Below are 72,089 nucleotides of genomic sequence, written 5' to 3' on the forward strand. Positions count from 1 at the left end.
TCTTGTTTATGAGTTTCACAGGTGTTTAACTTCTGTTTATCTTTACCTGTTTGCTTCTGTTTTGTTTTTTTTTCTTTCCTTCCACCTCGGGCAAAAGCATGACCGAAAGTTAAAGTTGTTTATGTATCCTTCCCTTCTTTGTGTACGACATGACAATGCAGACAGAAATTTAGTCTACATCAAGTACTTGACTTTGGGTTAGATCTCTAGGCACTAGCTAATGAAATCCGTGACTGTGCTTTCACCTGTAAATGCATATTTCAGCAGCTCCTGGGGATACAGTCATTGTCACGGCACTCTTGTATCTGTGTACTGTATGCATTCATTATAGGAGAATGTCTTTCCTTTAGGAGCACATTAACCCATGTAGTGAGTCTCTTAGCATTACTTATGCACAGGAGTGTGTGTATGTATCTCTAATTGTTAAAACAGAGGAGGTAGGCTACTCTTCTTGCTTAATGTACATTTTTGACTGCTGAAGAATATATAAACACTGTCCCTGATAAATCATAGACATAAACACAAATCTGAACAGTGGTGAGGTGGTGTTGGTGTCTCTGACCTATAAACCTCTCTGTGGTTGCCAGTCTATTTTACATGTATTGTCACAGCATACATGTACTTCATTAAATCTTAAACTGGGGCCTAATGAACTCATGCCGTGCTCACACTGTGCTTGCTTCTATTTCAGTAACAAGACAGGCCATGCTGGAAAATGTGATCAACGTAATCAACTTACGTCACAGTGTCTCTTTGCAGTGAGTCAAACTAAGTGCATATGGTTGTAACTGGTGAAAATAAAATATGCAAAACACTCTTTATTTCTTTTGACATCCAAATTCTACAATTTGCAATAAAAGTAGGCATTTTGTTCACCGATGTAGATATTCTATATATTCAGTAAATGCTACTGAAAAAATAGCATTTCTCATACTGTAAGTTTAAATAATGTTCATAAGGTTTTGTGCTTATGTCCTCAGTGTTATTTGGTTATGTGGATCATTATTAAACAAGATTTTCTTAATATTTCCATGTTCTCATTACACAGAAATGTATAAACAATCCAAAATACTAAATGCAGAGACCTGGACTGGGTTGCACCAGCTGTTGGCTCATCCATCACTTAGCTTGTGCGCCCTAAGTTCTTAGCAACTACCAGCTAGTTTCAAACAAGTGATTTACTAAAGCAGGTTGCACTAAAACCAAACATCTGTAGCGCTGTCCAATAAGAAGCAAGCAACTACATAAATAGAAAGTCACTGTGAGAATCACAAGCTGTAGCATAACATCTAGAAATAACAGTTGTATGGGCCAACTGACATAATGGCCAAACTGTGGATCAAAAAAGCATTTTTCCCGAATACAATCATGGGAAAAGGATCAACTGTAAACAGTGGATACATTTTTTTTGAGTGTCAGAACCCCTTTAAGATGACTCATTTCACTAACAAAATTTTATCCACTCTGTCCAATAACATTTGGAAAGTCTAGAATTGAAGGTTTTAACCCCATTCATGTTAGCTGGAGTGTTAAACTGGCAGTTAGCCATCTCTGTTGGAGGAAATCTCCAGTGTTCATGCACAGTCTGCATTCATCAAGGTGATTTCTGTACAGCAGGAAGTGGCTTTTTTGGCTTCATGTGCCACTGAGCAACTTTCATAGGGATGAACGGGGCCCCGCGTCCGACGCCGTATCCAGTTCTCTTTATACATCCACGGAGTCCACAAACCATTATTATTTTAAAGTTTATGGTTTCACCCTTTGACAGACATCAAAAGATTTGGTGCCATTGATGTCCTGTGACTCGACACTGTGTCAATTCTAAATATTTTCTGTTGTGGTCTGATCTTTGAAAGATGTGCCAGTATTTTGTTCTAAACACTGTATATGTGGGCTTTTTGCAGTAGTGCTGCTTTTTCATGTGTGTTGAGGACGTGTTAAATAAACACTGACATGGGGTGAAGTGATACTGTAGATACTGCAGTTTAAGAGTTCGGGAGAATTGCTATGGACAGATATATTACAAACAGTCCTTTTATGGAAATTATCCTTGACTTAAATATAATACAGACACTGAAAAGTGAATTAAGTAATTTGAAGAGATTGTTATTTAAAACAATCAAAGCTTTATGTTTTTCTTTACTTTCATTCAGATACATTTTTATTTTTCTCCTCTTTTTTCTTCTTTTTTCTCAGTTCTACAACGTTACCTTTGAACATCATCCTAAATAGACGTCTTTTACTGCAGACACATTTCCTGTCTCCATTCCTTACCATATAATTGTATGGAGTATGGAGTTGGACTCACTAAATGTCATAGTATGCTGTCTTTGCTATTTTTTGCAGTTAGTACAACTTGCACCCACAGATGTCAATCAAAGTGCGACTTTATAATTCCATTGCCAATTAAAGTTAATTGTGAGCACTACAAAGGCAACTAAAAGGGAAAGCAATAAAAATAAAGACAAGAAATAAATTATTGTATGCTGTTTCTTTTGAGGGTACTTAATTTTGTCACTGTTCAGAATCAGTATGTATGGAACTGGGACAAAGTGTGGCAGGAAATGATTAGATTAACAATGGCTCTGTTCCATTTAGTAGCATCAGTAAACCAGTGAGCCTGTGTACCTTGAGCCTGGCTCTGGAACATGTTAATGTAATGTCGTAATCATTAATATGTGTTTGACAAGTCAAAATATCTGCTGGAAAAAGATCTTAACCAAATATGTAAGAAGTATTTAGTATTTTACCACAAAATAACAACCTAAAGATTATCTGATTCCACTCAGATTATAAGTGAGCATAGTAATACAGTAAGATTATCACACAGAAAGTAAAATGTTGCAATAGGTAAAATGAGGAAAGATTAAATTATAAAATGAGCTAGGAGCTAAAAAAAAAAAAAAAGAAAGAAAGATGAGGAAATGAAAAGGAAAGCAAACATGTTTATTTTGTGTTCATTGTATCACCCAATTGAACATACATTTGACAAGACAATGTATTGGAGGATTTGTAAGTGTCTTGCAAATGCTACATGTTCATGAAAAAGATTCACAGACAAAACCCTCCACCACCTTTTTAACTCGACTGATGTTGCAAAATCAGCACAGCATCCCGCATGACGCCAATCTTTGCTGTAAATTTTAATTGGCTGCAATGATTTCAGCTCAGTACTCACCGAAAGTAATAAATTCAGAAGGTCTGTGATTTGTAATTCAAAATCATGGCTATGCAGCACACTGTGGCAATCAACATTTTTACCTCAGCCATTCAATCATAACTCCTTATCATCAGATTGCCATGGCAACTTGGAGCAGTAAGTGTGTGTGTGTGTGTGTGTGTGTGTTTTGAGGGCCATAAAAAAGGCCAGGAATATATGAGGTGACTGGCCTTCATCATTGCAGTGACACATGTTCAATGACACGGAGTACCTGAAGAAACTAGCAAAGCTCTCACCTGTCAGATTAGAGCAGGTTGGCTGTTGATGTCCAGGGAATGAACAATGAAGTAGAGATGATGGGAATGAAAAGAAGAGGAGAAGACACACGTACAAGTCTGAGAAACAAAAACAGACGGACACGTGATGAGCGGCTAAAGAGAGTAAAAAATAGAGATAGAGAACAGTCTGACAGGTAGTTTCAGCTTTGTGAGAAGTTGAGGTGAGTGTGCTAAATAAAATATTGACATGTGCATCCTGTTCTCAGTCCACAACATGGAGCACTGCTTCTTTCAGCCCTCTACCCTCGTTTAATATCATATTTCTGGACTTAACCAGTGACGGACAGTGATATCACTTGTGTTGATACAGCGGAGCAAGATTTGACTATGAAGGTATTAAAAAGTATGTCAAATAGGAGTTCAATCTATAAATACAAATGAAGCGGTAAAACTAAGTCCATTTAAGTCAAGTACTGTACTTTTGAGGTACTTGTAAGATGTTTCATTTCATGCCACTTTATATTTCTACTCCAATACAATTACTATACCCTTTATTTCACTACATGTATTTGTTACTTTATAAATTAAGATTTTACGTAGAAAACATGATAATCTTATAAAATGGTGGTTGGTGGTGATCGTGCATTGCTATAGACTAAACTAGCCAATAGCAGATAGTTAAAATTACCTGGACCCTGACCAACTGCAACAACAAAATGCTAGCTATACATTATTGCAATAGCAATAATATTTAAAAGTATAATGTAGAATTGTCTCCCAGGGGCCATTTGTCTGCACTGAGTACTTTAACTTTTGACACTTAAATATATTTTGCTAATAACACAATATGTACTTTTACTTAAGTAATCTTTTCAATGCAAGACTTGTATTTGTAATAGAGTATTTTCAATTGTGTCATGCATGTGTAACGGGGAAAAAGGAGGAGGACCCAAATGCAGACGCCAAGGCTGAGCAGTAAACTGAAAGGGGCTTTAATAATACCAAAAACAGGCTTAAAGTTCAGCAACAAAAAGGCAGTCCAAATCAGGCATATGAGTCAAGAAGGCAAAGCTAGCAGGTCAGAAAACAGGCAACAAGAACACCAGCAGCAAATAACTGGCGGAAAAAATCCTAAAATGGTAAAGGATAAGGTGGCCAGATTGTAACGGCATGACAACATTGACAAACTGGCAGAGAATGGATGGCAGAGGACTGGTGTTTAAGCTTCTGGGGCTGATGTGGACTGATGTGGTAATGGGCAGCAGGTGAGGATAATTGGGGAATGGCAACAGGTGAGCAGGTGGGTGTGGGAACCAAACAAGAAAGTCTGTGGGAATCTGGTGGACGGGTAGAAAATGGCGAAACCAAGGGAAGAGAAAGCAATGGGCATAAGGCAGGGACCGAGGCAAAATGAGCAAAGGAAACAAAATAAAGACAAAGGCAGGAATCTTGATTGAGTGGTATTAATATGACTAACTGTGGAATACTTTCTAACACAGTACAAAAGTTGTTTTATCAGTTATAAGATACAGTACAGTCAGTGTCCATAAATCACAACAAAAAGGACTTTCAGTCCATCTGTTATGCTAAGTTGCTGTCAGCATGACGTATTAATGTGTCAACTACATATAATTCTGCCCTACAAAGCCAAAACAAAGTTCAGTTATAACCAGAATCAGATTTTTGGAGATTTGTTTTGCCATATAAAAATAACCACACCATATAAAGAGCACAGTGAGGTTGGTGGATGTTTGGGTGAGTGCCTTGAGTTATTATCTGATTCTAGATGAGAAATTTTATGTTTATTTATTCACTCAATCACAGATGGCTATTTGTTTTACATGCACCAACACACCAGAGATCAGTATTGCATTAGATGAGGCATCAGAGGCTACTGTAATTAGTATCAGCTGACTTTTTAACAGCCACCAATTACATGTAAGCTCTTCTCTGTAATCTCCCAAGCATGCATCCTCATACTTCTGATTATTCATGCTGCTGTTGCTGTTAATACTGTTTCTTCCTGCGTGCTACACACTGTCATTACTGGTTGTGCAGGTTGATGCTCTTTCACTTGTAAAAGAGCATCAACCATCAACATGAGAAGAGCTTCATAAACATTCCAGGTTAATCTACTTGCTTGTTGCTTCACATAGATTAAGTGCAGTTTCTAATGAAGATTTTTTTTCTTAGGTCTTCTAACAGTCTTAAATACTTCTCACAGTCTGGATTTATTTGGGTCGCATCCAGAAATCAATCCAGACTGTGAAAAGTATATCCATCCACCTGTTTTTATGTGTATTTTCAATTTGCACATCAAAAGATCTGAGTGGAAATGTCGAATATTCAATAAGTCGAAATATCGCAAAAAAGTTTTTATGCTTGCCTGGTGTGGAAAAGTTTTTGAATTGAATTATTGAATGTTAATAGATGAATAGTTAAATCATGACGTATATTAGCATGTAAATTAAATGTCACTCAAACTTCCACTCCACTGAAGAGACGAAAAATTGCCGCAGATGAAAACATCAGTAGACTAGTGAGGAGATTATAGTGTATCTCAAAATAATACATGAAAAAAACATAACTTTGTTGACAAACATAACAGGACTAACATCATTTGAGATTTGCCTTCTGCTCTTTTAACTATGTCATCTCATTGTGCACTCTTCCTGTGTTATTGCTTAATAGCAACAGACTGAAGAATTAGCACCATCATAAGAGATTTATCTTGATGCACCCAACTCCTAATAATGACATAACAGTAGTCGATGGAAAGGGGCATTTATTGGCATTTTCTTTTGCTGATTTTCTGGAAATTCAGCTAAATTTTGGAAAAAATTTAGATGGAAACTTGACAATTGTCATTGTGAGTATGTAGCACTTAGCCCAAAGCTTAAGTACAGCCTCACAGAGCAGCTGGCATGGCAGTTATTGGTTTATTCAATAATTGTCTCTAAGCCCTGTGTTTGTAAGTTGATTCAAAATATGATGAGGGTGTGTTTCATATTCTGAGGAAGGACATTGCAAAATGGGGTCAAAAATAAAATAGGACAAAGTTAACTGAAATCTGAAAGTTTGTTTTATTCAAAGCTTGTGACTCTTGAGTGGTCAGGTTTTGATCTGGAGCCACAGCCAGTCCTGTCCTAACCATCTGCTCTGCTCTGAAGACTGCACTGCTGTCAGCACACTGTGCCCCTGACTGCCCTCCTGTCCTACTCTGGACACACACACACACACACACACACACACACACACACACACACACACACACAGAGTCCCCTCTCCTTCCCTCTGCACTCTTACCTCCTCCCTTCCTCTCCTCTTGTTGTCACTCCAGCTGGTGGTTTTCGGTAAGGGTTGTCAGATGCTGAGCTCCCTGGTGCGGAGGCGAGGAGTGAGGAGAAGAGAACGAATGGATGAATAAAAGATCACAGGCTAGCTATCACCCTATTCTGCTTCCTAATCAGACAAAAAAAATTCTGACGCAGATGCACATGAAATGAAAAATGCCACACTGTTCTGACATTGTGTGCGTGTTAAGAGACAGAAAGGAAGAGACAGCAAGAGATAGACTATATGCAGTTTCAAAAATACATAAAAACACTTCAAAAGACACTTCAAAGGTTCTTTTGGACGGGGAGGCATAAAAACTGTAATGAGTTTTTTTTCTTGAATTTTGGCATCTTTGGTGCTTAGTGGTCATTGTCCAAAGATCACTTGGCAAGCAGTGAACATGGCTTCTGTGACAGCTTTTTCTCTGGATTTTCTGTTTGAGTTTCAAAATGAATAATTGCTGCTCTGTCCTCATTCAGCTCAGTCCAAAGAAATTAAACTGTATTTGACAGATTAATTTTCATGCTAATCACTAGAAGCTTAAAACTGTGCAGCAGGGGAAGAAACAAAAGTTTCATGAGCTGCTTATAAATTAATCGTTTCCTTTTGTACGGTGCACTTGGACTATTTTATGAATTCTGGATCCACCTTACACACACATTCACTGTAGAACCAGATGAGCATGATACTACAGGTCAGTGGTTCCTAATCTTTATTCTCAGATGTACCCCCACAGCATCAGATGTGCTTAAAGGATCAGTTCATAAGTCTGTCTTAAAACAACAGGCAGCTGCCCATTTGAACACTGAAAGAATTTTTTATTGCTGTAATAATTCATACTGACAAATAGTTCATACTGACAAATAGAAGATGCCATCATAATCAATGTAAGTGATGGGGGATAAAATCCACAATCCTTGTTTTGTGCAAAAATACATTTAAAAGTTAGCTCTCCGTCATGGGTCATATAATAACAGTAACAATAATATTTATTTATAGAACACATTTCAAAACCCAAGTTACAAAATGCTTTCACATCACTCAGCACATTACAATCTACAAATTATTAAATCATTATATATTTAAAACAGATGAAACAATCCCAGTCATATACCATAAGATCATAGAAATAAATGACAATTCAAGCAAAGTAAGAAAACTCAAGTAAATTCAGGGTAAGCTCTCCAATAAACTGACTCAGGTTGGTCGCAGGTGTGCCCTGTGCAGTCGTAAATCTACTAAAGATCAGAATCACAACACTTTGTAATCCTATTTGTGTGTTTTCCCCCTCCTAAACACAAATATGCACTTTTTTCAAATTAGCTTAGCAAGTAGCCCCATGATAACTGCAGAAGTACTCCTTTGGGCTTAACTCTTGCAAAACCTGTAACCTATTGCACAAAACCAAATAATTTGTTTGTTATAATAGCATAGTTCATTTTGTTTAGTGGACACATCTGAGCTCACAATCAGAAGAAGACAGTTGTACATTTTGTTGCTGGCTTTAAGTACACACGCAAACATGAATCCAGTTTCGATATCATATGTTGCAAGAGTGCTGCCTTGTAAAACTAATCCTTTGCGATATATGTTTGAATTTCCCGCTTAAACTCTAAAACCTTCTGTTCATATGTTTCCATCCTCACAAAAAACATCTTCCCTGGTGATCACACAATTTGCACACAGGAGCTCAATTTGGAAGCCTGTGCTGTGTAAACACCACATCCTCCCCACCTGTACTCCCCTCAGAATAAAAGCGAAAGTAATTGTGTGCTTTTCCTCGCCCTGAGGTCCACAACGTTTCATCCCCGTGGTTCAACGTGGAGCTCGCTGTTGTAATTAGCGGGGTTAATATCCCGGGCAGCATCTCTAAATTAAATCTCTAACTCCATGACGATGTGGCTGAGTGATGCACCTGTTCACAGTAATTACAGATGCAGCCTGGGAGTGTGTTTGTAATGAGTTGGGATAGTCAAGGTTGAATCACTTTAAAGGCACATCCCACCACTTTGCCAGTAATGTTTTTTTCCTGTCTACATGGAAATTGAAGTCACCTACTGGGAAATCAAGCCAGGAACTGACCCACTGGTTTCTCTTAATTTCTTTGAAAAAGTAGATTAATGACCATAATCATCATAAAGGAGCAGAATGATGTTTTTGGCCATGCTATTGTCACCATCCAGACTAAAATACTATTTGATGGGTTGCCATGGAGTTTAGTACAGACAGTCATGGTGTCAACAGGATTCATCTTAATGACTCTGGTGATCCCCTGAACCCTCTTCTAGTGCCACCATGAGGTTGGCATATGGTTTTTAGTGAAGTGTCTCAACTGTTGGATGGACTGCTATGAAATATAATACACACTTTTATACGCCTCTCAGCATAAATTATAATTATTTTGGTGACCCCCTTATGCCATTTGGTCTATGACCAAATACGTGCAAAACTAATGATAATTTCCGTCAGCCTCAGAGGTACTCTTTGCTAATTGGCTAACATTAGCATGCTAACCTGCTAAACAGAGATGGTGAACAAAGGCACAATCCTAATGTCCCCCCTAAACTCTAAGCCTTGAACCCTCACAGACTTAATTGACGTCCCCTGGTAAGTGCTTGAGTGCGAGAGACTGCAAGGACTCGAAATGGTAAAAATAGGCATGGAACAGCACTTTGCGACACATCACGTTACCTTGACGACACCAAAACATGTTACATATGATTGTAGGTTTGGGATTTTTTATTTTAAGTTTTTTACTTTCTTCATGGCCAAGGTATTTAAGATTTAAGATTCAATACTTTATTGCCATATCAACATGATTGATTGGAATTTGTCTAAGTGGGCTCACTCAAAAACAGAAAAAGACATAAATAGTACAACCACTCACTCATAAAGCACATAATACATTAAACAAAGTATAAAAGGTAATAGGTAATATCCAACCCGTAAAATAATCATGTGCACAACAGTGACCGACTGCCTGATTTGAAAGTCTTCTAGGCAGTGTGAGTGGATAACAGCATCATTAAACAAACATTAAAAAGGATGGTTGATGAATAAACTAGGTATGTAATATAACCTATGCTTGCATTCCTCTGATTTCATGTGTTTTTTTATGTACCATCTTAAATCCTTGTTAGTGTTTCTTTGTAAATTTAGGCATACCAGGGCACCTTCTATTCTAGGCTGAACACCCACATGCCAGTTTGTTTACCGTTTTTTTTTACGCTTCTGGGCTTTCCCTGATAACCCGTATTTAATGCTGATTTAACGTCACAACGCTATGAACTGTGGGTAATTCCCATAGGCAAAGTCTGCAGCAAAGCAGACTTACAGAATGTGTGCATAAAGGGCTGTGAGAGAGCTCCTGTGTGCAAATTTAGCAGGAATGTGCCTCAAAGTCTGAGTCAATGAGTGTGGACAAATGGATCGGGCCATAGTAAACATCATACCTGCTTAACATGAGCATGTTAGCATGCCGACATTAGCATCTAGCTCAAAGCACTGAGGAGCATGGTTGTAGACTTGTTTACTATTAGGATCAAAAATTGGCTGAACTTGGATATACTGTATTATGATCCACAATCCACAGCTAAAGTTAAAATCATATTTTCAAATTGTTATTTTTTTGATGAAATAATAAACATAAAGAAGCACTGGAAGCACCTTGCTTGCAAAATTGAAAATATTTATTTGAGCTTACATGCTCAAAAAGCAAAAAGCCCAAGACAAAGAAGAGAGAGGATGGTAAAGTAGTATAGAGTTTATAGTACCGCTTTCTAATAAGGCACCCTTTGTAAACGGTTTATATGCTGTAACTAGTGGCTTAGTTAAAGATTAAAAATACTTTGTAGAACAGTTATAAGCCATTAATTACAACAAATTCAGGGTTGCCAGGTTGCAAAAATCCCTTTGGCTGGTGTTTATCCTTTCTATTTGATAAAGCTATTTTAAATATTAGTAATCCCTCAGTAAATACTGATTTTGCAGGACTTTTCAATAAGGTACAGTGGTTGTCTTATGCTCTAATCAAAGCAGTATTTCCCAAACCAGAAATTAATTTTAGATTTTGCCTGCAGCTGTTTCCGGTGTGGTACCAACAACAGGGGGGTTTAATTGTCTTTACAGCCCAGAGTTTTAACCCTGTGTGACTGAGTGCACATGTCTCCAAGATGTGGTTGGCCTGTGGTGATGAAGAGTCTCCCCAAGGTTTGGGGAATTTTACCAACAAGCAGTTTTGGGCAATGAATTGCATAAACAAACCATCAGAGACATACTGTAGATAAAAGGATTTAAATTGGATCATCTTCCCACTTTTGGGATTTGATAAACCTCAGTTTAGTTTTTAATTTCAGTTTTGACTTGAAGATCACACTTTGGTTTGACTAATTGTAAAGTATAATATATCATAGTTCAATAATATCAATTCTGTCATACAGTTTAGCTGTCTTATTGGCCTTAACACTGTAGACTACACATATTTCATTTGATAACAGCAAGTCCAAGAAATGTTACAAAAACACTGAATTACTGCATGAATTAGGCAATCATAAAGGCATTAATTTAAAAGTTATAGGCAGAGATCTATAGCAGCAAATGGAGGACTTGTGCTCCAACAGAAAACCAACAAGTAAAATAAAGTAAGAAGGGAAGGGAAGAGGGAAATTTAATGTTCCTATAACATAGTTGGCGAAATTTTAAATGCTCACTTGAGATTCAGAACAAAGGATTTAGCAGATTATCAGCTGCAGCAACAGGAATCTGCAGTGTTTTTATTCTAATTTGTGATCTCTTTCTTAGACATGTTCAATTTATTGATGTAGCTTTGCAGTCTGTCTTATTGATGTCATGAAGGGGGTGTCAGTTTAAATTTAAATGTCATTCTCTTTGTTTTGACAATCTCCCAGTATTTAAATGAATGCCATTACACCATAAAGCCTTTCTGTTGCCCTGAAGTCCTCTACGACGTATCCTGCGCTCTCAGATCTCCTCTGCCAATTTTCTCCAACCCTTTGAGGCTGCTCTCTGTGTAAGTATGTGCTTAGGCAAGACGGCCCTCTGCACTAATTGAAGTCAATGACACACGCTGCAGGGGCGCGTGAACAAATTGCGTCTCCATGGAAACACATGCTGGCAAGTGTGTCCATTGAGGAGCCTGCAGCGCTACATTGGAATTGCTGTATACACCCATCTGAAGCCTCTCAGCGAGAGAGGGGGGGGGGGGGGGGGGGGGGGCAGACTTACTGTCTCCTCAGCCAAGTCGTGTTATACTTCATTGTACTGTATGTGGTGGAGGACATCAAGGCATCCCTTCTGGAAATGGAATCAAACATCAAACGTGGGATAGATCCATCATCCACACCAAAGGAGGCACGTCTGCTAATGTAGATAGAAAGACAAAACTGACAGAGTGGATGTATACAAGAATGTTTTAAATTTAAAGTCTCCTTCCACTCAAAAATGTGTCTTCTTGTTCCTTCATTTGGATGTTTGATCTTTACTGTGCAAAATGACGTATGTGTAGAGTTTGACGCGTGATGGCTGTTTTGACAAGTGTCTGCTGAAAGGGGAAAGTTTAACACATGTAGTACAAGCATAACTTGTGAAATCACAACTGGTTTGGAACTGATTGTGGTTCAATATGCAACTTAAACAAACGTAATGTGCAAACATGAAACCTCCAGCACACATACACTAAGGACAGACATTTAGGAGACATCTTGTGTCCAGCAGTTAAAGTTTTGAAATGAAAAATATTTTTATATTCATAGATTCTGGATTTTATAATAAGTAGATGTCATTTTGAGACATTTTCATTTAACATTTTTTGGAAATAAAACATATCAGACACACATTACTGTTCAAAGCAGAGTATTTTTTAATGTAATTAAACATGACTGGAGGGATCTGCAAAGGCACAGTCTGACCAATATTCAAAAGGGTTGTAATTGATTGACAAGACTTTTTTAAAGTTTATTTTTATTTTTAGGTATTTTTGCATTTATTCAACATGGGCAGTAAAGGGATGACTGAAAATGAGAGCACATAAACTTGCTCTGCTTGTGAAAGCAGGTGAAATACAGAACTGTCTGCTAAACAACAGGAAGCAGTTTCTTTATTCTGACTAAACAACAGAGTGACCACTCGAGTCTGAACCTGCTGCCCATGTCCACCTTGACAGCCACTAAAGAAGGGCAAATATAGGTTGAACTTTCAAAAATACAGTTATCACTTTGTGCCACTTGAGGCCGCCACGTGTAAAGTCATCTCAGATATTTAATATTATGCCAATAAAGAAATCTCAAGAAATGCTCCAAAGACAGAGCTATGAGTGTTGAGGGTGATAGGTTAGATTTGTTTTGGGATTTTTTTTTACAGAATTTTTAAGCTTCAGACAACTTCAACTGCCAAAGCAGTTAAGATATTCAAATTAAGAAAATGAAAAATTCTCTCTGTCTTGCTCTGTCAGTCTCTCAGAGTAATGTCATGACAGATTATGAATACAAATGGTTTTCAGCTCTTCCACTGCCTGTTATGCAGTAACACCGCCTCTACCAAAGTCTAACACAAAAACACAGATAACATGGCCTCTACATTGCACTTCACCCCCCCCCAAAAACAAAATAAAACACAAGTGTAAATGTGTTCAACCCCTGTATGTGTCAGTTCGTGCCTGTGTGGCAGTTTTATATGAGAATTCATGATTTTTTTTTTCATCCCCCTCAAGCTTTAGACATCATCTTGTCTTATGTTACTTTAAAAATAACATCTCTGATCTTTTGAGATGTTGTGGGCAGAGGTTGCTCTAACTGAGTTGCCATGGAAACAGTGGCCATCAAGCATTTCGCTATCTACCTCTAGATAGAAGAAAGGATGTAATGAACAGCTATGCCCCCCCTTCCTCTCTCCCTCCCTCCCTCGGCTCTGATGATTGGAAAAAAAGAAATAAATATGGCTCAGCTAAATATATATATATAAGCCAGGACTCATACACATATTGCGCATAAAGAAACATGTATAGCACATGCATATATGCAGTATTGGCCTTTTCTGTCCTGTTTCTCTTCATGAATCTGTTTCACTTAATGATCACCTTGCTGGATCTATATCCGTGGCCTTGCACATTCATCATAACAACTCCGACAAGGCTGGCTGAGATGCTGCAGGGTCGTAACTAGAGAAACAAAACTCCAGACACGATGGATCATAAAGAGCCAGAGGGGATAAAAACATCACTATTTCATCTGATACCTGTGGCTAAGAAATACAGATTCAGATGTGGTAGAAGCAAGTCCCACTGTTCTGAAAAAAAAAAAAAAGCAAAAAAAAAGCTGCAGTAATGATGCCTCCATCGGCAACAACAGCGGGATGAATGCAGAGTGATGAGGTCACTCTCATGCTCAGTGTGTACACTGGGGTCCATTATTTTCTGACTCATATCCCTCATCAGTGGTGGCAAGTAATCAAGTACATTCACTACAATTTTTAGTTATTTGTACTTGAGTATTTCCATTTTATACTACTTTATACCTCTATTTCTGTATTTTTAGAAGAAAATATCATACTTTTACTTCTACATATCTTCTGTCACACATAACCAAAACTGAGCAACTGAGTTACTTGGAGGAAAGACTTCAAAAAAAGGAGGAAGTGAGTAAGCTCATGTTTGTGTCTATGCATGTGCTTATGTATTGTATAAAGCATAAGGCATAAAGAAATCAGGAATTGAGAGGGAACAAAGAAAAAAATAATAAAGGAAAGGGAGTCCAGTGGAGGAAACAAGACCTGCTGCTGTGTGGGGAAAGTCTCTGGCAGGCCTGCCGTTTGTGATAGAGGGTCCCAGTGCAGCAGGAATTGAAACAGTCAGATGAAACTATGTTTGACAGGAGCAAACTGTCTGAGAGGGGCCAACAGGACCTGCCATTACTGCTACAGGGGGCTGCTAAGCCTGAGGAGAGAAACTGGTGAGAGAGGAAACACACACACAAATACACACAGTGAGCAGACAGATGGAGGTACACTCGGAGATACACATCAGCGTGCCTGTGCGGCTAAACTCGCCTGTGCGCACACACACAGGCACAGACATGCATACGTACTGCAGGGACACAGAGGTGAGTTGATCTCAGTGCTGTGCCCTCTGCACACAGAGAGGCTGCCAGCTCACTCTGACCCATCTTTATTCAGTTATGATAATGCAGTGTCACGCAGGTACAGATTATGTTAAGGTGTCTGAGGGGGAAGCTTAAAGAGCGGATGAAAGCTCTCAAACTGGGAGTGTTACTGTACAGAGTGGGCTGCTGAGACTACATCTGCTCTGATTTGGAGATACTTCAAACTTACAGTACAGTAAGTTAAAGGAAAAAGCAATTGGAAAAGTTGTTGTGTTTTCTTTTGCTTATAATGAGGGTAGGCTTTACCAAATAGAGACAATCCAGTTGTTAGCAGTTAAATATTTTTCCACCTTTCAGTTCTTATACTGTATATGACAAATAAAACTGGACTGTCAGTCTTGTTGTAAAGCAAGAATCCTCACCTGTAAACCACTGGAAAAAGGTGGCATAGGATTAATAATAATAAAGAATAAGACAATCTGTAGCTATATGGTTTACTTTAGTAACAAAACTACTCTCTGTGCACAAAAAGGTAAAAAAAAAAATGTATCAGTAAACTTAAAATAATTTCCCTCACAACTAAACAAGGCTTGCTTCTCCCTTCAAAACATAAAAATACATTATATAATCCATAACTATCTTTACTGGATTAGTGAGCTTTACTGTACACTCATGCTGCTGCCACTAGATGTCATTTGCCACAGTGCCATTTGATTCATTTCTCAGGACAGCTATTGTACTCGCTACTGTGATTTATATGAAAAAATTGGATGTAACTGACATCTAGAAGGCACCACCATACTTGTGTTTTCATTTAAAAAGCACTGCTATCCAAGTTGTCAAGATATTTAACATCCTTAGTTGAGCCCAAAATGAACAATTATGATACCAGATAACAGGATAGGTTAGTTTTAAAAGTACAAAGTAAAACAGGTGCAGGACAAAAAACAGCAACAAAGAAAAAGGAGAGGATGTCCGCACACTGAAATTAACAAGCTCCCAAGTATTTATTGCACCTGCAAGGTTTTCGTCAGGCAAACATGATGACATGACGTTTTCCTGATGAAGACCTTGCAAGTTGAAATGTTGCATTCAACTGTTGCAGTTAAACTGTAAACTGGAGTAAACTGGTTTTCCAGTACTATACACCATACAACTGGAATGAACCGCAAAGCAAATTGAAGTTAAAGGGACTTTAAAGTTTTACTTTGTGAGCCTGAATTGTCTGGGTGTGATATTTAATGTTATTGGTTCTCGGGTATCTCTTGTAAGAAATCTTGATCTCAATGAGACTCAGTGAGAAACTAACTCATTTTTGTGCTCTTTCATTCATGCCACCCATTATTATCCAGGAATAAGAGCTTGAAAACATGTGGATTGATGATACTTTAAAAGAAGCTTAATTTCAGTGCACAAAACAGCTCAATACATTCCCAAACACAAATCTACAAAAGCACCTTTTCTTCATCTGAAATCAGAGTAAAATTTTCTTAAACAAGTCTGCTTTGCAAAGTTTTCTTATCGATGTGTTTTCCTTGATAACTTGTCCTTCACTGGGTGTAATTATTTAATTTTGTCCTCTTCAATTATACTGCCAGACATTTTTACCTGCTAGAGGGGTTAAACTGTGAAGAGCACATCACTTCACATGAGAGCACTTCAGACAAATGATTTATGTCACATTCGCAGACAAAAGCAACGTGGCTGACACTTTGCGCTCCTCGATTCTCTGTGGAAATACATTGTGAAATGTCTTACATCCTTTGTTTGAACAGCAGGAGACTTTGACAAGCTGCAAGACACAGATAATGAAAGTGTCTCCCTCTTCTTTATTGTAAAAAGGAAGTAGAGCACTGACAAGTTGTATCTCAAGCTTTCAGAGGTACTCAAGTTCCCGTATAGCTGTCAGATTCACAATATCCAGAACTGAGGAGGGGAGATGTTAAGGCATGTTCTTCATATTATTATCCGTGTTTTTGTGTACATGTGAAGGATTTTTTCCCATATGAAGAGCATCATGCGAGTGGGAAATATTAATATTGCTCAAGGTGGAGAGTGCTGCGTCTGTTAGAATATAAAAATGTTATGTGCGTGTGTGCGTGAAGGCATTTATATCTGCATACTTACACGTGTGTGAATGTCCCCATCTGTGAATGAAGAACGTGTGCGTGTGTGCTGAATGCTAATGCACACACACACACACACACACACACACCATCACCAACACACATAGACACAAGTTCATATATGTGCACGTGCAAGCACAGCTTCTGTGAAGGCGGCAAGGGGAGAGAAAAGCAGGAGAGGGGAGTTATGGAGGAAGAGGAGGGAAGGAGAGAGAAGTGGATGTGACATGATTTACAATGAGATCATTAACCTTGAGAAACAGAATGGCCTCTGCGACATAAACACTATCTCTCAGACCGACACCTTGCAAGAACAATACCTTGTGCGCACACACGCAATACACTTAATGCTCAGAAAAAGAAAAACACATGCAGGCAGACGTGTGTATAAGCACACACACAAACTCACAATGTTCACAGCTCACTTTATCTTTACAAGACATTAGCTGTGTCCCAAATTCATACTACATACTAAACATAAGCAGTCAGTATGCATAGAATAACCACTTTGTACTTTCTGATTGTGTTGTTGATGGACGCTTTTCTCCCAGAATGCAGTGCACAAAGGAAACGGAGGAGCTACTCACAGCTGCAAATAATTAAAACGATTTGTTGGTTGTGATGAAGCAGCTCAGAAAACACCAAAGAAAACAAAAAGTAACATTACATTCTTGCAAATGCACCGACATACGTATTGTATCATTTACTGTCAGAATCGAACATTTAAAATGGCAATAATCAATATTTTTTATATTAACACATGCAATGTGAGAAAAAGAAAAACAGAGTTAAAATAGAGGGAATATTAGAATTAAATTCACCAAGTGGACAGAAACACGACTCCAAATGAATGATAATGTTGCTCCCAGATGTGTAAAAAAGCAACTATTTAGTAACAAGTTTAACATAATTAGTGTATAATCACCTGAAAATAAGAATAATTGTTTTAGTTACCTTAGAATGAGCCCTTTATATCTACATAGGGAGCGGGTCCACTTCCACAGAGCCCGCCATGTTGCACCACCATGTTTCTACAGTAGCACAATACATCCATGCACAGAACGGACAAAACAAACACTGCCTCTAGAGAAGGACTTTCACGTTTTTCGTGAGTTTCATGGCCACTGTAGGTTCTCCTACTGTATGTGTAAATTTTTCATATACTGACTGCCAAAACAGTATACTAAGAGACATATTTAATAAAATTCGTATGTAGTATGTAATTGGGACACATTATCCAAAGCCAGGCTAGCGGTTCTGTGAGGTTACTTAGCCATAAAGATGTTTTGAGCTAAATGCTAATGTCAGCATGCTAACATGCACACTACAACAATGCTAACATGCTGATGTTTATCAGGTTTACCATCTTAGTTTAGCTTGTTAGCTAATATTTGATCATTTGCACTACACACAAAGTACAGCTGAGGCTAATGAGAATGTCTTTAGTTTTGCAGGTATTTTAAACCAAGGTATTGGACAATTTTGACCTGATGATGGCGCCAGATTAGAAGTCAGAGGATCACCAAAGTTATTACAATTTATCCTGAGGGGGACATGACTGTGTGTACCAAATTTCATAGCAAGTCCATCAGATAGTTGAGATAATTGAAAAGACACAGTAAGAAGTCACCATTACTGTATGTCTGCCATTATTATGTGTACTTCTGTATGGCATCACAATGATGTACTGCAGATACAATAAACTGACCAGCAATCACAAGCAGTTATCACACAATCCTTAATTTATTTGTCCATAAATCCATTCTAATATAAATCTTTAGTATGTAAATAATATTTCAATAAAACATTGTCAACAATCATTTACAGGTGAAGTCAAAGAGTTAAAATGTCCCTCTGGCAAATCCAGCTGTAAACATCTACAATCACGCGTTCACTAGAAAAGTGATACAAAGGAAAAGAAAAACCATTCATCATCTGGCACAGAGGCTCATGAGCTAGATACTGACAAAAAGCCCTTTCAAAAGTGCATCATACAACAGTGTTGTCGCAATGCCTTTAAATGGAAATTCACATTTGCATTACAATACAACAATAAAATAGTCAAATGTGTTTTCCAATATATTTGGCAATATATCACTCTTCTTATTCAGATATGTATAAAAAGTGTTAGTTGTAATTTTCCTAATGTCTTTCCATATGTCAGTAATGTTCAAAATATAAGTCACAAAATTATTTTAAAATGTTGGAAGACATTTTGTAAATTTTCTGTTGAACAGCAAAGCAGTGTTTAAGTATATTCAAGTCAGTATAAATAAATGAAGACACTCAGGGGATTACTGATTGGAAAAAAAGGTCAATTTCAACATTAAAGCCTTCAAATAAAGGACAAATTCATGTATAAAAGTGATTCTTGGACTTCTTTGAAGGTTGTATGCTAAAATGTATACTTTTTTTGTTTGACACACTGCAGGTTGTGCACATTTCAGGTGACAATATGATGCTACCACCCCAAAATAACATTACACAGCAACAATAAACAGCATGAAAAAAAAAAAACACATCTCTCTCCATCTAGAAAAACACTATAAATAAAACTCATTTTTTATTATGTTTTGTTTTTCTAAAACAAACATTGTTTCTTCATCTAAAGGCTTTATGTACGTCATGAGAAAAGATAATAAACTTGTTAAAATTAATGAAAAATCATCCCTGTTAAAACATGAGTGATATTTCAAGTTAAGCTCAAAATGATAACTAAATATTTAAAGCACTGAAACTTACATTTTGATATGTACTCCCTCTTTTTACCCTTCAAGGGTAAAGTTGGGGAAACATGTACACATTCGTAGTGTTTGCATGCATAGAACTCATAGAGGTACGGCCAACAGAAGCCACATCTTCCTCTTTCCTCAACTGCAATCATCAGAAATCCTGCACTTACAGCTTTCGCAGAAGTCCTGCTTCTTACAGTTATGCTTCATCATGACTGCATCACAACAAACTGATTTCTTATCTTTTCTGACAACTGAGAAGGCGACAATCTTAAAGATATATGAGTCATGAGTGTTCACAATTTTTTTTTTAAAGTGTGAACTTTAAAAAAGTTTAAAAAAAGATTATGGTTCATGTTTCGGACACAAACAGCATGAGAACAGAGTTTCTCCACCAATAAAGGCTTATTCTACAACATCATGACATCCACACACCAATGTTAAGACTTAGTTACTTGAAATGGTTTGTTAATGGTTACTGTCAGTAAGTAAAACAAATTCAGTTAAGATCAAAGTTAAATTAGGGTTAAACGTTTCTACTTGCAGCAGTTCAGGCAGCTAAAACAACAAAATTCACTTGGTTCAAACAAATCTGTGCTTGGTTTGGGATTTCATCTCAGGTTGTCAACGCAAACAACCACAAACTCCACAAAATGCATTAATATGATTTTGCTATGATCTTGATTTGACAGGTATTTAAACTTGCTAGATTCACTAAAAGCTACTGACATTCCTGTCTAGTTATTTTTAACGGTTTCTCTATTGATTTTCCAAGACATGTACTATATATTAATATATATCAATATCACAAAATAAAATTGCATTTACTGTGATAGAAGATTTTAACCAGATCACACACTCCAAGTGGGAAATGCATTGTAGCCGTTATGCAGAGTAGCACATATTCCCATTTTAGCAACAGTATTTTATTACATGAGACCTGTAGAAAAGGGAATAGGAACAAAACTTGATTATCAAACAATTCCACCGCAAGATAAAGCACAAATGCAGCTGAATTTCTGCAACGATGCAGTAAAAAAAAAAAGTTGCCTACAGGGTCTAGATCTGTAGGTGCCGGCAAACCTGTATGTGCGTGCACACAAGTTCCTCACATTCAAATATGTAACAAACCTCCAGTGTAGTTCGATACGCCTCATGCTACATTTAAACTGCAAGCTTTTACGAAAGGTAGTGCATGCTCACATTCAGTAGAGTAACACTGTTTTACCTCATTTTTTTTCCACCTTTGTTCAGCTTTGCCATGATCGGAACACCTCATGAGCAGAAGCTAGCTGTGAGAGACGTTTTTAAAATGCCATAACCTTTCATTGAGGTTGCTGAACGTCAGCAGACTCAGACACAATCGTGTGCATGAGCTTGAACACCTTGAATGATGTGTCAAAAGTCAGTTTTACACCTGCTTTGTCATGCTTCCTCTCAAGCTCACAGGAGGTCAGTTCCATCGTAGACCACAGGTTTGTCTAGACTCAGATGATACAGCACTTTCTTTGAGATGAACCTGATTAGCAAGAAAGACAGAGGAACATTAGCTCCTTCCTGTTTAGTTTTTTAGGTTTATGCAATAATAGTGGTTTATGCTACAGAGATAAAAACACAAAGGCCTAACGTGACACAACATGTTATTAAAGCACAGAATGACTGACCTGGAGAAGGAGTTGTCAAAGATGAGTGTGTATTCTCCAGGGTTTCTGACTTTCATTTCTCCCTGGATTGTCTCCTTGTGGGAGTTACAGCGGGTCAGTGGGATCAAGACCTGGGGAGAGGAAAGGACAGAAGTCTTGTCTGACATGTATTAACAGCAGAGAAATGTTTCTGTATACATTAGGTACAAATCTGAAAGGGTGACAGGTATTGTGTTTGCATGTTCTCTTTATTCATATGCCAGTGTCTCACCTTAGCCTGCTCCAGTGGAGTCTCTGTACTCTCCCTGTAGACCACGCTGAAGGAGATGCTCTTAGGTTCAGAGGTAAATGTCCAGGTGACGGTGGAGCCAGGACTGCTCATGGTGATGGGGATGGTGCTGTAACAGCTGGACTTGATGAAAAGCTCTCGGGAGCTGTCCCCAAACCCGGAGATGTCATCCACCGTGAAGTGGACAGAGAGCCTACAGCAAAGAGCATAAACCAAGATACAAGACAGTTCACATATTGTAGCACTGACTAATGATTATTTATTATTAATTGATTAGTTAGCAATTAATCTGCTGATTATTTTCTTGATTAACCTATTAATAATTTAGTTAGTAAAAAAAGTATTACGTTAATTATCATAAAGGTCAAAGAAAACCAGCAAATATTCACATTTGAGAATCTGGCATTCTTGCTAAAAAAAAAAGTTAAACAATAAATTAACTGTATAAATGAAAAATGTGGCACACTGAAGTTTGTTTAAGGATAAAGTTGCAACTTTCTATGTAATTTCGTATTCAAAGAAGAGCTAAAACAATAAGTTAATGAACTGATTAGTCAATCATCAGAAGATTTATTGGCAACTATTTTTATTTTAAGTAATTTTTCAAGCAGAAATAAAATAAATGAATTCAGCTTCTCTACTGTAAGCCTTTTTTGTCTTATATTCTAGTAGATGTGTCCTTGAGCTCTGACAAATTACAATGGAAATTTTACACTTTTTTTTTGACATTTCGTAAAATAAGTTGTAGCTTCATTTCCAAGCAAAGACCACAACATGAAGGAAGAAAGCCCAGTCTGATTGAAGCACTGTAATCTGATTAAAAATTCATGGTATATTTTTGTTTTGGGTCAGAGGTCAGCACTCTGCTCATTGGCTCTTCACCAAAACAGATGCCAGGAGCCTCAAAGCTTTCTCCATACTGAATATATTATATATTAACAAAATATATATTAAACAAACCTGTCCAAAGTTACTAAAGGAGACAAACAAAAGTCCCACAAACACATACTAAGAAACATTTAGGGAAGCTGTCCATAACACACATGGATAAGTTTTATATTTCACTTCCGATTTTAAGCTTTTAGTTTTGACCAGAAGAAAACATTAAACTTCCTCTAAAAATGTAAAGCCAAACCTTGTGACCGCATCGACATGTAAACACAAACAATGCACTCATGATTTGCCGTTATAACTTTCACTGCATGTGAAACTTACGTGAGTTCTCCAGACTTTATCAGGCAGATCTCTGCATCCTGTACTGCGGCACTGAGGTCCTCAGTTTCTTCTGATGCAATGTCTCCTGCACTGGTACTGCTTTTACTGGAGACAGCAACAGAAAACTTCTTACAAAAAAAAAAAACAAAACCCAAAGGGGAAAACAAACTTTTTCAGGGTTAACACTAATATAATTGTAAACTGTATGCATTTGTTTTGTGTTTTATATTCATACATAATGACATTTAAAGTATTTTCTGATGAGTGTCTGATCTAATTATATCCACTGTCTCTGGAACTTCAAGTCCGAGTGGGAGTAGATTTTTATACACACCATATGTAGAAAATTGAAAAAGCCTAAAAATATCTTTAAACGCTGCAATTTTCATTCATCTTTAAATATCATGCACTTGAATTTCTTTCCACTGCTGAAACATTTTCAGTTTTGGAAATGTGTTACTGTGAGAGCCTGCAGAACTGAAATGATCTAAACAGATCGTTTCAGAGGTGCCATTGTTGTAAAAGGAGGCATCTGTAAATATTAGATCTGTTTCTGTGGTTGGTATTAACCTGTCATGTCGTCGTTTATAATCTGTATCGCTGACTTTGTCTGCAATCAGTACTCCCAATTCCCCTGCAAGTGAATGCATGTGAGATACTTACAGTTGTGCTGCCCCCTGCTGTCCGTGTCCAGGAGAGCAGGCAGTGGAAAAAGAGAGGGAGTCACTGTCATAGACGCCACTCACTTCCTCCTCTGTGATGATGTCAAAAACACCATCCTCCAGCTTGTCACCTTGATCTGCCCCTAAAAAACACACATTACCTACTTGTTCAGTGTTGCATTTTCCATTCTTATCTTACTATACTGTAAAAACCATTACATACACACCACATCGTGTACTAGTATCTTATGATCTGACAGATTATAATCCTCTGTGTATGTGTGTGCTGTCACCTGAAACACTCATCACAGCTCTCCCAGCCTGCAGCAGATGGCTGAAAGGTGTGCCTGGTGTGCTGGTAGACACGTTCTCCTGTGGGTGGCGCTCAACTACTGCACTGTGCTGGTTATAACAGTCCCTGCAGCAGCGCTCTCTGTTGCCCTGCTGGGTGCTCACCGTGTTGCTGCAGCAGTAGTAACAGAAGGGACGCCCACACAGTCTGCGAATAGACATAATATAATTGAGGTAAAAATGGAATGAAATGTAGATAATTATAGTGTCGAGAGGAATAATTAGTATGTAAGGAAAACTTTTTTTTGTTTTTTTATTTTTTACAGAACATGATTTATGCTTTTCATCTTTAAAGAGAGACGACACATAAAAGAAACACATAAAACCCAGAATTAACTCAAAAATTGGTCAATCATAAAAGTGTTTTGTTTTTTGGAGAGGTATGGTCTGTTTGGGATTTTGCGCAAGGCTGCTCCAAAGTTAATCAGTCAAAAAAAAGTCATCTTTAGTTTTCAGCTTTGCAGTCCCTGCTCTGATGACCTGAGAGTCCCTGCAGTGGTGCTGAGGGACAAAAAGTGTCTTTACTGTGAGCACAGAAGGGCCTGATTGTGTAATCAAAAGTAAAATGTTGAAATTAAATAGAAAAACCACTGAGGATGTAGGATATACATCTTCTTTTGACACAATTTCCACGAATGAATGAATGAAAACCATAATTTTCAAAACACTGCATGCAATTCTCAAAGTGGCGGCTCATTTTCTTGCAACAGTAAATGTACTTCTTGTTGCTTTAATGCAGAACCTAAAAATTTAAGAACAAATGTCTTCAAACTCATTGAGTTAGCAAAAAAATAAACTGCTACTGCTACAACTGCTTTTCTGATAAACTAAACTGTCACCATGCCCATTGTGTACATCCTAACATGCAAAACCGTAAAATAGATGTATCTTTAAATTCAACTATTAACATGTTTATCCTCAAATTCAATTGCGGTTCATCATATGTTGTCAAATTTAGTTTACAGGTGCATCTCATCATGTACTATGATTACTCAAACATATCAACATTGAGTCTTATGTATTGTAGTTACCACAGTTCCCGAACACGGAGCTGCAAACTGACATTTACATTGATTTTAATGGATACAATTCAGCTGATTTCACTCCTGACTTACAGTTAAGTCTAAATGAGAAGTGCAACAGAAACAAAATGTCACTGGACTTCAGTGACACAGTTCCTTTAACTTGTCTTGCAATGATAAATGGAAATGTCATTATGGTTGCAGTGATGCACCAGTTATTGAATTTGTTTAAATTCGACACGTGAATAACTGCCTTTTGCAAGACAAATTACGTGTTGTGTTGCACAGTAGAACATGGTGGTAATTGTGGTAATTACACTCAGTGTTTTGAGAACTGCAGCACTTCCTGAAAATGTGCTTTAGCAATTTAGAAAAACTCTAATCATGACACTACTAATTAAAAAGTAGCAGCACTGACAGTAGTTTTATTGGCTGACATAGTGATATGTACGGTAGATTTTTAATTACTGTATACCAAAATCCATCTGACCTGCAGTTATACTTGCGGATCCACCAGCTAAACTGACTGTGACAGTCCAGACAGTAGTTGACGTCCCTCTCTGTCTCCTCATCCCGCAGTTTCTGCTCAAACTCCAGAGCATCCGTCTTCTGCCACAGTGCATCTTTCTCCCTGCAGAGAGAACCGTCAAAGATATTTGTATATGCAGTAAAATCACTAAAGACACAGTATACTAAAGATGACTGGGTGGTTTGGATGCCATGGCAATTTAAAAGTACAATAGACAACGCATTTTGGCATCATGTCTCCACATGGCTTTGTGCATATTTCAAATCAACCTCAAGAAAAAGAAACATGAAAAACATGGTGTGCAAAGTAAATATGAGGAAGAATGAAGGATGTTTATACCTGATGAGTTCAACAAGCCTTTCCTCCAAATTTATTTTGGTGCGGTAGAGGTCATCAAGTTCAGCAGCCGTCTTAAAATCAAAATTCTGCTTGTCCTGTGTGATTCTCCGTAGATTTTCAGTCAACTCCTGACAGGCCCTCTGAGCTGCTGCTAAGTCCTCCTCAGTTCTGCACACATACAAACGCAGGTTGATTCATAATATGGTCAAAAAAAAAGCAGGGATTCTCATGTGATGTTGGTTTTCTCCATGCAGTTATTATTTGTAGGCTTGAAATGTAAAAACAGCAAGAACACGTACGCCAAAACCCTTTAGGCATATAAAAAAAAACAAACATCCTAATCTAAAACACACAAGATTAAAAACGTTTTCTTAACAGCTTTAATTTGGTCCAGAATGTGTGATTATGAATACAGTATCTCACCTTGATAAATTCCCTTTCAGATGGATTATCTCGTCTTCTTTCTGCTGGATGAGATTTTCGCACTGGGCCATCTGGATGTTTTTCTCCTCAATCTGTTGGCAATATCTCTGATTCTCAGCCTGCAATCAGTACAGCAAAGCGACACATTATTTCTGCTTCTACGTGAGATATGCTCGTGACCATAACATTATGATTATTTTACATGCCAAAATACACAATGTAACTGCAATTTCTGTTTTCATTTATCAATCCGACAAACACAAACACACATAGTGTTTCTGTGCATACTGTGTGTGCACCGAAACCAAAAGTGTTGTCTGCGGCGTAGGCCATATCAAACAGTTATATTTTCATTTCCTTGCCTGAAACCACTTGTAATACCGCTACACCTAATTTTCAACCATGACTTAAAAGCAACCTCAGAGGGTTTCAGTGAATAGACTGGGGCTAGGCCATCTGGAAATGATAATACACCCAAATTTTTAAATAGCGGGCTATCCTCTCACCTCTAGCTGTTTGAGTTTGTTCTCCAGGTCGCCCACCTTCTCCTGTTCAGTTGCCAGCTGTAATCTCACCTCCTGTAAATCTTGATTCACGCTCTGGATGAGAAAATATGAGCACATGGTTAAAATTCAGATATGACAGTAGTTTGTTGATGAACATCTACAGTATCTTGGCAGCCAATACCTAACATAAAACAATCCAGCAGTACATTTACATGCATTTAAGTAAACAGGTTATGCAGGATCTTCCCTTTCTTCCTGCCACCCTGAAGTCTTTGTATATGTCGCAGAGAAACTGGCACTCTACCAGAGAAATCTAGATGGGGAAAATCAGCCTTCTCTAATCCTCTACCTCAGTTACAAAAAACAGGTTTCTCGTTTATGTGATGTTTAAGAAATCAGCTCACAGAAGAAAGCCGACTATAACCCGGTTACTTGAGTGCATGTAAACACTTTTAAGCATACTGCATGTTCTTTAGCTAATCTGTTTGTGGCTGACCTCGAGTTGGCTGCCGTGGCTCATGGCTTGGCTGCTGATTTGGAACCGGAGTGCATGAATCTCCTCCTGGCTCGTCTCCTGCACAGTTTCAGCCTCCTGCTGGGCCTTGCTCAGCTCTTCCTGCAGCTCCTGCTTGGTTGCCAATAAACCGTCCTCCTTATGGAGCTTACTGAGGAGTTGCTGGTTCTCCTGATTTAGCTGAACCATGCAACTATTCAGTCTCTCTGCCTCCTGAGCTGCCTCCTTCTCCAGATCTTGCAGCTTTGTTGACAGGCCCTCCCAGCGCAGGCGAGCCTCTTCGTTCTCAGCGGTTAGCATACACACATGCACACCGAGTTCAGCTGTTTCCGTGTTGGCTCTATGCAGTGCTTCTCTGGATTCATTGTTCTCCAGACACAAGGCTTCATAACGCAGTTTAAGCTTATTCAGTTCCTCTCTGGAGGTGGTCACCTCTGCAGCCAGACCTGCCCGAGCCTGGGCCTCACCGTCTCGTTCACGAATAAGAGCCTCCTCTCGCTCCCGGGAATGTAGAATCTCATCAACATGCCGGCGATTTAGCTCCTCTACCTGGGCCTTGAGTTGTTCTGCTAAGACACGGAGATCCTCTCTGGAGGCCTCCGTCACCTCCTGGAGAGCCTGAACTTTCATCCTCTCCTCAGTTCCTGCCAGCAGCTGAGCCCTGAGCTCCACCACCTCTTCCCTCAGCCGGTGCACCTCCCGTAGGTTGAGTTCCAGTTGAGCCTCAGCTATCACCAGTCTAAAAGGGGCCTCTTTGGTTTCCATTGAGGATGTCTGATGCTCATCGTGAAGCTTCTGCATTTTTTCATTGCTCTCCGCAGCTCCTTTTTCATCATGCACCTCCCCGGTCCTGCTCTCCAGCTCCTCGGCTCTCGCCTGCAGAAGACTGCATTTAACAGTCTGGTCTCGGAGTTTAGACTCAGTTTCCTGGAGTTTTGCGAGTAATTCTGCTTGGCTTCTTTGGGACGCTGTAAGGTTTTTCTCCAACTTTGAAGCTTTGGCAGTAAGCGAGTCAAGTTCCTCTTGAGTTTTGGCTAACTGTTTTTTCAACGAGGACTGAACCTCAAGAAGCTCCACATTTTCATGCTCAATTGTCTTCAACTGAGCGTCTGATACTTCCTTCTGGATGAGCGTCTTCTGGACGATCTCCTCCAAATGCAGGTTTTCATCTAAAAGCTTCTTCTCTCTGTCTTCCACACACAGCTTTGCAGTTTCTACCCTCCCCTTTAAGTGCGTTTCAGAAGCCTTCAAAGAAGCTAGCTGGTCTAACAAGGCTGCCCTGCTCGCAGCCAGCTCTGTAGTGCTCTCCTCACTCTTCTTAATTGTTTGGAGAAGCTTAGCATTAATTTCCATGAGATTGCTGCATTGGGTTTTGTAGTCCTCAAGATTCTCTGCTTGATCACAGGAACTGACTTCATTATCAGAAAGCTTTGAGATCAGACTTTCCTTCTCAACATTTAGCTTTTCCAACTGCTCCTCTAAATGCTTGATTCTCTCTGAACCAACGGAGAGCTCTTTCTCTCTGTTTTTGAGAGTTTTTCTTAAATCCAGGAGCTGGCTCTCTAGTGTTTCATTCTGGCTGCTACTCGTGCTACATCTCTGCTCTATCTCCTGCCTCTCCTCCTGCAGTCTTTTCCTCAGCTCCTCTGCTTGTCGTTCTCTGCACTCCAGTGAGGCTTGTAGATCCTGAAGCTGGGCTCTCAAGTTTCCCGTCTCCTTCTCTTTCAATGTCAGTGCTCCCTGAATTCGACCAACTGCACCTTGGAGCTCTTCCAACCGTTTGAGGGCCTCCTCCCGCTCATTATGGGCCCCGGCTTTTACTTCAGCTAGCTTCTCCTCACAGCTTCTCAGCTCTTGTTCCCTGAGTTTTAGTTCCTGAGACAAACGCTCAGAGTGCCTGGCCCTGTCCTCAGCCTCTCTCTTTGCCTCCAACCTCTCTTCCTCTGCAGTCTTGAGTTTATCCAGGAGTTCCTGGATTTTCCAAGCTGAGTCACAGTAGCTAGCTGTTTGCTGGCCCTTTTCTTTAAGAGCCTCGTCCAACTTAGACAAAAGCTCCATATTTTTATTCTCAGCAGCTGTGAGTCTGTCTTTAAGTTCACTGTTTATTGCTTCCCCACAAGTTTGTTGGTGATTTGCTCTGTCCTGGCTAGCTATGTCTGTGTTAGTTTTGGGCTCTGAAGATAGTGAGTGACCAGAGGTCTTCTGAGCAACTGATAGCTGGCCTTGAAGGTCTTTCACGACATCTTTCAGTTCAGCCGACTCCTTGCCTAACTCCTCAACCCGTACCAGAAGCTCTTGCTGTCTGAGCTCTGACTGGTCGAGCTCAACGCGGAGATTCTCTGCAATGCTGCAAGAAGAGGGCTCCCCCAGTTCCCCCAGATCACCAAGGAGACTGTGACTCAAGTCTGGGATTGGGAGAAACTCCTGTGCCTGGAAAGTAGATGGAACAAGAGAGTTCTGGTCAGGTGCTTCAAACTTCAGTCGCATTTAGACAAATACTTTTTTTTTTTTAAATTGTCTTTACAAAGCATTTATATCAGTACAAGTGTATACCTGTGAGTGTGAATAGCTGCTAACCAAACTGTTGATGCTGGAGCAGCGACTGGGAGGCCTCCACAGGAAAGCTGATGAGGCAGCACCTATTGTTCGCCTTTCACATGATGAGATACCAAATGTTAATGTCACATATAACCAAAAAAACAGCACTCCAAGTAAGACAAACATTCAAGGACAGCTGCATGACATCTAACTGATTGGATAAAAAAATCATAACACAAAAGAGGAACTTAAGTTGATGGGAGAGAGTATTTAGGGGGCTCTATGGCAACACTTTAGTTTGCAGGTCCCCTTATTTCCACAGTAAGGATGTTTCCTGCAAAGGACTATGTAACTTGGTACCAATTATAGGAAAAAAGAGACAATGTTCTCATAAAGTACAAAGTACTTCCTAATTCACACAGAATTTTTTTAAGAACACCCAGAAATAATGTAATAGTAGAAGGTAACTGTTTGAAGTGTATCAGCGGTTGTTGATTTTCAGAGGAATTGGTAAAAACTTTGATGACTTCATGACCAAATGAATAGGAAAACAGATAAAAATCCATTTCAGATGCACTTTGTTTGAAACCTATATTACTTTACTATATTGCCTATTTTTTTACTAAATATTAATTCATTTGTTGGACATCTATATTATTTTGTTAAATCTGCATATTTGTTGACAATGCTTGCATGTATTTTACAACTGCAAAGCATGTTCAGCTGATGTGCTGTGCACCATAGATTACTCTGGTAAAAGAAGGTTATACCATACATACAAGGACTGTCTCAATTTGTGTTGTACCACATTATGAAATCTTTCTATGAAATTTCAACCGCTTCTCAGTTCTTTTCTAGGACATTTCTTTTCTGAGAAAGTGATGCTGATCGTGTTTACTCAAGAATTCTGATGTAAAGTGTCCATGCCCTGACAATAAAGGTTCATCTTATTTTTCTAACAGTTAAAATGAGTCATGTCTCAACTCAACTCAGCTTTATTTATATGGCACCTTTCATACAAACATGCAGCCCAAAGTGCTCCACATAGCAGGATTAAAAGAACACAGACACAAAAAAATAATTTTGAAAATAGCAAAATAGACAACAATAAATACAATTTTGCAAAACTTAAAAATTATAACAATGAAACAATAAAGTGTTGAAAATAGATAAATAAAAGTCAGTAAAATAAAAAAAAATAGTTCTACAGAGTTTACAATAAATTAGGCTAATAACCTGTTTTCAGAGTAAGCCTATTTCTCAAAGCTTCTTAAAAAGGGCTGGTCTAGCAATATGTTGTCATATGTTTAATGTTTCTCTCTGATCCAGTACTGAAAAAAATGTCCTTTCAGCCATCCAATCACAACTCATGAGAAAAACCAAACGTGTGGGTGTAGGTACAACATGAAATAATTTCAGTTACATGATGGGAAATGATAAGCAGAAGTGCAAATATTTGTCCTCACGTACATGCTAAAAAAACAAAACCTCTGATACAGTATCTGTTCAATCTGATGTAATCCTATACAATAGCCCTAAAAAAAACCCACTAAATTTGTAAATTACACAGGATATATATTTCTTATTTGTTTGTTTGTTTATGATGTGTTTATGATGTTGATTCAACATTTTTCAGGTAACTTGTTGTAAGTGTTGTTGCACTGCACTATATTGTAAAATTTACATAATAATCATAATAATGAAACACCACAAATTACGCTCTTAAAAAAATGTCTACCGCCTGTAGAGTGACTGAAAATTGATGACAAGGAAGTGAAAGGTTTGACAAAGGTGCTGACATGAGGAACAACGATCAGCGCTCACACACTGTCGGCAGCCTCATACTCTCACACACACAAACACGTTTACACACACACTCAAGCAAAAAAAAAGAAAAAAAGAACTGTGAATGTTCAGGGTGATCAGATAATTAAGTGTTACTTCAAGTTGTGAAGTACCTAATACTGCTTCACCACAATTTTATATTAGCTGCACCAAATTTGTGTCTTAATCCAAATTAGTTTAGCTCTCTCTCAGATCAATTAACAAATTGTTTCCAACCCCGAGGTAGAGGAAGCCTATCTTAAGTGTCTGTTTCCGCCAACACAACACCAACAATGAATTCAACACCCAGACTGAATATTGTGTTTTCCTTGAGCAAAACACAGGAAATCTTCAACTGCTGATTGGAAAAATGTAAACATAACCGTAGGCATTTGTTACCTCGCAAAGTTTGGCCAATCCGCATCAAGGTCATAACCTCTGGCCGCCACATCAAATTGGATCTGGTTGAGCTCATAAAGATGGTTGATTATGTCAGTAGTGAGGTGACACTTGAGGAAGGGACTTCGGGCATAATACCAGTCACTGCATGGGACGAATATGAACCAAAAAAACATAAACAATACCATTAAGCACACAAACAAACACACATTTTTTATTTGACACAAAACATTGTTCATACGGTTTTTTCGAGCATTATGTTTCGAGTTTATACTGTGCTGTTGATGTTAAGTTGAGATATGATAAGATAAGATGAGCTTTCATGATCCCACGCAGGGACTTTAAAGTGTCATAACAATAAAACAAAATACGAGAACAGACGCAAGCATGAAAAAGATAAAAGCATTAAAAAAATATAAATGAAACTATATTATACGCACCACAGAGAGGTTGTTAATTGTGCACTGTACTGAGAACATTCCAGGGACCAGATACATAAATGATGTGTACGCACAAAAACCATGCATACGCCATTTCCCACATATAAACTGGTATTTATAAAAACAGAATGTGCAGTGAGAATGTGTGCACCTCACGCATTCTTCAGACCAGGCGTACACCTTTTTCTAAAGCGATTTGTAAAATGCCAATCAAAGGCACATTTATAAACGTAACATTGAATAATCACTTTTGTGTGATTAATTTTTATCATTCTTTTAATTTACATAGGAGTCAACATTTTATTTTGCTCTTACTTTCCTTTTTATTTCATTTCACTTAGTTGTGACACACCCTGTGAAGTCAGTTTAGATATGAGCCCTACAAACTAATCATAGATTACATTTCTGAGAAATCACTGCAGACAATGATTCACAGGTCCATGTGATGAATTAATGACATGAATGGTCTAAAGAGCTGTACAGCCACGTGTAATGTTTGCTCTGGTTGCTGGAGAACCTCGCCAGAGTGACGCAGTGAAATGGCACTTCTTCTTTCCCATTTATTTTACTGACAGATGTACAGACTGGTGGAGCGGGCGGAAAAATGATATGAAAACGGCTGGTTCAGGGTGTGTCTTCATCCTTTTATTGCTCATTGTGCAGGTGGAAATGAGGGTTGTGCACAGTGTGCCCAGTTCCTCGGTGACTGAGATGTATAGAACAGAACCAGCTTTATAAATCTGACAAATATTCCTGACTTTGTGAGTACACAAAGTTTCAGTCATGAATCTACACACAGTTTTATGCATCTGGCCCCAGGTGTACTGAGACACAAAGAATCAGAATACCCAATGCTATTGAAAAACAGATGGAAAATGTATGTGGTTCAATCCCTTTCAACTCTACCTCCTATCCAATATTGGTCAACTCTCTCAAAATAGTAATTTAGATCATAAAACACTATTCTGGCTAAATAAAGGTAAAAGAATTTTTTAAAAAAAGCGAAAATAAAATTGACATTTGGTTTGACAGACTGAGGAAGTGAGAAGTGTCTGTAGGTGTATGTGGTCAGCTATGTGGCTGTTTTGGTTCTGTGAAAACAGAAATAAGACAAGAATCAGGAACAACTAGTCACACTTACTGAGAAAGGACACCAACAAACCGTAAGATAAAGTACTCAAATGGCGTAAAACATGACACGTCAAGACAACCTTAGGATGACAAACATAATGAAATACATATGTATGCAGGTGTGTGTGTGTGTGTCATCTGACCTTGTGACCTTCTGATTAATAAGACACTGCTGCAGTGTGTCGGCAAGACGCTGGTGAACAAGTGAGTAGCGGATGAAGGCCCGTCCTTTCCCCAGCGATGTTTTTAACTGAGGACACACAAAAATATAGACTTCAGTGTACATTCACACTCATACGCACACATTACCTTACTGCAATGTGGTCTGATACTGTTCAACATAAACTGGTTTCTACTTCCTAAATAATCTGTTTGAATGTAACAACAGTTACAGTTGCACGACATTTAAATAGGGCTGCAACTAAAGATTATTTTCATTCTCGAGTAGTAATCTGCCCATTATTTTCCCGATTAAAAATGTCAGAAAATGGAAAAGTTTAAAAAATAGAGTCCAAGATGACATCTTCAAACGCCTTGTTTTGTCTGACCAAAAGTCCAAAACCCAAATAAACAAATCATATCAGCTCTAGTTTTAAATGACCCCAATTTAAAAAATTGTGTTTGGTTAAAAATCTTACCCGACACAGAGCGTTTTAGAATGTTTAAGTTTAAAGATAATCACTGCATAGACGCTAAATCTACTGTACCAAAACTCTCTGACACATTAGCAGATGGGGGGATTTAAGTAAGACAACAGACTCACAGACAGATCTACCATAAGGACACCAGCTGGGGACTCCTGTCATGTCTGTGACTGACTGACAAGAAACGAGAAGAGTAAAAGTACAATTTTTATATAAAAGCACCAAAGGTTTCCAAAAAAATAATTAGCAGTCAGCTGTTATTGATTGCACTATGTGACTTCTAAAAGAAATACATACTGACCCATAAAAATCCCTGAAGAAACTTTAAATGACGGATATCTTTTGCTAATGAATAAACCTTCACTAGCAAAAAATTAGACATGTGGTCTTACTATGTTTGTTAAGCAGGACTTAAATTAGCTCTCACGATAGACTACAGCTTACAAATAACCCGGTTTTCCCTGAACAACGGGACAATTGAACATCACTAGAGTTGAGAAAATAAGACGAATAAACTATTAAAAATGAATCAGCAGCTATTCTGAAAGTTGAAAGTTGATTAACCATTTCAGTAATTTTTCAAGCAAAAATGTGAAAACATTTGTTGTTTCCAGCTTCTAAAATGTGAAGCTTTGCTGACTCTCTTTGTCATACTTGACAGTAAACTGAATATCTTTGGGTTTTGGACTATTTGTCAGACAAAACAAGCAATCTGAGGAACATGGTGTAGGATGTGTATTTTAATTCAATTTAAGCATTCAATATATAAAAATGTTGCTAACACACCTTTTAGAAACTTATAGTACCATCAAACTCAAGAAATCTGTAATAACAAAAAGGTACAATTGGCTGACGGACACTAAATGAAACTCATTACAGTCTAGACACCCAATATTTATCGTATAGATCAGATTATTAGTACTTCTTAGAGACACCAACATGTCTTGTATACACCAATATCCCACAAGACAAAAACAAAAGTCATGTCATTTTAAACTACTCTTAAGAGTACTCCTTAGATCTTTTCAAGCATGAAAAACCTAAATATAAGGCACACTGAAAGGTTAAACAAGCTACAAATTACATATAATATAAACTAGGAATAGAAATTTCTAACAAAATTGACTACAGCTATTCCTCTACTGAGCTCACCGCTGTGAATTCCCAGGACAGAAGGTGAAGAAGAAACAGTACAGCAGGTACAGACAGCAAGTGAATTAGCGGCACTGAGTCTTACCTGACTGACCAGAGGATTAGTCACGTGTTTTTACGGTCACTGCGTATTTGTGTATGTGTGTATATGTGTTGCACGCTATGGCAACACTGAGGCACCGAAGGAGATTTTGTGTGTGTGTGTGTGTGTGTGTGTGTGTGTGTGTGTGTGTGTCGCAGAGGAGGATTACCTCGGGGATGGACTTAACAAAACGGATGCCATCGTTAGCTCCCTTGATCTTAATCAGGCAGTCGCAGAAATAATCCCAGTAGTCTTTCCTCTGGCCAAGAAAGGTTGTCTTTTCTTTCTGATCAAACTAAGAAACACACATCATCTTATTATTGCATTACCGAACAACATCCTCAACAATGTGGATAGTACAACAAGTTTGTGTGACAGAAAATGTGTGATGTGTTCAGGAAATCTGGTTTGTAATTAATATACTTCCTTTGAGCTTTCCCCCAGTTTAACCTTGTCTGTCTAGAGCTGTGGTTCCCAAACTAGAGGTTGAGACCCCTCCAAAGGGTGACAAAAGGCTTAAATGGACAGGACTGACTTTTTTTCTTATATTTGCTATTTCTCTACTGAAGTACTCTCTAAAAACTATCTGACAAGTTAAGAGAAAAATAAATCCCTCCTTGGTGGAATTGCTCACAACTCATTGATATCTGAAACCTGTGATGAGAAGTCACAAGTGCTTTACTTTAAAGGACGGGTTCACAATTTTTCAAGTCTGTGTTAAACAAGACTAGGTCAAAACCTAGTATATGTCAGAACCTTGTATGGTCAATGTGTGCAATTGTGGCCAATTTGTTAACAGGGATAGTCAGTGGTAGTGTCTATAATGTGAATTCCTTGATATTAAATGTTCATCTGCAATTTTCTGTAGTGGTAATAGTGGTAATATTTGTTGTTAAAGTGTACGGAAGTAGCATATCATATGACGTGGTTAAGCAATGTTTGAGTAAAAAAAAAAGGGTATAAATGCAGTCAGAACTCATACCTTGGGAAATTAGATTTGAGAGAACTTATTTTAACTTTAACTATAACTATTCTAACTATCTGTTAACTCCCGCTGCTCTTTCATCTGTATCTATCTGCGGATGTCTGTAAACATATGGTCTCATCCATATGTTTATGTAGGATTAACATTCTAGGCAAACAGTCCGTCAGCTGTGTGACTTTATATCTGCACCGTGACGTCTTTCAGAGCACACAAACACCGTAAATACACCTGTCACCTGCCCAGCACGGTGCTCTTAAACTGCAGACACCGTGGCTACACTGTATTTATATACGGTCTATGGGCTACACACAGTACGGCATGGCTATGATAACGATGCTAACCATGCAGGCTGGTGAAATGGATCTGTCGCATCTCTTTGTATCCGCGGGTTTATGTTCCTGTTAGTGTCAGAACCTCTTTTTGAGACGATTCGGTAAATGTATGTTTTTAAATCTTATTTCTGGGCTGCGCTCAGGGGCTCCCCTGTAAACGCCCCCCTGAGGACGTAATTTAAACTGTTTGTGCCAATTCATTTTAAAAGAGCAACGGCCAATGGGGAAACTCCAACACTGGGCCGGTCGACCGATGGTGTAACTTCTAGGGCTGTAGTCTGCTGGTCGACTGGTCGATTAGTTGGTCGATATGCTCTCGTCCGACTAAATTCTCATTGGTCGAATAATCTCCGTGTTATTTTCATAAGGAGAAAAGTGCTACATCAATAGCTTTCCAGGAGTAATCCATTATTTCCTGCGGCGAGAGGTACAGACTAACAAATTACCTGTGAAAACGGGGGTGTATTCAAAACACCCCCGTTGTTTTCACAACTTTGAACTCGCCCAACCTAATGGAGACCGCTGGGTCTAACTATACTCAATGTTTATTGAACGTACTGAAAGTTTACTGAATCTGTGTTTCTCCATAATGACACAACGAGAACTCCCGCCAGGCCAAAATAAATTATATTTTTTAATATTCGACAGCGTTTGGGAGTCTCTGTGCATCACTGTTCAGGTACGTGAGTCAACCTCTGTCGTTGCCTGGGAAACCACTGGTAGCGTGGCTCCGTTAAGGAGTATGTTTGCGTAGCGTGTGGGAAAGAGCGAGGGGCAGAGAAGTGACGGTGGATGCGAGCGAGGCAGAGGAGAAGGTTAGTAGTAAGTTGTCAGTCTGGCAGTAGATGTACAGTACAGACTACAATGTGTCAGTTAATAAATGCTAAAAAGTCAAGTCTGTTGTTTCCCCAAATGCTGGAAAAGTGAATGGGGGTTAGCTCCAAAGTTACCAACAATGGGTTAGCCTAACTTGAAGACATAAAACAGAGAAATACAGAACAGAGAAATGTGTGGTTGCCGAGTTTACTGTGCTCTCTGTCCCATTACCCCGCCCCCCCGCGCGCGACTAATCGATTAGTTGAAGATTATGTACGATTTTAGTTGACCAAGATTTTCTTTGGTTGGCTACAGCCCTAGTAACTTCATCACTCACTGAGTCTGTCTGTCGGTTACAGACATTTCGGGTTATACAGGTCCAGCCAAACAACAGTCAGGTGCTCAAATGAACACTGAAACATGTTTTTCTTGACATAATCATTCCTCTTTTGCATACTGGCCATTAGAAGATGCTTTCATAATGCACTTACAATGTAAGTGATGGGACACAAAATCCACAAGCCTCCTTCTGTGCAAAAGTTTATCCAAAGCTAATATGAAGCTTCAGCTGACCAAATTAGTCATGTCAAGTAGATATCTTTCAATGTTACAGTCTTTTTAGTGCCAAAGTCCCTCTTTTTGTTACTATACTTCCACCACAATTCAACAGGGAAACACAAAGAGGGAATTTTACGCTAAAAAGAAATGTGGCAGATATCCACTTGATATGACTAACCCAGACCGCTGAAGCCTCATATAAGCTTCAGATAAACTATTAAATGCATTTTTGCCCAAAATGACTTTGTGGACAAACTGTGGATTTTGTCTCCCATCACTTAAATTGTAAGTGCATTTGAAGGGGATCTTTTAATACCAAGTATGAACAGGAGGGATGATTACAGTGAGGAAAACCTCTTTCAGTGTTCATATGGCCACCTGACTATTGTTTTAAGACAGACTTTATTGTGAACCTATCCTATAAGGGTTAGAAATACAAAAAGGAGTTGACTTTGGTCTAGAGCACTGGTTCTCAATCTTTTTAGCTTGTGACTTTCTGAGTCGAAGCAATATTTACTTTCAAACACTTGTCACAGGTTTCATATGTTTGAGCTGTAGTAGTAGTAGTAGTAGTAGTAGTAGTAGTAATATTTAGAGGCTTGAAAAGGTAAAACTTGCCACTATTTCATGAGAAAAAAGCGAACATATGAGAAAAGTCAGAAAAAATAAAGAAAAAATGTGTTGTCTTTGTAAAATGTCCACTTTATTTTCCTTGCAAACTCTAAATAAAATAACTCCCTTTAGTTTTGCTGTAATTATTGTAAATGGTAGATTTAGGTACCATACCTGTAGCAGGTATTCTAGTTTATAGAAAAACTTGTGCAGGTTGCCGCTGTCATCAGTTATGGGTTCACCGCACTCCTTGTGTTCTTTACTCAACTCTTGCACAGCATCTAAACAAGACAGTTATTAACACTTACACACACAAATACCAACATATGTTCTTGTGCACACATACAGGACAAAGAATAGATAGTAGTAGCAGTCATTTACAGTTGCTGTTGATCAGTCATAGAAGAGTTGTTTTGATGTGATACTTTTCTACTTCACTTGTGTACACAGACCGCTTCAGGTACTTATTACAAAGAAACTGTAAGAGATGGATGTTTACTGTGTGTGTGGACAGCTTAATTACCATGAAGATCTCTGATTATCCTCTGCAGTTGATTATCTCCAACTGATGAGGAGGAGGCCATTGTGGGGGACAAGGGGCAATGTAGTCAGGAAGCCAAATTCTGCATGAAGGATTAGAAATACAGAGATTCCCATTATTTTGGATATTTCAGAAATGTAAACACTCTTACTTATTTCCCTGACTTGTCAAGAAAATACCCAATCATTAACTTGATACATGACTTACATGACTGTAAAAATATGCCAAAGCTGATGCAATTGGGAAGTAAACAAAAAATAATAGTCCTAAATCAATTTCCTCCCGTCGCTTATTTCTGTCATAATCATAAAAAAAACAATGCCAACTCTTGCTCTCTAAGAACCTGATGAGGCAACTTATTCCACAGAGGTGTTTATGACATAGTTGAGATGACACTGATGATACTACAGTAGCTAAGTACAAGTTAGCAAAATTTCCCTACAGACAGTGGGGGTTACAACATTTGCATCACGACGACAGGTGAAAGCGAATCACTGTTTGGAGATACCGTGTGCTTATCAGACCTCACTTACGCAATATTTATCTACTGTCACCATTACAGAACAGAGGAGTTGACTTACATCACTTGCAAACAGCTTTATAATGCAACAGACCGCAGCATAAACATCGATATGACAGGGTAACGTTAGACGCACGCTAACGTTAATTATAGGACATGCACCTGCTCTCGGCTCCTCATTTCCTGGTGTTATTAAACGTAAATTTACGTTACAAACCAAGGCAGTCTGATTGTAAATAAAGCGAAAAAGCTCTACATTAAATAAATAGTTAAATAAAGGACGTACTTGATGTGAAAAATGGTCCAGAGTGTGCAGTTTGGAGGCGATTCAGCAGAAACTTGCTAGCATTGGGGGGTGGGCGCTGAGAATGATTGACAGGCCGAATGGACAAATAGGCGCCAGTAACTGCTGAGATCTTTCCTAGTTTGGTTGAGAGACACGTGATAAATAAACAGAAAGCTGAAAAGTGTGGTGTGCATACTAAACATAATATTCTATATTTTATCGAAGAGAATATCAGAACATGTATACAAATAATATTTATATTACTATGACGTCAATATTTAAGGTGTTTTTTTTAATTAATTAAAAAAGGAGCTCAAATTTAGATGTTGTTATATTAAGGGATTTTTAACAAGAGAAATTGAGGACTAATAAATTGCTAATGGCATCAAGATGCAAAAATTACACAAAAATACAAGTACATATTTTTCTATTTTTTGGTGGTAAATATGAATAGAAACATATTTTAATATTTTTCAAAATCTATCTTTAATTGATCTTTGTTTTTTACTTGTTATATATTTATATATCTTATTTATTATTTTATTATAGTTTCTGAATGACATTTAATCAAATTTCATCAACATAATCAGTTGAATATTCAGATAAAACATAAAAATGAATTAATGGATGGATATATTAATAAAAAGAACAACACACAATACACAAACAATCTGACAATCTGTCAGTTCTTTAAAATACTTTAAAGTCAGTAAATATTTAAGATTCTCCAGGAGCCCCAAACCAAAACTGATCTAGAAAAAAAAATGCATTTTTTGTTACTGCAGCAGACTCGTAGAATGATCTGCAATATTATCTTCTGTACTGTTGTACTATAATGTTGAAATAGTAAGTCAATTAATCAATTAGTATATCAGCAGAAAATTAATTGCTCACTATTTGGATAATAAATTCATTGTTTAAGTCTTCCACTTTCTCAAATTTAAGAATTTGCAGCTTTTCTCTGTTTTAGATATCTTTGGGTTTTGGACTGTTAATCAGGAAAAAAAACAAAAAAAACAAGCATTACAATGATGCAATATTGGACTGAGACACTGTGATGGACTGAATAATAAGTCAATTATTTAAAAAAAATTAATAGATTAAATATCAATGAAAATAATTGTTAGTTGTAGCCATATCGTATTGTTCATTGTTATTTGCTGTGCAGTTAAATAAAAATTAAAAATCTAAACTCATATTGCTGAAGGAGATATTCTATTTGTGATGACAAAGTTATAAGCCAAAAACAGAGAAATTATGACACAGTTTAACAACAATGTAACAAAATATATGTGGGAACAAGTTTTAAAGGTGTCACATCTTGCCTGGACTTAAGGTGTTTTTTTGGTCTTATGTTGTGTTCTGTGCGGTCTCCTGGTTGTGCACGTGTGTTTGGTCCCTCGGTTCATGGGGGTTTTCTTGTGTGATTTGGGTGGTGGGTTTTGGAGGACTGCATCATTGGTTTGTTGGGTTGTGTGCTTGGGTTTGTGTTTGTGGTTGGTTTTGGATGGGTTAGTGTAGATGGCATTAAGTTTGTTTTCTGGGTTTTTGTTCTGTTTCCCTTGTGTGTTCATGTACTCCTCCACACCTGCCCTGCATTTGGACTTGTTAGCCCTGCCCTGCTGTCTTCCCCACACCTGCCCTGTGTTAGCCTCGTCAGCCCTGCCCCGCTCCCTGTGTGTCCTCAGCCAATCAGCTCCCTGTATGTTTATTCCCCTCTCGAGTTCTCCACCCATCTCCCCACCTGCACCTCATCTCCTTGTTAGTTCAGTTTCTTTAAGTTCTGGTTTTCTGTTCAGTCCTTGTTGGATCGTTTTGTGTTGTTCCTTCTGCTAGTTCTGTTCAGCCCTGTTTACCTGTCCGTGACCATCCACAATTAAAAGAGATTTTCATCATATCTGCATTCCGGCCTCTGCGTTTGGGTCCACTCCTGCTTCCCCGAGTCTGACAGAACGATCCAACCAGTAATGGACCCAGCAGAGACAAACTGTTTTCAAGGAACCCGTCTGGCACTGGGGGGACCTCGATCAGCCAGACGGGCCTCCAAGCTTGCCAACCACCAGCACTGCCATTCGGCTTCCACTCCGGACATTCCAGCTCAGATGACTTTGCTGAAGTACTTTTATTATCAGGCATCTAAGACTGCTAGCAAGGAGCCAGCTAGCCAGCAGCCTGCCACTCCTGAGCCAGCACCAACCCAAAACCCCTACCTGGGCACCCGCTTGGCTCTGGGAGGCCCTCGGAGCGCCAACCAGAGGTCTGGTCGTCAACGCAGACGACCACACCGTTCCTTGGGTCACCTTGCCACCTGGCCTGTCCTCTCCAGCGCCTCAGAGTCTCTGCCCCCCAGCGTCCCTGCTGGCGTGCAGCGGCCCTCTGTCCCTGCTGGGCGTGCAGCGGCCCTCTGTCCCTGCTGGGCGTGCAGCGGCCCTCTGTCCCTGCTGGGCGTGCAGCGGCCCTCTGTCCCTGCTGGGCGTGCAGCGGCCCTCTGTCCCTGCTGGGCGTGCAGCGGCCCTCCGTCCCTGCTGGGCCGGTGCAGCTATCCCTTGTTCCGGAGCTGCGCCAGCCCCCCGTTCCAGAGTCTGCAGCATCCCCTGTGGCGTCGCCGCCCGAGTCTGCAGCATCCCCTGTGGCGTCGCCGCCCGAGTCTGCAGCATCCCCTGTGGCGTCGCCGCCAGAGTCTGCAGCATCCCCCTCTTGAGCGGCGTCGCCGCCAGAGCCTGCAGCATCCCCCTCTTGAGCGGCATCGCCGCCAGAGCCTGCAGCAGCATCCCCCTCTTGAGCGGCATCGCCGCCAGAGCCTGCAGCAGCATCCCCCTCTTGAGCGGCATCGCCGCCAGAGCCTGCAGCAGCATCCTCTTCTTCAGCGGCTCCGCCCCCCAAGTCTGCAGCAGCATCCTCTTCTTCAGCGGCTCCGCCCAGCCTTCGCCTTCCCCATCGGCCCCCTGCACGGCCTCCTGAAGGGCCCCGCCTTCGCCTTCTCCGCCGGCCCCCTGCCCGGCCTCCAGAGGGGTCCCGCCTTCGCCTTCTCCGCCGGCCCCCTGCCCGGCCCCCTGCCCGGCCTCCTGAAGGGTCCCGCCTTCACCGCCGGCCCCCTGCCCGGCCTCCAGAGGGGTCCCGCCTTCGCCTTCTCCGCCGGCCCCCTGCCCGGCCCCCTGCAAGGCCTCCTGAAGGGTCCCGCCTTCGCCGCCGGCCCCCTGCCCGGCCTCCAGAGGGGTCCCGCCTTCGCCTTCTCCGCCGGCCCCCTGCCCGGCCCCCTGCACGGCCTCCTGAAGGGTCCCGCCTTCGCCGCCGGCCCCCTGCCTGGCCTCCTGCCCGGCCTCCTGAAGGGTCCCGCCTTCGCCGCCGGCCCCCTGCCTGGCCTCCTGCCCGGCCTCCTGAAGGGTCCCGCCTTCTCCTTCTCCGCCGGCCCCCTGCCCGGCCTCCTGAAGGGTCCCGCCTTCGCCGCCGGCCCCCTGCCCGGCCTCCTGAAGGATCCCACCTTCGTTGCCGGCCTCCTGAAGGGTTTCGCCATTGCCTCTGGCCTGCAGCCCAACCACCGGAGGGTTTCTGCCTTCGCTGCCAGCCTGCAGCCCAACCACCAGAGAAGCTCTTCACATCCGGCCGCCCTCCAGAGCATCTTCTGCCATCTGTTCTGCACCCCGGTCACCCTCCCAAGCGACTTCACCTATCTGTCTTGCCTCCAGGCCGTCCCCCTGAACTTTATGGCTCTGCCTCTGTCCAGCCCCCTGGCTGTCCACCTGGACTCTTATGCTCTGCCCCTGTCTGGCCATCTGCCTGTGCACCATCTTCCTGGTTCCCCATGTCCTGGCCCTTCCTGAGCACGACCTCCTTTGCTCCCTGCATTCTGGCTACCTACCCCTGCGCCACTTCCCTAGCTACCTGCTCTTTCATGGCCTATGGACTGTCAGTTTTGGCCTCCTCCTCCCCCCGTCTTGCGTCGGCCGTCCATCCTGTGTCCCTTGGTGGTGTTTGTGGGACGTCTGGGATCCGTCCCTTAAGGGGGGGGTTCTGTCACATCTTGCCTGCACTTAAGGTGTTTTTTTGGTCTTATGTTGTGTTCTGTGGGGTCTCCTGGTTGTGCACGTCTGTTTGGTCCCTCGGTTCATGGGGGTTTTCTTGTGTGATTTGGGTGGTGGGTTTTGGAGGACTGCATCATTGGTTTGTTGGGTTGTGTGCTTGGGTTTGTGTTTGTGGTTGGTTTTGGATGGGTTAGTGTAGATGGCATTAAGTATGTTTTCTGGGTTTTTGTTCTGTTTCCCTTGTGTGTTCATGTACTCCTCCACACCTGCCCTGCATTTGGACTCGTTAGCCCTGCCCTGCTGTCTTCCCCACACCTGCCCTGTGTTAGCCTCGTCAGCCCTGCCCCGCTCCTTGTGTGTCCTCAGCCAATCAGCTCCCTGTATGTTTATTCCCATCTCCCCACCTGCACCTCATCTCCTTGTTAGTTCAGTTTCTTTAAGTTCTGGTTTTCTGTTCAGTCCTTGTTGGATCGTTTTGTGTTGTTCCTTCTGCTAGTTCTGTTCAGCCCTGTTTACCTGTCCGTGACCATCCACAATTAAAAGAGTTTTTCATCATATCTGCATTCCGGCCTCTGCGTTTGGGTACACTCCTGCTTCCCCGAGTCTGACAAAAGGGGAAATTTTTTCTTGTCACATGTATGATTTGAAACCAGTGGCTGTTCACCTTTGCGGTTGATACTTAAGGAACTATTCCCAGTTCACTGAGATTTTACAGATATTTTCAGGAAGGACTCTGGTGTGTTCACAGCCTTTGTGCAGGTACAGTATGTTTCCATATTTCTCAGTCATTTATTATAGCGTGTGTCTTGCATGACAATAGTGAAGTTAAAATTTACTATGTGTTATTTACAGTAATGCTACCACTTTTTATGGAGGGATTGTTGCTTAAATATCTTGAATAGCTGAAATTTTCTTAATAACCTTTTTTATGTTGTGTTGGATTCCTTCATGAACACACTCTGGCAGCAAATTCAAATCAATACAACTCAGTGACATTGCCACAGCCTGATAACAACACAAAGACAACTGAGAGGAAACAAAAGTGGGACATGAACACAGCAAAATAAATAAGACAAAAAAACAAAAAGAAAAATTTACTGATAAATGTCCTAAAATAACACTGATGTTTAGAAAAGCATATTGCATCAGCTAAATGTTAGGGTAATAGCTTATCAAAATAACAAAATGTATTTCTAAGTGCATTCAAAATCAACTATGGCCTCACTGCAGCAAGTGTCAATATGGCAGGGTCATATGAATGGGGTAAAGTCAGATGTCAGACCCTAAATATATGGTTCTTTTTGTTTATATGATGACATGATGCTATGTTTTATAGTCTACTGTGAAAAATGCTAAAATGCATACCCATAAGATAATTTTTGAGTAGGGGTCTCACCCAAGACTGCCTGTGAGGGGATCCTATGGGTTTTTACATTACTGTACTGTTATTTCATATCAGAGATTTTTTTATGTGTTTTCTCTGTGTTCTTGTCACTGATTTGATTGCAGGGTTCAGCGAGAGAAAGGTGATGTCACATACTTCTACGGATTCAGCAATATTTTAATCCAACTCTGATGATAGTTGAGGAGGTGTATTGCCATCACTGACAGGTACCACACACTTGTCTTAACAAATCAGGTTTGATACAATTTTTGTCATTTGAGTGAACTGATCCATTGAAATATTAAGATAACCATAGTCCCAGACAAACTGTAGTCGTGTATCTTGTATCTTATTGCCCAATGATGTTTTTAAAGTAATCTGTGAAACACATTATGTAATTATCCACTTCTGTATAATTAAGTCTGTGTAATTTGACCTGTATGATTTATCCCTATAACACTTTTTTTTTTTTTTTATTTAGATTTTCTTTTTCAGTTCAAGAGAAATGGCTACAAATAAAGATTTTACAGTCACTGCTACTACAAGCGCCAACTACTCTGACGCAGACTATTATGATGATAACTATGGAGATGAAATGTGCGACGCAACAAGCATCATAGAGTCTGGAGCGATCTTCTGTCCGGTGTTCTTCTCCATTGTGGTGATCCTCAGTCTGCTCGGCAACATCTTGGTCATTGTGATTTTGGCCAAGTATGAGAATCTTAAATCCCTCAACAATGCTTTCATCCTGAACCTGGCTGTGTCAGATCTCATCTTCACCGCAGGTCTGCCCTTTTGGGCCTACTACTACATGATGAACGAATGGACTTTAGGGGAGCCTGCATGCAAAATAGTCACCTTTGTCTTCTACATTGGGTACTACAGCAGTTGTATCCTCCTCATCCTGATGACTGCTCACCGTTATGTAGCTGTCATGAATCCTCTGTCTAACATTGTGTCTACCAAAGGCTTCTACAGTGTCCTAGCATCTGTCATCGTTTGGGCAGTGAGTATCTTGGTTGCCAGTCCAGCCTCCATCTTTACCAATGACGCGGACCAGAATCACTGTCAATCATGGCATCCGTTGGTAATCTATGAGCAAAATACTCTCTTTATAGTGAGTTCAGTGGTATTCATTTTTTGCTATTCTCAGATTTTGTGCAGGCTGCTGCGTCCTACTGCCCAAAGAAGAAGGAACAAAACCCTAAAACTCATTTTTACTCTTGTGGTCGTTTTTTTTGTAAGCTGGGCGCCTTTGAATATAGCAACATTTCTACGCTCATTGTATCGGTGGCAAGAACCACCTATCACTAACAGCTGTGATAACTACAAAGCACTGAATTATGCCCTTTATATTGGCAGAATTTTTGCCTACTCACACTGCTGCCTTAACCCTGTGTTTTATGTGTTTGTCGGGATTAAATTTAAAAACCACTTGAAGGAAATGCTGAAGAGCTGGGGTCGCAAAAACACCAGCTTCCACAATAGACAAAGCCGACTCACAATCACATCTCTAACTAGTGGTGAAGAGTTCTCCATGTAGTTGATGTAGAGAGCCAAAGTACAACCTGAACTTCTGGGTTCTGTTACAGAAGAAGGAAAACCATTTAAAGGACCAGTGTGTAAGATTTAGTGGCATCTAGTGGTGAGGTTGCAGATTGCAATTAATTGAATACCCCTGCCCTCACCCTCCCCTTCGGTGGCCGTGAAACTCGCAAAAAACTCCTCTCTAGACCCAGTGTTTGGTTTGTCAGTTCTGGGATACTGTAGAAACATGGTGGCAATATGGCAGGCTCTGTGAAAGAGGACCCGCTATGTAGACCCCTATGTGGATATAAAGGGCTCATTCTAAGGTAACGAAAACACAACAATTCTTATTTTCAGGTGATTATATGCTAATGAAAATATATTTATGAATATTATTATTATTCCATTTCTGCCAGGTCTGCCACTAAGTCTTACACGCTGGTCCTTTAAAATCACATTTGACATTTGTAATAACAAGCCTTGGATCAACTCAAGCATGTTATGTGGTTTATTCAATCTCTAGGTCTCTCCATGTCTAGATGAGGACTTTAGTTTAACGGTAACATCATTCAGCAGCCTTTAACAAACACCATTTCCCACAAGCCCTACGTCATCGAGGCTAAAAAGGCAAGTCCAGAGTAATAGCAAGACAGAGATGACAAATAATTTTTTAAAAAAAGTTGTTAGACAGCAGAGAAATGACAGGAGAGTAGAGCATTGGTGGCACACTATGGATGTGGACAAAACTGTTACAATGATGTCAGTATCTGCACTGCTAATTTTTTGTGGGAGATGTATATACTAACAAATTTATTTTTTAACTCTGTTAAAATTGCAAAAGTATCAATTCCTAATAGTAATCACTGTAGAGGACACCAATTTGTCTTAAAATATGAAAAGTGGGAACACGTTCAATTTTTTCTGAAAGTGAGCGATTGCATTGACTCACAGAAGCTAGTGAAACTGTAGCTATGGTCAGGACTTTGGCTCTCTATACTCAAGTCAGACTGAACGTGTAAGCCTTCAACATTCAGTTTTGATGATCTTTATATTTGTTATAAGAGTCTACAGTGGCTTTGTGAAAGTCAGGCACCACAGCAGTGCTTTGAGCTAAATGCTAACATCAGCATACTAACATATATACATGCTTTTAGCAGGCAACTTGTTACGTTTTGTAGTTTACCATATTAGTATGCTAATATTTACTAAATGGCATAAAACACAAACTACAGCAGAACAAGCTTAACTAATAACTAAGTTTTTGCCATTAGCCCGGGTCAGTCCGCTTTAGCCATGCCGCCAAGCCAAGCCAATTTGCGATGAAACGCGTCTCTGTAAAGCTGCCTTCAGGGGTCCGTTTCACAAAGCAGGTTTAGTGAAAACTCAGGGTCTGTTAACCCTGAAATGAGGGAAACTCTGAGTTTTCCGTTTCAAAAAGGGAGGTAACTCAAACCAGAGAAAGAGGGATAACGCTAGCCTGTTTCACAGAGAGGGGTAACTTAAGCTCTTGGTCAGTTACCGTAGTAACAGACTCTATGAACCTAACCTGGTCGGGACCAGGTTTTTCTCAATGAACCTCGAGTTTCTCTCAGTCTCCTCTTTCAGGGCCACACACTCCATTTGATTTCCTCATTCATTCAGTCAGCAGGCGAGTTTTGGCGTAGCCTAGTTCTGCCGTCTGTCATTTAAAAAAATCATTAAAAAAAAATCAGAGTCAGTATATTAGAAGTCCATTAGGCACAGTAGGTGGCGACTTTTTCACTAACATGGCATGTCCTTTTGATAACGATCCCGTGGATGAAGGTGCAGCATTACTGCGCAGAGAATTAAATATTCGTTGAGAGATGGTTATCAGACCACGCATAGATGTTCTAGCATTTCCAGACAATTATCTTTTTGAGCGGTACCGTTTCACGTCACAGTCCATCATCTACATACAAAACCTAATCCGTCCTTACATTTGCAACATTACTAATCGTAATCAATTCTCTCACATCCCAGCAGATATTGTATGTTGCGCTGCGTTTCTTTGCAAACGGAAGTTTTTTTGTACAATGTCGGGGCCAGCCACTGGCCTTCCTAAATTCTGGCTTAGGGCCAGCTCCTCTGCCTCCGTTAGAGGTGGCGGTGCTGGACCACCACCCGTTTTACGGACATCTGCCTTCTTTCTGTTGGCTGAGTAGAAGTCTGTGTTCATTTAAATAGGATTAATTATTTAACAGAACATGATGTAGATGAGAAGACATTTATGTGTGTGAAACCAGCATTATGTTGGGGATAAAACAACTGCACAGTCAAACAGCCACTTAATATTTACTTTACAATGTAAAAAATGATCAAAATGAGGTACCCCCATGAGATTATGCCGAGGTCTCACCTGTTTGAACAATGTTTTTATATTTTATCCTAAACTGCTGCCAAGTGCGCTTCTCCCTCGCGGGATTGGACCTAAATAAAATAAATTAATAGGCGACCAATCAAGCAGTTTTCCTCTGTAATATTATTGTGATTGCAAAGGACTACATTTAAACTTACGCATTGACCCGAGCAGCGATGTTCTCCCACGCCGTCTCCCTCTCTTTTGCAGCTGCAGCGGTGTTGCACTTCTTTTTGAAAACATGTTCAAACTCGCCGTATTATCGCATTAAGATTTCTAATTCTGGTGGGGCGAAAAACGCAGCCCTCCTCTTCCCCGTTGCCATGGTGACTCGTTGAATCGGGGCTCCATTGATGCTGGCTTTTTATAGTTGTGGTGCACGCGCTTAACTCCAGGTGAAACTACTCCGAGTTGAATAAACTGACTCAAATCAGCTGTTCTGGAACCGGAAACTCAGAGTTTCTTATCTCAGAGTAGATCAACTCAGAGTTCAGGATTAGACTCAGAGTTTGTTGAACCTGCTTTGTGAAACGGACCCCAGATGATAAGAAATTTGCTCTTCACTCACTGCAAGGTAGGGCACAGAGCACAACCCAGGGAAAAACACTTGCAGGTTAACGTCATCAAAAAGTACACAAAGTATAGCTATTCACCATGTTTCTAGGCAACAAGGATGTTACCAGGGTATTTAAAGAACATTGCCACTAATTTGTCCTGATGCCATCAGGTGCAGTTGCAGACTGTTTTGTGCACGATGCATTTGAGTTTATTGCAAAAGAAAGACCTGGCAGTTGCATTAGTTTTTAATGTTGTGTTATAGAGTGCAGGAGAATCAGAAACACAGAGTGTGAGTGCGTCGCTTCTTGCTACATCACATACAGCTATTATCTCGATGGTAATGTTTTGAAAGGTCAGAGGCAACTGAGGTCAAAGCTGAAATCGTTTGAGTTTTGAGCGGTCAGTGGCAATTTCGAGCGGTGCGCCACACCAAGGGCAGCGCTTCTGCCTAGTTGGGCACCACTACTCTCCCCATAGGAAAACAAATGGCACAGCCAGCACAGAGCAGTTTAACTGCTGATGTGGGCACCTTAACTATAGACAACAGGCTCTCACTGCATTTGCTGCAAACAGCAAACAACACAGAAAACAATGAGAAATACATGAGATGGATGATCATGGTAAACTTAATTTACCTGCTAAGCAACAACATTTTAGCATCATCATTGTGAGCATGTTATCATGCTGATGTTAGCCTTTAGCTCAAACCACCACTCACAGAGCTGCTAGCATGGCTGTCTTCTAGCACTGTTTTAGATTAGTCAGTCAGTGTCTAAACACTTCGCTCAACTAGAGACTGAGGACAATCTCCCAGCTTTCGTTGTTATAACTGGATGGAAACAATTACAGAGTTTAAAAAAAAAAAAAATCTGCATTGCAGAACCAATCCAAATTCTTTAGGGGGGGTTCTTCATATTGGGGTGATGACATGCAGTTCATGATGGAAGAGAATGGGGGGGTGTCCTTGATAAAATGTAAGGGGCATAGGTTTGTTAGCGGCCATTCTTGCCTCTGTTCAAGCAACTACCTTGCATTTAGAAATCCCAATACGATCAGTAGGTGGGAAGATCTCTGATTGTCTGGTTTCACAAGACTAGTCTTGTTTATATTTACTTAATAGCCTGCACAGTTGTCAAACAACAATTACTTCCTTACTGTAACAGCTGAAATATTACATGTGTGAGGCTTTCATCTGACAACAGTGATATATAATGTACAGTTTCATCCATATTTCATTTTTGTTTTTTTATTTTTTAGTTCAGTAAGCTTATGTACTTTCTATCAAACTGTCTGTGTTATGATTAACAATGAACTCTGTGTATCATAAGTATGTTAATATACATATGATTTAGATTGCATGTTGATAACTTGATTATATGTTATATGGAAACAATATGTCTGTACATATTTCACTTTGATTAACTGTTTTATTTTACATAAATCATTTTACTTTATGTTTTCACCTTCAACATTTTCAGGAGATATTTTGAATCTTTTTAAGTAAATAATTTTGCTTTTGATCAGTTATATTGTTATTAATGTGTATTTCTACCTGACAATGTCATTATTTTCTTGATTTACAATGGAATAAAGTCAGATCCCATTTATGTTAAACCATGGGCATGTCTCTGTTTTAAATGGTATAACCCTCGCTGATGTTTCTAGGTAATGTCTCAAATTGCAACTGTCTCTGACTTAACGTGAAACAAAAAGAGGAACCTTGAGTTTGCTCTCTTATAACCCAACTTTTCCATCACATTGCAAAACAGCACAAGACTTGACAGACGTTCAAGGTATGTGGCTTGGCACTTACTGTAACTTCTCTCAATAAAATTTAGGGTAACTTGCAAAGTAGTTAAATGCTATCCATATTTTTAATACTTTATAAGGAATTACATTTTGGGAGATCAGAAATTGCTGAAAGGTTATAGACATCTGCTCAATCTTAATGACATTTAGTCAATTTTAGCTTTGTGCTCTTGTTTCCCAGAAAATCTACAATGGCGAACAACTCCACAGTGAGAGGTGGAGGTCTGGACTACGATGACGAAGTGGTATATTTGTGTGATGATTTAAGTCACTTTGCAACCATCAGTGGTGCCTTCTTCATTTTGATCTTCATCTTCAGTGTCACAGGCAACAGTCTCCTCTTATGTGTTGTTTTCCGCTACGAGGACTTGAAAAATGTCACAAATCTGTTTGTCCTGAACCTGGCCTGCTCAGATTTGGTCTTCACCGTCACCCTTCCATTCTGGGCTATCTATCAGCTGCACTACTGGATGTTTGGTGACTTTGCCTGCAAATTTCTGACTGCAGCTTACTTTGCTGGTTATTACAGTAGCATCATTTTACTGACTGCCATGACTGTGGATCGTTTCATAACAGTGGTGTTGAACAACTGGCCGAGCAAACCTGTAAAAAGGACAAGGTGTGCAGTGGGTGCCTGTGTAGCTGCTTGGGTCATCAGCATCGCTGCATCCGTGAGTGATGTTCTCAATGTGAGTGAGCAAAAGAAAACCAACAGCTGTGAGGCTCTCCTTGAGAGTTCTGATATTAACCTGAGCTATTGTCTCCAAGTGTCACTGCTCTTCTTCGTCCCATTTGCCATCATTATTTTCTGTTATTCTGCCATCCTCAAAACAGTTTTGCAGGCTTCAAACAGAAAAAGGTACAGGACTGTGGTGGTGGTGTTATGTATCGTTGCAGTCTTCTTTATCTGCTGGGGACCTTACAATTTGTTTCTTTTTGTTGATACTTTGTATGAACCAAATACAGAATGTTACGACAAACAGTCCGAGATCGCCTATACCATTTTTCGTATACTTGCTTATTCTCACTGCTGTATGAACCCTCTGCTCTACATGCTCTCACAAAAGTTGCGAAGACATCTGATGCATATTTTACATTGTGATAATGTCAGGAGGAGGAACAGGGAGAGAGCTACTGGCAATTCAGCTATTACACCACAAAACTCTGCTGTTATGCTGGAGTTACAAATCAAATAGACATTCACTTTTGAAAGAAAACATTGATTAAATCTGTAAATGCTCTTGTATGATATGGTTTGTATTTAATTTTACCCATGTTTTATTCATTGTAAAGTGTAAAGTGTAATTAGTTTTCTTTTTTAAATCTAAATTTTTAAAAATGTGCCAAGGAAATGGTGAAAATATGTTCAAAAAGCTACAGCATGTCACTATGTATGATAATATATGAGAATGCTTACACTGCTGCATTTTACAGCTTTTTTGAATGACTAATCCTGTGCTGGTATGTATATTTAAATAAAATCCAGTCTAGTTGTTTTCACTTCTTCTTTTTTTTCTGTTTTCTGTTGTGGCAGGATACTAGGTTAGATTTTGAATTATGCAAGTGCTTGTCTCCGGAAAAACTCCGGACACAGTGAAACTGACCATATCAGATTAGCTAAAAAATTTTCTGAGACATACAGTGAGCAGTACCTCTAGTGACACTGCATGCAGGGTAAGGTCTCTTTGACATTTTTTCACTTCACTGAATTATCGCACATTTGTTCATTTATTCATTCATTTTAGGAAGTTATTTATGTAAAAATTGAATGGAAAAACTTGAGAATTTGGAATCAAAATTCAAGAATATGGATCAAAATATAAGAATTTGGAATCAAACTTGACAATATTTAATTAAATTTTGAGAATATGAATTGAAACATGAAATAAAAGTCCGAGATGGGGAAAAAAAATTGAATACACTGAACAGGCAAACCTGTACGTGCATGTATATTAATGAAATAGGTGTCTGCCATGAATTAGTCTTTATTAACAAACCTCAAATAGCGACATTGTTATCAAAGTTGCAGAACAATAGACTGACATTAATCTTATTTGCAACAGCTAAAAAATGACGACATAATTCTCCATTTCCTCAAAATATGCTAGTGATCAGAGTTGTTCTGCTTTTCCGTATAAGCACTGCCCCCTGGTATTGATTTCCCTGAGCTATACAAGTACTGATCAAATTTCACTCAATTATTAAGACACACTGACCTATGACCTGTGTGGTAGGCCAACTTGATGTCAATTAAATACCTGAAACAAAATATGCTGTCAGTATAATGTCATCATTGGGTTGGAGCATGTGTGTTTCATTCTATATTTTTGGGCATTGATTTGATATTCTCAGGTTTTCATATTATTATTATTTCCATATCCATAGCAGTGCATATACTTGATTTTCCACTGATTTTTTTTCCATTAACATTGTCTTAAAAGGCATGACATATACACTGTATTTATTTAATAATTCATGTGAGAATTGTGCATAAATTTGATCTGATTCTAAAGCAGTTTAAAGAATCAATGTCATATCCACATTTCTTTATCAGATAAACTGTCATTTCCTCACAACAACTCAACAAGTAAACAATGGCCTTTAACAGTGACGACTATGGCTATGCAGTCCACCATAACAGCAGTGAAAGCGGCTTTGTGGCACATCATGATGAGATGAAATCAGCCTTTCATCTGTTCTCTGTTGCATGCTGCATCCTTACCTTCTGCCTCAGCATGCCTGGGAATGGCTTCCTCTTGTGGGTCCTTCTGAGGGAACGAGCTTGGAAGACCACATCTGACATCTTGCATGTTCAACTCACAATTTCTGACCTTTGCTTCACTATGACCTTGCCTTTTTGGGCCCACACTCTACTCCATCCCTGGATCTTTGGAGACTGGGCATGTAAAGTCATAGTGGGAGCTTTTTCCCTGGGATTCAGCAGCTACATCCTGTTCCTCACTGCCATGACGCTGTATCATTATGTTGTCGTGGTCCACACTTCGTGTCTGTCTGCTTACCACCCAAGAAAATTCAGTGTTCTTGTTGCTAGCATTGTGATATGGCTGTTTTGTGCTGCTGTAAGCATGATGGAATCAATGTATAGTGGCGCCAGAGATGACAAATTAGGTGAAATAGAGTGTTTATATGGTTCACATATGTCATTTTCTATGGTGCTCTTTGCCATCTACATTGAAATTGTTCTCTTTGTCATACCCCTCAGTATCATTACATTCTGCTATGTGCACATGTGGATAACTATCAAGCAGTGCAGGTTAAGCAGACATCACCGGGCTTCAAGGCTGACACTAGGAATAGCTGTTGGTTTTTTCCTTTGTTTGGCTCCATATACTATTGTGATCTTTATAATCTCCCTGGAGATGCTGGGTGTACTGGACATCACAGCTAATTGGAGCCAGGCAATGCATAATGGGCTGTACTTAATTGACACACTGCCTTACTTCCGCTGCTGCCTGAACCCACTGTTCTATATATTTGGAGCACAAAGGTTTAGGAGATATCTGCCCATGCCATGTAACATTTCATCCCAAAGAAGAGGTGGGAGTCAGAGTCAGTTGAGTTTAATGACAGACACCTCTGTGACCCAACAAGCCTCCGTGTGACCAACAGCAAAATTCACTGAATAATCAACCATGATCACACTTATTATTTAATCTCAAACCCCAATGACTGTATTAATGTTCAGTAAGACCCAACCCTGTTAGATTTAGATGCTGTTGCTATGCTGGTCAAGCTTTCAATTTTTGCACAATACATAATGCAGTTTACAATGAAACCAATGCTACCACTTGAAATTCTTATTAATTTTTTAAAAACAATGTATTCTTGATTTCAGAAAGAGGAAGACAAAAGCAGGCTCCTGATTTCTAGTTGGTGAGTGTTGAAATGACAGAAAAGTGCAAATTTCATCAGCTGTAGCTAGCTAGATAATTAAGTTTATCTTCAGTTGGTTGAAACGGCCATCTGACTCGTTTTAAAAGGAGAATCTTGGAAAAGTAGTTAAATTAGCCCCAGTTTGTGTCTATGGGTTTCTCAAAAAGATTACGCTAACTGTCGATGTTTGAAAACCCAGAATACCCTCACCAGTTACATCTGTGACCCAAATGTATGATAATACATGAAAGACACAAACCAGGGCTTGAGTTAATGATTGGTGTAAATGATATTGTGCTAAAAGACTGAGGCTAAAGCTGCAGGCATGGAAATAAAAAAGCAGCATATTGTTCTTGCATTGCAGAGTATAACTAGTTAATAGAGTTATTTCTTTCTAACATTTTGGCTGCTTAGCTTAAATATTGAAATACTCTCATTTTCCAAGAGTATGCTTTCACTTATGTTACTAGAGAAAAGGCTTCCAGGACTTGGACTAATGATGTGTTTGGCAAACATAATGCTATTTTAGCCAACATTGGTGGGAGCTTAAGTTTCCCCGAATCCACTAAAGAACACGATAGAGCTGCTAACGTTACCCTAAACTCTGATCAGGACAGGAGGTAACAGAGAGCAGTTAGGAACAAGAACACTGATGAATCATTTGACAGAGAACTTTAACTTACTCTTGTAGGTTTGTTTAGAGGTGATCAAAATGATACATAATGAAACAAGATACAGGAAGCAGCAAAAACACTTAAATTTTGGGCTATATAAGCAAGAGGAAGAGTGCCTTCTCTAATGAAACAAAATTCGAGTCTCATCCTGAAAATGAAGCATTTGTATCAAATGATTAACCACAGCATACAGAATGTGCAACATAATTAAAGACTCCATATGTGTTTTTTTAAAAATCTGCAAGTTAGCAATAGAAGTACGATGATTTAAAGGACCGGTGTGTAAGATTTAGTGGCATCTAGCGGTGCCCTCTCTAGAGCCAGTGTTTGGTCTGTCTGTTCTGAGCTACTGTAGAAACATGATGGTACAACATGGCGGGCTCCGTGGAAGAGGACCCGCTCCATATGTAGATATGAAGGGCTCATTCAAAGGTAACGAAAACACAATGATTCTTATTATCATGGGATCATACACTAATTAAAACATACTGAATATTATATTCCATTTCTGCCAAGTCTGCCTGCTAGATGCCACTAAATTCTACACACTGCACCTTTAACAGCACTGAACAAATCAATCCACAAGATGCCAACAATAATAAAAATAAAAAATAATAATAATAAACAGGTATTAATTACTTGATGTCAATTTAAAAAAAGAAAAGAAAAGAATTACAATTGTGAAATTGTGTGATTTATGAGTATTTTGCTTAATATTAATTTTAATGTCATGCCTTGATATCAATGTGATAGTAATTACTTTTTAATTGTTTCTTACTGTGCACAGAAATAGCTGCCAATATTTTCCAGGGCATTGGTGGTCCACAAACTTAACCAACATTTATATCTAACATTTATTGTATAATTAATGTTTTATTGCACGATGTGATTAAATAATATTTGTAAGTAAATCAAGCCTGTATGTTTTGAATTGTGATCCATTAAACACAAATTGCTGAATGTTCATCTGTAGATTAAACTCTTTATTAATTTATGTAAATATACACAATCTGAGGTGAAATAGCTATATTCCCAAGATGGTTTAACTGTTATTTGTTTTGTTTTTTTACTTACACACTGTATTTGCTGCATATCAGATGTTGTATTTTGGTCCACATCTGTTTAGCCCCTATGTCTGGCTCTCTATGTACAAGCACCAATTAACCAGGCAATGTTCCTTGTGCATCCACTGTAACCGCAAATAAAGCAATTCTGAATCTGGTTAATTTATTAACTTCTTCTTCTTCTTTCATTTTTGTTTTTTATACATACATGGTCTGGCCAGTATATTAGGCCACCATTTCCTTCTGGAGTGACCTTGTCCATGTGACACAGAATAAACAAATTAGCTCTCAGCAGCAGGATCCGTAAAATATAATCTATAACAGACTGTGTATTTGTGATTAAAATCATAGCCAGTCAAGTATATCCAGCTCAGCAGTCCATTTCTTTTGCTTTTATTTGACTCAAGAATTCCAACAGTAGAGCAACTTTGCCGCATTATTATATCAGTAATTAAAATATTACAACAGTCTTTTTTCACCCCTTTTTGTGGTCCAAATCTTTTAACTCTATTACATGTAATTTGCTTCTCCTGAGCCCTGTCAGTGTACTTGAACATGGTTGAGTAGCGCGGCCCTGATAGCTCCACGGGGGGTCCAGAGAGGAGTGTATAGGGACAGCTCAGTGGGCCACTGTAACAGCACTCATATCTGTCTCTGGGGGTAGATTAAGCTTAATTAACTAAACCATCCAGCACGCTTGGATGAATGGATACAAGTCAAGGGCAGAGCAGTCACGGGTGTGCTCACACATTCTCTGGCAGACACTGAGAGGATTTTGTGCGTGATATCATCTGTGTGTGTGTAATGGCAACAAAGAAAATTGATACTGTAGCTATAATGATGTTGTGTGTACAAGTCAACAATAATAATGACCTTCATTTAGTCTCTAATGTGTCTTTATAAAAGGCAAGATTCAAGCAGAGACAGAAAATTGAAAGTATGTACTGCAGTTTGGTGAACAGCCATCCAAAAATCCTGCATATGGTTCCTCATGTTGAAACCATTTATGATTTTTAAGACTCATCAGCACTTTCAGAGTCTCAGAAAAGGAAGTGATCAAAACCTCTGATTTTTGTTTTTAATATGTACTTTATAGAGAACAGTATGCAGGAAGTGTGGGCTAAGAATTAGTAACATCTTCGACCACAGAGAAAAAAGACAATCGAAGGCATCCCATTTCTTATCTTCAAGTCAGTGCAATCTCTTTCCCCAGATCATTTTCTCAGCAAATGATGTTGTTGTTCAATCCTGTTTTTAGCCACAAGCTAAACATCTGTTGTTGTTTTCTTACATAGTCTCGGATACTAGCCCTCCCTGGCCCTAACATTCACTCCCTGCTCTTCTTTTCTCCAGGGCAACTCACCCTCCTTTCTCACACTGATATCTCCCTTTAATTCCAGTTATCTATAATGATAATTACTCCAACCATATGTGAATTTAATTGATGCCTTGCAAATGTGTAAATGTGTGTACTTTGTGCATGTTGCTAATAAAGCCTTATTGCTTGTTAATCTGGACTGTCAGGGAAATGCGCACAAATCGATTAAATGTGTCAGCCTTATCATTAAAAACAACTGTTTTATTGAACAAATATAGATGACTTAATCCTCGTATGAAATACACTGGCATGTATGACATTTCACTAATGCACCTAATCCTGATCAAATTTGTCATGGGAGTAAAATGTTGTAAAAAAGGATTAGTTTCACTGTTTAACACACCCTTAACACACATAAATGCACACACGCATGCACACACACACATCACATAAATCCAGGAGGATGTCATGTTTTGAAATCTGTTATAAAAAATATACATTTGATAGGCTTTAAAGAAAACCCATATCTCATGCTGCATCTAGGCCTGTATTTTGCCACTGCAATACTATATTTCTCCACTAGAGGGGACATGAGTATCAGCATAATGCTGCTTGTTTCATTATGACTGGCTTGTTTTAATCACATGTACTCTCCAAGTCAGACACAAAAAATTGAGATAGAGACTTATGTTCTTATAGAGTGACAAAGAGATTATCAGTCCCTACAAAAGAGCTTCACTGCTTTGAAAGCATTTTCATGTTTCTCTTTTTTGAGCGAACAACTTTTTTTGGCAACCGGTGTGTTTTCAAACACACCCACAAAGAACAAATGCAGCCAGTCTCTGCATATCTACGACCATCAGATCTCTCTGTTTTAGGGCTATCCTCTTCTACTTACACCTGCTGTTATCAGATAGAAAAACACAGGGATTAACTGCCATGGAGACTTAATTAACAAATCAAACATCTGGATATTCAGACCTACTGCAAAGACTTAGCTGCCTCTTGTAAGACTGGCCATTTGATGTATCAAACAGTGTGTCCTGATGTTTCCTGCAAAAATTTCCCCATCTGGCTTGTTTTGTATCTTCGCTTTTTTTTTCTTTTCTTTTTTTTTTTTTTACAGCTGCTCTCACTTTGCAACTTTCACTTTTTAATGTCACTCATATCAAAGTATTTCATGTATCTGTTTTGGTTGTTTTAAGGAATTTTGGAGGACAATGACAGAGACGGATCTTAGAATATTTTATTTTTATCATGTTTAATTTTAGTAATTCTGCCTCTACATCAGATGATATATCTCTATTGACATCTGTTCAGTAGTAACATAACATAAAATAACAAAGAAAGAAGGAGGGAAGGAACTTTACTTTCCGCACTGGAAAATTATTTTTGGTTTCACCATGCAACGTCAAAATATAACACAAAACAGGAAAATTGACAATACAGCATCAACAATGCACCAACAAACTTTTTCATTTAAAACACATAAATGCAAAAATACAGTAGAAAATGCAGTACAATAACATAAAATGGGAAAAGGGCTAATTTTTCATGAAATTCAGTAGGCTATGCATTCAGAATCCTAATTACATTTGGCAAGAAAGAAATGCATAACGTAATGTAACAATATGAGTATGTGGCCAAATATTACAGATTCATTACAGCTTAATAAAGTGAAATAGCTATATAACCAGAAGATTTGTTTATATGTTTATTTATTTGTGTATTCATTTATCTATGTATTTATTTTGCATAGAAACTGTATGTGTAAGAACAATAATGTTATATTTCTGTCCACAACCTAATCTAATGTGACCTAAGATTAATGAAACACCTAACTTAGTAATGACACATAACATTATGTTATTAAACAACATTATGCACTGTATGGGGGTATAGGACTGTAATACGTGGACAAAAATTATACATTTAGCCTTTAGTAAAGTAAAATATCTTAGTATATGTTATGCACTATTATTGTTTAATGGATCACAAACTATATATGCTAATATCTTACATTTATGTGGCCAAAAATGACAGATTGGACCATTGACAAAGTGAAATAGCTGTATTCTCAGAACATTTTTATTTACTCATTTACTTGTTATTCTTACAAGCATACATCATAAACTGTATGTCAGAGTATTTCCCCCACATCAGATGATATGTTTCTATCCACATCTGTTTCTAACATAACATAACCATAAAATGTCAGAAAAGGGTGAAAAATGTTGATCACCTCCCAGAGCCCAAGGGGATGTCCTCAAATGTCTCTGTTTGTCCCGATCAACAGTCCACAAGCCAAAGATATTTTTGTTAACCATCATAGAGGACTAAATAAACCAGATAATATTCACATTTGAGAAGCTGAAATCAGAGAATTTGGAAATTTAAAGACATTAAAAAATTACTCAAAACGATTAATCGATTGTCAAAATAGTTGGCGTTTAATTCAATAGATGGCGACTAATCAATTTATTGATTTATTGTTGCAGCTCTAAACATAATATAACAAAGTGCTTTGCAGTATTGTGAATGAAAAGCTTGGATGGTCCCAATGAGAACTGGACCTCCAGAACTGGCAAGACTGTTGAGTGCTCTACCCACTGAGCTAATATCCTACAGACCATGCTTTTTGGCTTACCCTTCCTTATCCTCAGGCTGCACCAGCTGCCGTCTACCTCCGACCACATTCCACGCCCCTGATATGTTGTCCTCTATACCTGCCTCGTCCCTCCTCCTCCTCATTTGTAGGTGTTCTATCCCCTTTTTGGCCGCAACTTTGCAAAAGGTGAACAGAAGTGATTTTCAATAGCACTGTGCATGACTAATGGTGGAAACATGTTAAAATCATCGCAGAAATGTCCTTGGGAAGACAAATGAATTTTCAGCAGAATAATTAACTTAATTAACAAATTTGCATGCATATTCATCAGGGCCATTGAAGTCTTTCCAGCTCAGCTTGATGAACGTTGCTGTGTAATAACCAGCTCATTTACATTCTGCCATCCACTGCCATTTGTGTGGATTACTGAGAAAAGGCAAAGTGTGTGTGTGTGTGTGTGTGTGTGTGTGTGTGTGCATGATGCTAGGGGTACATCATATGTGCACTCACTCTCCTCTTTCTCTTAACATGTAATAGAGAAAGCTTGATGAATTGATTTGACATACTGTTTTGTTGGTTACACACCCCAATTTTGGACCCAGCTGCCTCTCCTTACACACACACACACACACACAAATATATGTACATATTCATACACACATACCTTGCATGAATGTGATTGATATGGGCCTGACTGTGTGTGTGTGTTTGTGTGTGTGTGTGTGTGTATGTGTGGAAGTGCTCTACACCCATATCTCCTTGCATCCTCCTCCTCCCCTCCCTCTCCCCTCACCCCCTTCTCTCTGGTGGGCAGTTCTTGGCACTGATCCTGAGTCGTAAACCCTCCTGGGTTGCCAGACTGTGCGTTGTTAAAAACGTGAGGCCCTGCGTACCCCCTCCCCGTCTCTGCAGGGCAATCTTTAAAGGCAGCAAGGTGTGACGGCACAAACTGGCAGCTTGGCAGCCATGCCTGAGGATACCAACGCTCCGTCAGCCGTGAACGGGCACCATCACATGGGCTCGCCTAACTAATACGCTCACCGTACATGTGCCTTTCTCATGCCTCATCTGTGCCAGTCAGAGACAAAGGAATTCATTAAGATATTTCACATGGCGTTGTTGTTTTGTGATTTTGCTAGGATATAGTTAATTGGGAATTTCACACAAGCTAAGGTAACTGAGGGAGAGATTATCCAAATGAGTTCAGAAAAGTTAATTACACTCACTTGGCTGTATGTGCCCTTGATCTGGTTGGGCAAGGAACAACATGGAAAACTTATTTTACGGCAGCTTGTGCAGGATATTTCTCTAACAATATGTTTTACATTCTCATCATGGATTTTTTCCTGCGATTTAGGTGTCACTGAACGCTGTTACTTCCCAGTAGGTTACTGTCAGAAAACTGCTGCACCAGTAAAATTATCCTATCAGCATAAAAAGGTATGCAAAGCAAATGCTTTTGCACCTTTAACATAAGCAATATGGTGCACTGTCCTGAGATTTTGCAGGAGCAATTATCACATTTATTGAAGAAAGAAGAAAAAAAAAAAAACAGGCATGTTTCTGCAAAAAAAAACAAAAAAAACAGCATCACCTGACACATAAAAACTTGTGATATTCAGCATACTTTCTTCCCTTTGCCTCTGTGATACTTTCTCCTACGCTTTTATGCAGACATATGTGTGACACTTGAAGCTGTTATCATAGCTGGAAGTGTGAAAGAGAATTGTTGCAGTAATATGCCGCTCTTGAGTGTTGTGACAGGAAAATGCTTTTCAGATACAGAATTGGCATTTTCAGTGTTTGTCTTCCATGCTGATAACACAGAAGCCAAGTTTGCAAATTAATTTCTCCAGAAATGCTTTTATAATGTTCAGTGCATGACAGATAGATACTTTTGAATGTGAGTTGTGCCGTAAAATAGATTTCACGCTTATTGAAAGACTTATTGCATTTTTAATGACATGTTTTACTCATAAAAAAAAAAATCTCATTTATTGCATTGTCTCACCCTCTTTGTTTTGAAGCTTCCACTGAAGCAAGACGAATACAAAACACAAATGGACCATTAAACTGACCTTCAAACTGGGCCCTGTGAAAATCAAATGGCTGTCACCACACTGATGGGGATATTTACAGAACTGCAGCCTGTTTCCCTGCAGTAAGAACATGAAAAATACAGATCAGATGCTCGTTTTCATGATCCACTTTTTTTTTTTGAAGTAACAGCAACTCTCACAGCTCGTGTGAATAAATCTGTGAAAGCTTTATGGTTTCAAGTGATCACAGAACATGAAAGGAGGGTTTGTATAGAAACACCAGACTCCCCCTGCAGACATGCTTTGTTGGCCTGCTGATGTGATTGTTGCTTTTCTATAATAGCTGCAGTACATTATAGTTAAAACTTAAAACACACAAACACACGCTGTTTTGCCAGAGACATGTAAGAAGATAAAACAACACCTGGATTTGCTATGGATGGAGGGATGAGGCCTTCCAGGTATCTATATGAGTACAAGATCTGTGTTTCTTTTGCACATTACCCACCAAACTCGGCCAAGTCTATTAGAAAAAAAAAAATCTTGTAACTTCTTTGTATCTCTTCTTTTGAGGTGTGTGTGTGTGTGTGTGTGTGTGTGTGTGTGTGTGTGTGTGTTTGTGTGTGTGTGTGTGTGTGTGCGCATGTGTGTGTGGCAGGGTGGGGGGCTTGATTTGACGATGGTACCGTTTGATGGTGCAATTGATGGGAAAGTTCTGAAGAAAGTCCCAAAGCCTCTGAGGAATTTGATTACCTCCATCCATTATCTGCACAGTGAGCAATCGCGAGGCTCTCCATCTGTCATCCGTTTCATTTGCATCGTCAACACCTGCCCTGCCTTATGCCTTCACATTTTTTATAAGCTGCCTTTCATGGCATGGAAAAATGTTGATTTTTCCCTCTAAGTACATTAATTCCACAAGTTCAAAGAACATATTGAACGCGAACAACTTGGTTTATGTCTAATAGAATTCGGAAACTCTCCTTTTTATTGCTGCAGAGTTAAAAAAAATATTCAAGATGCTTTCACAGTTTAGTGAACAATAAAGCAATAAAGTGTTTAATTTTAGATAGCAACACTTTAGAGATAGATAGATAGATAGATAGATAGATAGATAGATAGATAGATAGATAGATAGATAGATAGATAGATAGACTCACTCAATTTACATATCACCATCCTCGTGTTTGTCACCAACACATTGTGCTGCACACACTCCCTGTTCTCTCCCTCCTTCCCTCCCTCCCTCCTGCCTCAATCCTCCCCCATCCATCCATCCCGTCTCCCATATCCCCAGGTGGTGCCGACGGCTGCGGGGCCCATTAGCGACAGAATTCCTGCCTCCAGCAGGCCATGCGTGTCCCGAGTGACACATTTTTGGACCGGCACCAAGAATCCAACCCTCCGCAGACAGCTCACTTCCCTCTGCAGTCACCACAGTATGTGCATGTGCGTGTTATATGTGTGTGTGTGTATGTGTGTGTGTGTGTGTGTGTTTGTGTATATGTGTGAGAGTGAGAGAGGGAGAGAGAGGCCTTGCGAACACAGCATGAGTCCCACAGGAAATGCTTGAAAGGCAGTATGGGACAGATTGGTGATGGCGCAGAATGGTCCAGAATACTAAAAAGAAACGCAAAGATGCTCTACAGTAGAGAGATTATACATCGCTAAGATGACTCTCCTGTCTGGTTGTGGCATTTGTTACAGTCGTAACCTCCATGAACCCCCCCCGTACATCTACTGTATGCATTACAATGTAAACTGCATAGGAGTTTTCCATTTTCATAGAAAATTTTAATTGGATTTTGCAGCTGCACATTGTTGTTTGTTGACACTCTTTGCCAGATGATGCTTGTGTACCACATTTTATTTTACAAACAATTCCTGTTCAGGGAAGAGAATAGTGCAGTCTGAGATATTTTGCATGTATTGTATGCTGTGAAAGGTGGCACCACAAAGATTACCACATCTGATTTGATCTACACAAGTGATATTTGATGGTCGATCAAGATTCGTATTAATCATAAGGAGGAGTGATTATGAAACAATACGTATTGAGTTAAGACAGAGCAGTAAGTCCTTTCAGTATCGATATTATGAATGGATTCTTTCTCCATACTAATAGATAGTTAATTATGTACCTAATGACTCCTCACAAAGCACTATATAATTAGTCTAGATGAGCCGAGAAAGTTCCTACTTGTTCTTACATGTTTAATGTTGGCGATTTCTCATTTCCAAATGGGAATGTGGGTGATGGTGGTACAACATTAGTCTCTGTGGAGCTTCAGAAAGGTACTGATATCTCTGTCTGTCTATCTGTCTAGCTATCTGAATAGACAGATAGATAGACATCTGAAATTAAACACTTAATTGTTCATGGAGCTGTGAAAGCAGCTTGGAAGTTTTTTTTTAAATTTTATTTGCAGCAATAAGCACAGCAATATAGTTTAAAGTAATAAAGACTTTTGCCTTCAGTGTGTTCTTTGAAATTGTGGTATTATAGTTTTTCTCAATTGCTTAAGCAGATTTTCTGACACTGTTGCAGCTTTCAAAACACAGAGCAATCGCCACATTTTTTTATACTGAGCTGCACATTTCATTTGTTATGCAAAAGGCTGCCATTCACTTGAACTATTCAAAGGGGACATATCATGCTTTTTGTGATTTTCTGTTATTTTTAACATTTATTTTACTTGAGGTGAAGTATATTAAAAAAAATGCTCCCTGCAAGTCAAAAGCGCAAACGCTTTGTTTGCAATATTGGGACTGCCTAAAAAATTGGTGTTTCATTCGGATGGGCGTGATTTCGCAGGACATAGCACTGCACACTTTAGTGAGCTTCATGACCATCTCAGCCCATGCTCTGAGTGCATGTTCATGAGTTTTCCACAATGGAGGGTGAGTTACATTAGTTTTGTACAAATAATGTAGGTTACTACTTTTAATTTGCACTATCCAGTCACGCTAACATTAGAATGTCAAAACATGTGTCCCATATTATGTGCCATGAAAATATTGGATAAAATTTACTGGCTAGCTAACATTAGCTAACTGTTAAGCTAGCTTTATGTTACACAGATGTTTCCTTTGTAAACAAGCCTCACATGCTTTTTGCCTTTGCATTTTTTTATTATATTAATGGATTGTATTTTTGTTTCGTCTCTCACAGATGGATAAAATGCTGCAGCAGCAGCAGAGAAAGACATGCACATGCATACACATACATATACACACACACATGAAGTGAAATCTTATACAGGAAGGGTGTGAAATATGAGGGGTGTAGGGGGGATCAAACAAACTATACTGAATAATACACACATTCAATATGAGATAGGTTAGTTGTGCAGATGTATGTCATATATGAATGTTTACATAATATTCTATTAAAATATTCCTATAATTTGTATATTTGGTCTCACATATGTGTACATGGAAATAATTCTTGTGTGTGCCTTGTAAGCCTGTATGGGCTGAGCATCTTGATGTAAGGTAAGGCCTTCAGTGACCTTTAATGACATGTTTTGACAAACACTAGTATATCCAAATTATGAAACCCAAGGAGTTGCAACATGCACTGCGTGTGATTGCACCAACTGAAATGTAGTTTGGTGAGGAGTTCCCAAATTTTTCCATGCTAAGCACTCTCAAATAGATAGAAAAGAAACCTTTTGGTATGGAACCCTATGCTATGTCCACCTGAGAAGAGGTATCCTGCCCCTGGCAATAGAAGTAGGTAAGTGAGGAAGGTGGAGTGTATTTGGTCTGTGACCTGGGAGATGATGTAAATAAATTGCACTTAGTCTTATTGTAGGCTACTTTATATGATCACCTGCATGCACCCTGTAAGAATGCAGAAAAAAAATCCTGAAATATTTTGGTTTGATGAAAATGAGAAGGCAAAGTGTGGGATAGCTTTATTTCTAAAGCTTGGAAAATTAGGCAAGGTATACTGACTAATACATACATGTAATATGAGATCAGTTTATTTGGATTTAGATTTAGATTTTTGCTCTTGGACAAAATGTTATAATGGTCAATTTGAGAATTTATCAACAGTCAAGTGAAAGTCTGCAGGGAAGTGTAGTTGCAGTTGCAGCCATGCCAGCAGTACAAGGAGCAAAGTTACAATGAGACGTGAGGTCTCCTGTAGGTTTAATCTTGGGGATAAGGCAAAGATTAGGTTAATAAACAGCTTTTTAGGTTACAGTTTTGCTAGCTTGTCCAAAAAGTGACGAGATGACCCAATGCGAGCTGACGAGGTCGTGCATAAGGCACACAAAACTTTGTGTGATGCAGGACGTAATGCACCGCCCCCAGGGGAAATACCACATTTGGTATGATACCTCTACTTCCTCTTGTGTTGACGTCAGATTGTTCGCAATGCCTTTGTTGCCAAGGTTGTTCCATTGGTTGTCGGTGTGGTACACTCATATTTCGAATCAGTTTCAGACTTGAAAACTCTACGGATGTATTTGAGAAGTTTCCATTTCGAGTAAAGAACGAGAAAAAGAAGTGAAATCCTACTACTACTGTTTGTTTGTGTAGAACAAAACAGACTGGGCTCACCTGGAGGGGGGCCTTAAAGCGACAGGAGCTAAAACAGCCTATTTCAGACAAAAGCTGAACTGAGAGGCTGCCTCAAAGGCCAGTATAAGATAAATAAGACTGGAAAAAAATAGACTGTAAATCATGCAAAGATATTCCAGTAGAGCCCCTGAATATAAACATAGATCTGTCCTCTTTACCTCATGTCAAAAGTAAATAAAATAGCCAGCGGGTGCAATGTTGCCACCAAAATAACATGTCCCTTTATCATCGTTTAAAGCAGTGGTTCTCAAAGTGGGGTTCCAGGGGATCCCCAGCAAAAAGGAGAATAAATTATTTACACTATAATTCCATTGATAGGTAACACAATGACAGAATGTATGACTATTTTGGTCATGGGTTTCAAACACTTTCTGTAATAAAACATCTGAAAGCAAAAATCTTATCAGATGTGGTCTGTGGTCTAATTTGTGTCAGTTTAGTGGTTCTCGACATGAATAAGCATCAGAACAACTGGTTTAAAAGACCATTGTGTAGGATTTAGGGGGATCTATTGGCAGAAATGGACTATAATGTGAAGTATGTTTTAATTAGTGTATAATCCCGTGAAAATAAGAATCATTATGTTTTCGTTACCTTAGAATGAGCCCTTCATATCTACCATGTTGTACCGCCATGTTTCTACAGTAGCCTAGAACGGACAAACCAAACACTGGCTCTAGAGAGGGCCTTTCATGTTGTTTGCCAGTTTCGCAGCCACCCTAGGTTCTCCTACACGCTTGAAAGGGAGGGGTATTCAGTTGGTTACAATCTGCAACCTCACTGCTAGATGCCACTAAATCCTACACACAGGTCCTTTGAGTCAAATATTTAAGGAACTGTGTCAACATGACAGAAGACATGTGTTTCTTTATGTCTTTTCTCATTGAGACTTACATACAGTAACTTAATAATGAAGTCACATACCCTCTACAGTCAACTGAATAAACTCACGGTTCTCTCACAGCAACATGTCTTCTGTGTCCACTTCTCCAGTATATACTTTCACAGTGTACTTTCATTTCTTCCCTCATGTGTTAGCAGGCTGTTGACCCTGTCTGATGTCTGCCTGTTCCATGTGTTCCATGTTCAGTAACCGAGATATCATATGTAAAAAAGTGTGTTCACAGTAAGAAATTATTTTTTGAGTTGCACCTATAAACTACATTTGACAACATGTGATAAACTTCACTGCAATGTGTTACTTCTGTAACTGAATTTAAACAATTCATTTGTTATCCCTTCTTTTTGTGACAACACCAGATTTCAGAGATAAATTTCTGTTTGAAAGGTTGTGATAGTTAAATATCACAACCTTAATAATAAGGCTTTAATGTTTTGCATGTGCGGATTTACACAATGAGCATGTTGATAAATGTGTCTGAGAGTAATAGAGCCCATTTACCCCTTAAACCCTATAGGCTTTTTTGCTCATTTTTCAATCCCTTTATTTACAGACTTTTAGCAAAGTAACTAAATGTGTTAGCCAGGCACGTCATGTATTGTTATTCTCAGTATAAGTTGGGCTACTAAGAAATGCATGTGATTTTGCATGTGAGATATCGTATACAGAATAGTATTTGTGTTCCAGGGATATAAGAACCATGTTGATAGGACATCCTGAGCCTTAAAAAAAAGTGCAAATCAAAAAGAAGAATATTAATGGATTGTGTCACTCCTATTGTTATTCTTTGTCTTTTATAATCTAGTTCAAAGTTTTGGAACTACAGTTCCCATGATGCATGATGCTTTAGTGGATAACGGCAGGAACAAGTGCCAACTACCACAGCTTGAGGTTGAAGCCAATGCAGAAGTACCTTAAAGTGCAATGCCACTGATGGCTGTTAGACATTGGCTTCAATTGCCTCCCTCTCTAGAAATATTAAGTCACTAATTGTTTTCAACAAGTCATTATGGTCTCAATCGCTAAATCCAGGCCCTCTAATAAGTGTGTTGGTGGTTATTTTGGAAATTATTGCTCTGTTAATAAGATTTGAAGAGTTATAGTAGCTTTGAGTTCTGCCATGTGGGTGTTGATTGACAGTTGTGATTGGCAGTTCACTTGCCTGCTGCTCCCCCGGCTCCAGGACTCCTAATGAATAGGACTTGTCACAACATTTCGGTAAGTTTAACGTTACTTGATACCTTCCCTGTTAGCACAATTTAGCTAAAGTAGTTAACGTTAGCCCAAAACATCTTGGTGTTCCCAGTGATCTAGTGTTAGCTTTGGTCCAAGGTAGTGGGGCGTTTCCAGAACATGAAAGGCAACACCCCACACTTCTTATTTGGAAGGTCCTGGCTCTAAACAGAAAAGATGGGGCCAAACAATTGCCAAAAAAACTGGTGATGTCACACCTCGCTATGTCATCTTTATATATGCATGGGCAGAAAGTACTGTTGCTGTTGGCTACACTTGAGCCCAATTTCTTTAGCCTATAGTTGTTTATATTCTGGCAAAGTCGCACCATGAAAAGTCCTGCTGAATGAACTATCAACACTTCCAATTTGCACCATGACCATGGATGTAGATCATTATATCACTATTTATCACTGGATTACTTTGACACTAAAGAAAACTCAAAACGTGATGATTATGAGACAAGATCTGCAGTGTAAGTCACGCTGTGTCTTGTCTGTGTGTTCAAATTTAACTGAGTTATGACTCTAGGAAGAAGAAGAGTACTTAGTGATGCAAATTGCCTCCATCAAGTGCAAAGGGTTACACATTTTCAAGATTAACTCAGTGCATCACTGGGCCAATTGAAGATAATTGCTCTTACACATTTGGATTCTACAGTATGTGAAAGTGAGAGGAAATGTATACTGTGTTGTAAATAAAAGGAACTGTGGATTTGCAAAAATAATGGTTTTTATTACAGGATAGCCAAAGCAACTGAGAAAAGCTGTAATGTATTTAGGAGGATCTATCTATCTGACTATCATGCAAACACTCCGCAGTGCAGTCATGACTGCCAGATGCTCATATTCACAATCGAGGGAATCGAAACCACTTCACCCAGTAGCACCCGCGCCTCTCAGTCTGCCCTGAAATAGGGTGTTGCTGGGGTGTCAGAGGATCACACCCCTGATTCCCAGCTGCTCCCAAACCCACTCTATATACTCTCTCTTATTGTAGCCACACGCTCTCTCACACATACACATACTACACCCACTCAGAGTACCCTTAGACCAAGAGCACAAAGCACAAAGGTGATGTAGTGACAGATGCTCCTGTCACATACTTAGCATATCTCCACCTCCAAAATAGTGCAACTGCAGGAGTCACTCTGCCTCTCTCACTCCATGGAAACCAGCGCTACTATTCATAACTCATTCATCTCCACTCCCCGCCAGATAAAAGCAGCTCTTAAACTGCAATCCTTCACCCAATATTTATCCAATCTGACCAAATATTATAATGAATGCCTCTGTCTCTCTCCTCTCTCTTCTTCAGGCCAACATATTCCCCACATCTCCCTCCCACCCTGTCTAACCTTTCGGTGCCAAGTTCACAGATAGAGAGAAAGTACTTCCTGTGAGAGGCCGGGCCGGCTGCCAGAGAGACTGATCCACCAATCTGACACGTTAATGAGTTCCTGGCCCATAGTACTGGAGTGTCAGGCCTCCTCCACTGCAGCATCAGCCCTGCCGTGACCTGCAACACACACACACACAGACACACAGACACACAGAAACACAAGCACAAATGAAACTGAGTCCCTCCCCACACACGCACATACACACTAAGAGAGACTGAGGGGGGGGTGGGGGGGTTCAGCTCCTTAAATCTGTCTAATTAAAACACCAAATCCCTCTACTCCCCTCACCCACCAACCCAATCCTCACACACACACACACACACACACACACACACACACTCGCACCCCACCCTCCTCCATCCCCACCGCCACCACCCCCGATTCCGCAGGAGAAATGATTATTAGGAATTTAATGGGGGAACGTTACCCATCCCACACCATCTGGGGCTTGGGAATGGCACGAAATTTGAGGATGCTTGCCTGACGACATGGCGGGGAACATTATTTTCATTTTTTTCTTGACTGGCACTCAGATTTTAGACATTGCAGGAAAAGGCTCGTGATTACAATAAATTACCATAATATAC

The 72,089-nt window shown here is 39.4% G+C and overlaps 4 protein-coding genes across 5 annotated transcripts; 3 read left to right on the top strand and 1 right to left on the bottom strand.

Annotated features, from left to right (window-relative positions):
• Positions 1-18,735: 18,735 nt before the first annotated feature.
• Positions 18,736-40,198, bottom strand: fyco1b (FYVE and coiled-coil domain autophagy adaptor 1b). 2 transcript variants are annotated; one of them, XM_067606220.1, is made up of 18 exons: positions 40,100-40,198; positions 39,276-39,375; positions 38,927-39,033; positions 35,619-35,744; positions 33,715-33,821; positions 32,001-32,144; positions 29,793-29,889; positions 27,222-29,669; positions 26,726-26,818; positions 26,220-26,338; positions 25,797-25,964; positions 25,419-25,559; positions 23,849-24,054; positions 23,557-23,698; positions 22,894-22,998; positions 21,661-21,871; positions 21,411-21,520; positions 18,736-21,265 (listed from the first exon to the last, which is right to left on the bottom strand). In XM_067606220.1, exons 2-18 carry the CDS (start codon positions 39,334-39,336, stop codon positions 21,190-21,192), a joined length of 4,461 nt encoding a protein of 1,486 aa, XP_067462321.1. In that variant the 5' UTR covers positions 39,337-39,375; positions 40,100-40,198; the 3' UTR covers positions 18,736-21,189. The 2 variants fall into 2 exon arrangements, with proteins under 2 accessions (XP_067462321.1, XP_067462322.1); XM_067606221.1 differs by lacking the exon at positions 40,100-40,198 and adding an exon at positions 39,875-39,978.
• A 1,868-nt stretch (positions 40,199-42,066) lies between these two features.
• LOC137193511 (tyrosine-protein phosphatase non-receptor type 23-like) lies at positions 42,067-45,758 on the top strand. Its single transcript, XM_067604724.1, has 2 exons — positions 42,067-44,880; positions 45,631-45,758. The coding sequence occupies exon 1, from the start codon at positions 42,067-42,069 to the stop codon at positions 43,918-43,920; it is 1,854 nt and encodes a 617-aa protein (XP_067460825.1). The 3' UTR covers positions 43,921-44,880; positions 45,631-45,758.
• Positions 45,759-49,478: 3,720 nt separating this feature from the next.
• Positions 49,479-53,269, top strand: xcr1b.2 (chemokine (C motif) receptor 1b, duplicate 2). Its single transcript, XM_067606247.1, has 2 exons — positions 49,479-51,760; positions 51,958-53,269. The coding sequence occupies exon 2, from the start codon at positions 51,968-51,970 to the stop codon at positions 52,970-52,972; it is 1,005 nt and encodes a 334-aa protein (XP_067462348.1). The 5' UTR covers positions 49,479-51,760; positions 51,958-51,967; the 3' UTR covers positions 52,973-53,269.
• Positions 53,270-53,288: 19 nt separating this feature from the next.
• On the top strand, positions 53,289-57,570 carry xcr1b.3 (chemokine (C motif) receptor 1b, duplicate 3). The gene is made up of 2 exons (XM_067606245.1): positions 53,289-53,450; positions 54,331-57,570. The coding sequence occupies exon 2, from the start codon at positions 54,371-54,373 to the stop codon at positions 55,397-55,399; it is 1,029 nt and encodes a 342-aa protein (XP_067462346.1). The 5' UTR covers positions 53,289-53,450; positions 54,331-54,370; the 3' UTR covers positions 55,400-57,570.
• Positions 57,571-72,089: the final 14,519 nt, after the last annotated feature.

Source organism: Thunnus thynnus, chromosome 12, assembly GCF_963924715.1.
Source record: "Thunnus thynnus chromosome 12, fThuThy2.1, whole genome shotgun sequence".
NCBI classification, from domain to species: domain Eukaryota; kingdom Metazoa; phylum Chordata; class Actinopteri; order Scombriformes; family Scombridae; genus Thunnus; species Thunnus thynnus.

Excerpts from the sequence above, each read along its gene's own strand:
- xcr1b.2 (XM_067606247.1), top strand. The coding sequence starts at position 51,968 with ATGGCGAACAACTCCACAGTGAGAGGTGGAGGTCTGGACTACGATGAC.
- xcr1b.3 (XM_067606245.1), top strand. The coding sequence starts at position 54,371 with ATGGCCTTTAACAGTGACGACTATGGCTATGCAGTCCACCATAACAGC.
- LOC137193511 (XM_067604724.1), top strand. The coding sequence starts at position 42,067 with ATGGACCCAGCAGAGACAAACTGTTTTCAAGGAACCCGTCTGGCACTG.
- fyco1b (XM_067606220.1), bottom strand. The coding sequence starts at position 39,336 with ATGGCCTCCTCCTCATCAGTTGGAGATAATCAACTGCAGAGGATAATC. Across the intron at positions 32,145-33,714 it reads ATTAATCAGAAGGTCACAAG|TGACTGGTATTATGCCCGAA; the intron begins GTCAGATGACAC and ends CGTCCCATGCAG. Across the intron at positions 26,819-27,221 it reads GCCACGGCAGCCAACTCGAG|AGCGTGAATCAAGATTTACA; the intron begins GTCAGCCACAAA and ends TTTCTCATCCAG.